Below are 72,089 nucleotides of genomic sequence, written 5' to 3' on the forward strand. Positions count from 1 at the left end.
GTCACAGTGCATGCTTGGCCAATCATGAGCCAGCAATGCACTGCGATGACGCAGTGCATTGTGGGCCGTGAGCGCCACATGAATTTGGCGCGAATGGCCCATAACGTTCGGAATTCGCCGAACGGGCGAACAGCCGATGTTCGAGTCGAACATATGTTCGACTCGAACACGAAGATCATCCCTAGTCACCATAATATAACGTAAGGTGAAGGAACAGATCATGGTCTAGAATGTAGAGTTTTCAGACTTTGGTGGTACATTTGGGGCTAGATAACCATATAGCCCATTTTTCTCTAAATCTATCTACAGTGGAGTTAGTGATCGCTAGTAATTTCTCCATCTCACATTGGTAGTTGAGAGTGGTGATGGCGTCAGAGGGCGATGGGGATTTCGGTGTTTTCCATAGTCTTGTAATGGTGAGCTTTGCTGCCAGGAGGAGTTGTACTATTACTGTTCTCATTTTATTGGAAAATTGGTGGCTGTTTAGGTGTAGGATGGCTAGCTCAGGGTTAAGCAGCAGGTTGTGGTCCCAAATATCTGATAGGATAGAGAAAATCTTATTCCAAAATGAACGTATTGATTTACACGACCATAGTGTGTGATAAACTGTACCAGGTTCCCCACAATTTCCCAAGCAAAGAGCTGATTGGGAAGGGTAGAACTTAGAGAGCTTGTACGGAGTAAGTTACCAGGAGTGCATGGTTTTTTTAAATGGTTCCCAATAGTTCGTACAATTAGATGCGGCGTATGTGGTAGTGAAGGCTTTCTGCCAACTATTATTTGGGAATACCCTGCCCAAGGTTTTTTCCCATTTAAGAATAGTTGTGGTTTTCGAAAAATGATCTTGGAAATTGCAAATGCTATAGAATAGTGAGATTCCTTTTAGTGGGCATCTCGTGTCTTGGAAAAACTTAAATATCGAGGCTGGTAGTTCTTAGTGGCAAGGGGTGTTTCAAAAGAAACGACCGGATTTGCATATAAATAAAGTGTGTGTAAGGAGGGAGATTGAAATGTGAACATAGATATCCGAAGACATGGAGAGAAGTGCCCCGGTATAGTTCCTTTAGAAGTGAAATCCCTCTAGATGTCCAAGGGTTTAGGTCAATATGCGGGATGAAGTGCATCTGAAGTCAACCTGTGATTCCAAATGTAGTAAGTACCGCTTTAAGATATCCCCAGTGGACACTGTCGAACACCTTCTCTGCATCCAAAGAGAGGAGCAGAGAAGGTGCTCGGGAGGGGCCAGCCTGTGAAATCAAATTAATGAGGCGTCTGGTAGCATCAGAAGCTTGTCGACCAGGTATAAATCCTACCTGGTCCAGTTGAACGAGATAAGGTAATATTTTCTGTAGTCTTGCGGCTAGAATTTTAGCGTATAATTTGATATCAGTATTAATAAGGGATATGGGCCGATAATTAGTGGGACTAGTGGGGTCTTTGTTAGACTTAGGTATTGTAACAATCACAGCTTTCAACATTTCGGGAGGAAAGGTACCAACGGAGGAAGCGAGATTAAAGACATCTTGCAGGTAAGGGGCAATTTCCATGGAGAGAGGGCAGGTGAGGGCAGGTAATTTGACTTTATGTAGGAAATCTTCTATGAGTGCAGGTGAGGGTTGGGGGGTGGCTTCATCATTACGTAGGTCATACAGAGATTGATAATAATCCGCAAAAGCATTTGCAATATCTATTGGGTTAAATAAGGGCATATGAGATGAGGGGTGTTTAATATTAGCTATTTGTTGTTTGATCTGCTTTGTCTTTACTCTTTTAGCTAGCCAAGCTTCTGCCTTATTGTGCAGGCCATAATAATTGGCTTTAAGAAATTTAAGATGATTTTTGTATTTATATAAGTGAAGGGACCTCAAGTTTTGTCTATCCTGGAGTATGTCACTTGTTAGCTGGGGGTCTGGGGTAATTTTATTTCTTTGTTTCTTTGTTCCTTGTTCTTTGTGAGCAAGTCTTCAATCTGCTTTGCCCCTTTGCCATTTTAATTAATATTCCCCTCATATACACCTTATAAGTGTTCCACAATATAAATCTATTAGTTTCAGGGATGTCATTGTACTTAAAAAAATCATGGTGTTCTTGGACGATATTTTGATACAACTGCCTGTCGTTCAAAAGAGAGGTATTCAATCTCCATAGAAGAGGGGGGAGATTTGTGAAGGTGGTCATCGAACGTCAGAGTGATTGGCGCACGATCCGACCAGGAAATTGTACCAATATCCATGCAGAGAACATTTTGCAGCGATTTTTTTAGTGGTCAGAAAGAAATCAATCCGAGAATATGAGGAGTGTGCCGCAGACAGGAAAGTGAAGTCTTTCTCAGATCCATGAAGGCATCGCCAGGCATCATAAAGCTTGTGCTTCTGCAGCAGGGGAGCAATAGATTGTGTAGGGTTTTCTAGTAGAGGTGGTGGAATCCATATCTGGGTTCAGATAAGAGTTCCTTGTGTTATTTCTGCAACTTCCTTGAACAAAGGTGTCAGGAATTTTCTTTGGTTAGTGTTCGGAGCGTATAGGTTGACAAGAGTGAAAACATGTCGATCAAGTTCACAGATGAGGATGAGATATCATCCTTGAGGGTCCTGAATGGTGCGAATATAGTTTAAGGTTATAGAATCTTTAATTGCAATAAGAACTCTGCAGGCCTTTTTTGGGCCATTGGCCATATAAAGATGGGGGAAGTTACGAAAATTCACTGTGGGACATTTGTGGGCAACAAAGTGTGATTCTTGGGCAAAAATTATGTCTGCCTTGAGAGTATGGGCTTCTTTCAATAATGATGAATGCTTGAAAGGACTGTTTAGACCTTTAGCGTTCAGTGACAGGATTTTTAACGGCATAAAAAAAGAGATGGGCGCTGGAAAATTATTGCATAAAGGTTCAATATTAGAATATGGTTAGGAGAATCATATCTGGGCGAAGGAGGCACCGTGCGCAGAGTGTAGACATTTGGATGTACTCAGGAGGTAGGCGGTTAATTGAATGTGAGCAGTGGTAGGGCTCTCAGGAACTACAGTTGTTGTCATTGAATTTATTAGATAGATCAATTCCATTCCGAATGTGTACATAGCCTGCATGGTGACTGGATAGCCGAAGGGATCAGAGAAGAGGGTGGAGTAGAAGAAAGGATAAAAAATCAAAAACAACATGTTAAGAACCTCCTGCCAAATGCAGGCACAATGGGCAGCCTAAGCTGCTATGGCAACTTGGGGGGGTAGTTGGAGTCAATAGTGCAGTGCACTATATAAAAATGAAGGAAAAAAAAATAAAATAATACAGGCTCACAGTGTTGGAAGAGATTAAAAGTGAAGGATTGAGCTCATGTCCATTCTGTTTCCGGTAATTGCATCGTGGAAGGAGATGAGGCAGATGAGGGGGGAGGATGAGCCTCCGGCAGGAGTAACTGCTACTGCTTAAAAAGTTGTATGCCTTTGTCGACACTATGGATGGGGAACATTTTCCCGTTCCAGGTGACCAGAAGCTTTGTGGGGAAACCCCAGCGGTAGGTAACATTATTGTTTCGCAGAATTTTTGTGAGTGTGGCGAGCTCCTTCCTGTTCATCGCTGTTTGCTGCGATATATATGTATACAGGGCTATACCTGTGAACTCGCCCGGGTCCACAGAATTTTGCTTAGTTGCCACCATGACACGATCTTTCGCATGATAGTAGTGAATGTGAGCAAGGGTGTCCCTGGGCGCTGTGTCGGGCAAAAATTTAGGTTTAGGTATGCGGTGTGCTCTATCGATGCATAATTCAATATCAGACAAGGATGGCACAAGGGCTTTCATGAGGCAACTTGTAAGCTCATTAGGAGGTATGGATTCAGGTATTCCTCTAAGTTTTATATTGTTCTTCCTCGAACAATCTTCTAAATCTGTTACTTTAGTCTGGAGGTACTGAATTTCATACTCCTGGTCTGTGTAAACATCTACCAGGTCATTGTGAGCAGTGTACAGTTCAGCCATCTTAGTTTTCAAGTAGTGAATTTTGTCAGTATTAGTTTGAACTGTGGCACTGAGGGGAGCCATCATATCAGAAAAATCTTTAAAGAGAGTTTTCCTGAGAGAAGTAACATATTTTTCACGGGGGTTTCTGATATTGCTTGATTTATGGCAGGGAACATTTCAATTAAGGACTCTGTCTGTCTGCTCTGCATGAGGGAGTGGGAGATCTAATCACTTTTTCACACAGGGCCATGATGGTTTGGATTTTTTTTACCTTTAATAATAAACACCTTCATTTACAAATTGCATTTTGTGTTTACTTGTGTTGTCCTTGACTATTGTTTAAATTGGTTTGATGTTCCGAAACACTTAAGTGTGACAAACATGCAAAGGAACAGGAAATGAGGAAGGGGGCAAACACTTTTTCACACCACTGTGTATATATATATATATATATATATATATATATATATATATATATATATATATATATATATATATATTTTAGCCAAATCATTCGGATTATTCTCCTGCAGCTCACGCAATAAGGGCATATGGCTAAATTGGTCACGATTAAGTAGCCAAGTTTTGGCCCAAATACTCCTCACCCTACTACTCTATTTATTCCTAGATCAAGCTAAAGTCACAGCAACAACTCCAAGCCCATAAATAGCACGCTCCCACCTAGGATCAGGCAACATGGCTAGTTGGCCAGAAAGGTTGGAAATGAACACAAAATGCACGGAACAGAAAACCGCAAATCAGCACCGACCAAACGTCTACTAACTCAAAATTAGCAGAAGGAGCCCGAAGGGTGACGCCAGAGAATTGAACGTCCTTTTTTGAAGCATCATCAGTATGTTGTAATGTCACTACGTTTGTGTTTGTTGTCAAAAAGTCAGATTGTGTGTATGCAATACAAACTTGTGGACTACACCCTTTGTACAAAAGTCCACGGGAAAGTTTGTACAAAGTCTGATCGTGTGTATGAGGCTTAAGTGTGAAACCTCCTCCATGGGCTACAGGTCCCAGCAACTGTGGCCTGAGTCTAAGTGTGTAAAAGTGCGTTAAGGATTATGAGCGGCAGCCCTCTCACCCAACCAGATCCGGAAGAATAAGAAACCTCTGCTCCGGTTGTCTCAGTCTGTTTGCTGTGGCCACTCCGTCACGCTGTTCCATTTTGCAAGGTCACCGGGAGCTCTCAGTTACCTCCATCAGGGTGCCTCTGGATCCTTCCTGATCCAACCACACTACTGCTCCAGCACACTGTGGTGTGAAGTCCTCCTCTGGCTTCAGATGTTGCTCCGCACCAAGCAGGCCGAAGTGCTGTGGGACACACACACCCACAGCTCCTTGCAGGCAGGCCGTGTGCCCAGAAGTGAAAGAAAATGGCCACACAGGGTCTTTTATATCCTACGCAGCATGCAATTCAGTACTGAGTGTTCGTTGGTAAGTCACTTGGCATTGTGGGTAGGTAGGTCACTTGTATAATGTAAACAAACAGTCACTTCCTGTAACATTTCTCCGTGTTCTTGAGCTAGAAATACATGAAGTCTATTTCACATTTTGGCCACTAGATGGTGCCAAATACCAATTTATAACACTGCCCATAGATTAACATTACATAGCACTAACAGGCAAAAATACCAGTGCTCCAAATACATGTTCAATGGGTTGGAGGTTGGGGAAGGAATATAACCTATCCAATCCTTCAGAACAAGAAATGTTAAATATGTTTTTTTTTTTTTTTTGGAGGGAGGTATTGAAAGAAGGAAATCATGTTTTTAATGTGTTACTTGTATTAGCATAACTGAATTAATATGGTGCGGGTACCCAGCAGGCTGGCACTTATGCATAGTAAGGTGTCTGTTGGCCAGACTACAGGGTGCCAGGTGACAGATCAATGGGGGAACATTTCCTTGTAGGGGTGGTTTCTCAATCTTTGCAGTCCTACAGAGAGGTTCTCGGTTACTGGACAATTGGGATGCCAGAACTGGATATGGGAGAGATACGCCTGGTTGATGTCTCACCTGAGAGTTTGGAACCTTGCACAGGTAATGCCAGGGACTACACACACAAACATGCTCAGTTAGAGAAAGGGAAACAAACACTGGCTACCAGGGTACAGTATGCCTTCACCACATTGCGCTTCAACATCTCATGGGTGATAAAAACCTATTACCCTATATGTGCTGAGTATACACTGAATCAAGTACAGTCATTGTACCAGTGGCTTACTCCCAGAGATGTGCGGACACGGAATGAGGTTCGTTCAGGATGTTTATTTCTGAAAAGTAAGCGAAAGAGGAGGGATGTATTCAGCACTATATTGGGGGAAATAGGAGCTGGGGTGGATGCTATAATGGAGTGGACATCCATATCCTAAGGAACAAACTCCGACATGTTTCACCAGGAACTTTTTTCAAGGAGTTCAGAGTTCCTGGTGAAACATGTCGGATTTGGCATCACGACAGAGAAGCTCTATGCATCGTGGATGCCTTATCTCATCGCGCTTGTGCATGCTATCTCGGCTGGGACAAGCGGACAGTGGCTCAGAGGACCTGACACTTACACAGTGCTGATAGTAAACTGCTCACTGGAGCCCCACGGACCCCGCTCAACCAACGGAGCATACAGGACAGCACATACAGCCCCCTAGACCAGAGAAAGATAGTACAGGACTGTGATTATATCACTCCATGAATGGTTGGGTGAGCGGAACATAGGTCCTTCAATTGCCTCCTTTTACTTTGCCTGTTTGTTACCTCTCAGCCAGTATTAGCCAGCTTCACAACAGCATCATTGAGCTATTATTTTTCCAACAGTTAAACCCTGTGAATACATGCAATTCCACTTTAGGAAACTGTATTTCTGTGCCTTTGGACTGAATATTAGCTGTGGATTATAATTATTTCTCCACACTGACAGCTATGTTTTGCTACAATCCTAATTAAAGCTGTCTCTGTGGGACTAGCAACTTGACTCAATCGACCACCCTTCAACAGGGGTTCTTTTTGTTAAAAGGGTTTCTAATCAAACCTAGTGACAGGACGGACTTTGTTACGCATTGTGCATGTCACTAAGATCAATAGTCTGATTCACAAAGATTGCCCACTCTAATTAACAATAGCCTTGTTATAGGTGTGTGCATGCATGGTTGAAGCGTGATGCAGCTGCTTTTAAACAGACGTTGTCTATTTTTATTTTGATCTTGGTGTTGTTGGTGGGTACGGTCTTGGCCTTTTTTTGTATTAAATATATTTTTCTAATAAAATGTATCCCTTATTAAGCAGCTTGGTCTGCCTGTGTCTCTTCTCAGTGGGAATCCTTCCCCTGTAAATCTTCTCTCTCTATAGTATTTAGGCACAGAGACCGCACCCATTATTGGTGAGCCAGCAAATTTTGGGACACCACATGGGTATATTGAACACCCAGTGTTGTGGTAACTAATAGTGAGTATTGATTCAACCAATTTTTCTATATGCAATACATAGTGTTGAATGAGAAATGTTGGAAAGATTTTTCACTCTGTGTGCCGGAGGGAGAGATCATTGCTGAGAAGGAAGCACCTGGGTATTATTTAGGACATAGATGAGTTTGTTTCTTTGTCCTAAAGGATACCGATTTAACATTAGTCATGGAACTAGGGTGTTCCTTGAACTTAACAGTATAGAGGTGCATGGTATACCCTGGACATGGTCTCTGAAATCATGGCACAGGGTTCGATTTTTGTGATTTTTGATATTGTTTCAAGTTATGTGTTGTCAGACTCAACATTTATATGGAAAGGTCTCACATTTATCTATCTATGTAAGTTGAGGGACGAATTGGCGGTAAATTATCTTTGTACCAGTTAAAGGCTTTGCTGCCAATTCAGAATCCTGAAGTATCACTGACATACCAAAAGTGCTGTTGAAAAGGCCATTTTGAGCAAGCCTGTCTACATTAAAGAGTCATAGGAGGTTGGGAATGGGATGCTTAATTTGGTGGGTCACACACACACATATATATATATATATATATATATATATATATATATATATATATATATATATATATATATATATATATATGCATATATTATGGTAATGGTTTGATTTATGTGATGGTATAGTGTGACATATGTGTATTTTGTTAGTGATATGGGTGAGTAATGCCCTCCCCGAGGTTATCTGAAAGCTGTTAGTATTTCCTTTGTGTACATGGGAGGTCACGCAATCCCCTAGTTGCCCGTTTAACTTCTATCTTCATGGACATCTTCATGTCCATTTGTTGTATGGCATGTCTGCTGTAGCTAACAAAACATGGTGTGATTCAATCTTTACTTTGTTTAGGAGTTGTATCAAATGTTTTGTATCACAAAGGTATGATTTTGTTTTTGTATAATGGGTTCAAGGAAATAGTCAATTAATTGACCAATTCTCCCTATTCTTATGAATCTTAGGGATAGTGTAGATAACTGGTACTCTACATGTATCTTGAACCAGATACATAGATTCTTTTTCATTCAATATATATTTTTCTTGAGTCCCTTCTTCAAGGTATCTTCACATATGTTTGGGCATCCTAAAGTTTCCTATCTTTTTACATGCAAACATTGCTATGCATGTGTCCCAACCAAGGGCATTAACAACAAGAAATACATGTTTATTGCACATACCACAGGAGTGTGATTCCAAATTAAAGACTGTATTATGTGTAGAACAGAGGGAGCTGTTTATGCACTGCAGTGTCCATGTGGGCTGTGTGCAGAGTATTCAAATAGATATTGTAACCTGGGGGACAGGTAGCAGGTACAAAAGCTTCCTGGGATAAGCAGGCTTTCAGGCACAGATACCAGATCCAGTGAGGTAGTGATAAACAGTGCTGTGTTTATTTGTGTTATATACAAGTTTATATACAGGTGCAGTACAGTGCTCCAGAAACAAATGAGAACAAAGATAGCAAAACAAAAATCCTAGCTGTGTCTCAGCTCTAACTACACAATATGCAGGCCCTAACTACCAGGCTGAGCAAGACTACAGCTTGTCAGTTTCTGCAAAAATTGCTTAACAGCTTTTACCAACCTTTTGACTCTCACAGATCAGCATGGTCTGTGTTTCCCAGGCAGAGAGCAAAGGCTGTCTGCTCAGGTGAGCTTAAATTAGCCTGGGGAAGAGGACCAAAACCCAAACTGGATCACGGCTCAGAGACTTCTGAATGTGTACGAGAGCCTGGGAGACGTATAAACCCCGAACAGGACTTTTCCTGTCTCTCTCTGGGACGCTCTGCTACATATCCTCACCCCTTGTTTCAACCCCAGGGTTGGAACACCTGTGGCCCAACAGGAGTGAACAAGGGACGGGGCATCTACATCCCCCCTCTCAACATCTGGCCTGTGTTTTATGGTGAAGGAGTAATCCTGTAGAGCCAAAAACCACCGGTTCATCCTTCTATTAGTCTCCTTCTTTTGGGCCATCCATTTTAGGGGAGCATGGTTAGTTATTAACTCAAACTGACACCCTAACAAATAGTACCTGAGCGCATCCACAGCCCACTTTATGGCTAAACATTCCTTTTCAATGACTGCATACATTTTCTCATGGTCATTGAGCTTTCTGCTTAGTTACACCACAGGGTGTTCTTCCTCATTGTCTACCTGTGATAGCACTGCCCCGATACCAACATCAGACGCATCCATCTGAACCAAAAAATCTTTGGAGAAATTGGGGGAGTACAGTACTGGCTGTGCACAAAGAGCCTTCTTCAGGACTCCCTTTCGTAAGGTCTCTCAGAGTGGCAGCTATAGTTGCAAAATTTGGGATAAATCTTCTATAATACCCCGCAATGCCAAGAAAGGCCTTGACCTGCTTCTTGTTTGCAGGACATGGCCACTCCTGGATGGCTTCTATTTTACTCACTTGAGGTTTTATGACACCACGGCCAATAGTGTAGCCCAAATACTTGGCCTTCTCTAGACCAATGGCACATTTTTTTGGATTTGCCGTAAAACCTTCTTTGAAGAGGGAATCAAGGACAACCTATACACGGAGCATGTGAGACTCCCAGTCAGTGCTATGTACCACTATGTCATCTAAATAGGCTGCTGCATATCATCGGTGGGGTCTTAGGGTCCTGTCCATGGCCCTCTGAAATGTCAGGTACTGCGACTGGGTCGGGACAATCCGACAGTTCCCAAAACTTAGGGAAGTCTCTACCAATGATGGCCTTGTGCACCAAGTGGGGGACAAGTCCAACCTGATGGGTCACCCTACCTAAGCCAGTTTTAAACTGAACAGTGATTATAGGATACTCCCAGGTATCCCAATGTATACAGATCACAGCAATTTTTTTAGCATGACAATTCACAGGTTCAATCATTTCAGCTGTAACCAAAGTCACTAGACTTCCAGAGTCCAGCAAGGCTATAATAGGCTTATGATTAACAGTCATTTGGCACATTGGTTTTCCCATATTTGGCGCCGCAGAGCATGAAACAGCTGCAAACATGGACTGTCTTCTAATAGATAAATCACACTGCATTGGTTTATCTGTGAATGGACAATTTGCTGCAACGTGTCCCAGTTCTTGACAACGGAAACACCTGACGTTTCCCCAGTTTGGTTTGCTGACAGGCAGTGGCTTCCCTTGTTTCGGATGCAAAACTTCAGTCCTGGCACCAAAATTCCTTCCCCCTATTTCCTTGCCATATTTACCACCCACTTCCCCTGGAACAGTCTTACCGGTTGCCTGGGAAGACCGTGGCTTTGGGTGGAAAGTCCGTGTGGTTGTAGGGGTGGTGACGAGGTTCTCTGCAGCGAAGTACCTTTCAACGAGTTCCACCAGGTTGTCCGCCGATTTGGGTCTCCTTGACTCACCCACTTCTGCAGGGGAATTGGTAGTGACCTCAGGAACCAGTCCATGACCACACGCTCCACTATTTGTAGCCATTTCCTCACCAGGTGAATTAGGTCAAACATCTGCGATCTTGAGGGCTTCTCACCTTGAAAGAACCCGCTGTGGACCCGCTGTGCTCGAACTGCCAAAGTGACACCAAGTCGTGCCAGGATTTCCCATTTGACCTTTTCATAGTCTCCCGCTTCTGCTGATTCCAAATCTTAGTAGGCTTTCTGCGATTCTCCAGAAAGCAAGGGAGCAACCGGTCCTGCCCACTGGGTTTTAGGACAACATTCCCTCTCAGCGGTCCATTCAAACATTAGCAGAGAGGCCTCTGGATCATCAGCTGCAGTCATCTTAGAAAGAAAGCGACCCACATGGATGACTGAGGGCTTGTCTCCAACATCATCAACTTTAGCAGGTGACTACTGTGCTAACGTCTCCACAACCTCTGACAAGGTTTTCCTAACCGCTTTTGCATCAGTGGCTAGCTGTTCAAACAGCCTCTGCGATTGCTCCTGTGCGGTAACATTAGCTTGCTGTAGTGCAGCACTAATCTGTTGTGTGATAGCTTTGGCTTGCTGCTGTGCAGCGTGGAGTGCAGCGTTTGCTTGTTGTTGTGCAGCGTGGAGTGCAGCGTTTGTTTGCTGATATGCAGCATTGGATATCATCAATTGTTTTAGGATTTCCTCCATGTTTAGTCACTCTAGGTACGGGCTTTTTAAGTAGTAACTTACTACAGCTGCCTGCATTCTCCACCATATGTAACCTGGGGGACAGGTAGCAGGTACAAAAGCTTCCTGGGATAAGCAGGCTTTCAGGCACAGATACCAGATCCAGTGAGGTAGTGACAAACAGTGCTGTGCTTATTTGTGTTTATATACAAGTTTATATACAGGTGCTGTACAGTGTTCCAGAAACAAATGAGAACAAAGAGAGCAAAACAAAATTCCTAGCCGTGTCTCGGCTCTAACTACACAATATGCAGGCCCTAACTACCAGGCTGAGCAAGCCTACCACTTGTCAGTTTCTGCATAAATTGCTTAACAGCTTTTATCAACCTTTTGGCTCTCACAGATCAGCATGGTCTGTGTTTCCCAGGCAGAGAGCAAGGGCTGTCTGCTCAGGTGAGCTTAAATTAGCCTGGGGAAGAGGACCAAGACCCGAACTGGATCATGTCTCAGAGACTTCTGAATGTGTATGAGAGGAGCCTGGGAGACGTATAAAGCCCGAACAGGACTTTTCCTGGCTCTCTCTGGGACGCTCTGCTACAATATAAAAAACACATTATTTACAAGTATTATGCAAGCCGTTACAACAAGGATCCTTCTACTTTGAAAATTCTGGGGAATAGAAAAATATCATCCCCACTGGAGAAGAAGTAACAGAATTATAACTCTCAGAGTGAATTCCAATGGATTTACAAACTACAAACTGTGTCTGCTTTTGGAAATAATATTGAATTTTATATTAATTGTCTCATTAGTGACTAATAATATTTGTTATTCTTGTTATACTATATTCTTTTTACTAATATGGAGGGGGGGGGGGGGTGTCATCTGATGTAGTTTTAGTAATGGCATTAGGGGGAGTTATGATTTTTTAAGACACTTTGTATCTATTTAATTGAATATAATTTAATATATAATTTTTATTAATTTCAGTTTTTTTCAAGGGACTCTGATAGGAACACCTGATATAAGGGGGCATAGGTTCTCTTTATTTATCCTAATCTAATGACAATGGAATATTGGTTCTCTGCATCTGAGAAAGACTGCCAGTGATTCATGCACAATGTTGACATTATGCCCCCTCACTTTTTCTAATGCACCCCCCAGATCAGATAGGCTAGATCCAGCCCTGTTCAATAACACTCTAGAAGACAATTAAAGGACTGAAAGGTCAGCTGAGGTGGAAACTGCTACAAAGCTACATGGAAGACTCATATAAATACAACAAACTTGGCAATAGTCCATTGCCTTGCAGCAAAAAAATAAAAAATACAACACTGGACTGATATGAGTGATTACCATAAGGAATGCCATCTTGTAGGTGTGAATAGAAGGAGGATTGTCTCTAATGCAGAGAGAAACAGGTTGTCAAAGAAAAATGAATAGTGGACTCTAGGTGCTTTATGCATATTGGACATGGTGTTCATAGAGCTCTAAGCACACATATCAGATCTTTACCAGAGCAAGGAGTGATGGAGTTTACTGGTGGATGTACCAGGTTGTGTCTCTCAGAGATACTTGTGCAGATGATGGCTATACAGAAACAGAACCAGGACATGGTAAACAGTCAACAGACAATTTCAAGGATGAGAAAAAGGTCTGAATCAGTGCAGTGGTATACAGTATTTAGGTTTTGTGCTGCCCTAGGCCTGACTAAACTCGTGCACCCTCCAATTTAGATATGGACCACCCCTTCCTGTCAAGGGCATGCCCCTTCCTATTTAAAACCCGCCGTGTCAGTGCAGCATATTAGTGCAGCCTTATCAGTGGTCATCAGTGCAGCCTCAATAGTGCCCATCAGTGCAGCATATGAGTGCCCATCAGTGCAGCATATTAGTGCTGCCTTATCAGTGGAACCCATCAGCGCAGCTTATCAGTGCCACCTCATCAAGGAAGTCCCTAGCCATTATACAAATAAGTTAAATAATCAGTAGCAGCAAACACAAGTCCAAATATCTTATAAGATAGGTGTAATCTTACTAATCCAATGACATATTGTGATAGCAAACATGAGATGAGCAGGTCCAAAAAATTACTACCAAGTCTTAATTGTATATGATGCAACCCGATATGCTCGCTCAAGCGATTGAAGTGATGCCATAACTGGAGGGTCCGGCTTCCCTCCTCTCTTCTCCACGCTAATGACACATTGTAACTTCCTCCCTAGGATGCAGTGGAGGAGGGTAGGTGGAACATTAGGCTGAAGTGCCACACTTAGTATTGGTGGCTGCCAGAACAGTAATATTAAGTGGGGCCGGCAGCCGCTGGTCTGCTCGAAACATTCTCATCAGCTGGTAGTATCATATCGGCAGGCAGCAGTGCGGCAACTTTATGGGGGCGCCAGAATGATTTGCCTCCTGGACCCTGCCCCCTGGCTCAGTCCGCCTGGAGGCTGTTCTTTTCATGCAGGGGGTGTATTTTTTGCCACACCCCCCTGCAAAGTGCCACCCTAGGCCTGGGCCTTGTCGGCCTAGGCCAAAATACAGCGCTGGATCAGGGTCAGGTAGTGAACTGGTTGAAGTTGGTAAACAAAATTTGGAACTCAGGAAATAACATGGACTGGGGCTAGGAAATCAAACTAATGCTTAGACAACAAGTGTTGGTGTGAGAACAGCTAAATAGTAAGCTTGATTGACAGACAGGGCAGGGACCTATACTGTAGGTGGTATATAAAACAGCAGGAGAGTTGCCGCAATACCGATGCCTCCCACTCCTGGAATTAAAAGATATGCTTCACTGCTGATTTGTGACACAGATTATGTCTTATTAAAATGAGTGAGAGGCAAACGGTATTTTAATCAAGATAGAAGAGGCAGAAATATGAGCTTTAAAATGTTACTAATCCAGGACCTTACATTCACTGTATCTGGCCTCCCATAGTACATGGAACATGGAAATGCATTAGTTTTAGTAAACATAAACTACTAAATAACTTTTCTCATCAGCAGTTAACAGCACTTCTATCAGTGTTAAAGCTTATAGGAGATGTTTTCATTCTACTCTGATTGTTCTATGAGACTGCAGGACCACTGGCCCTCTGTCTGGACAGAGCTGATAGGCCCTGTGATGATCACATGCACTCTCCCAAGAATAAAAACTTTCCTGCAATACAATGAGCATGTGCAGCTTGCCCCCCAAGGGTCTGTTCTATTAAGAGATGGTTTGGGGACAGTGGAAGAAGGGGAGGACAGGATCAAACAGCCTTTTTACACAATGCAGAGGATTAACCCCTAAGGTTAGATCACAGTGAGTATAACAAGCATGCTTTACTGCATATATAAGTGTACATTTTCGCCAGCACACCATGGATCAACAATCACCGTCCAAAAGGCTTTCTTGCTGAGAGCTCACATCACAGAGACAAGTGCAATGTTTTGGAGCCGCGCAGGACCCCTTCATCAGGCATGTGATAAAGTGTAACAGTGTTAAAGCAGAATATTAATATATCAACTACCAATCAAAACACGCAAAAACTGAAAAAAATCATACCACCCCATCCTATGAAGTCAAATCCTGCCAAAAAACATTAAAAACTAGTGGTGACCAAGTTATATTGCAGGCTGGAAGATTAAATTTCTACTACTGGGGAATGCAGCCACATGGATTGCTTCAATGTGAATGCAGCAGATCGGGTACAACAGCCAGATGTGCCCGTTACAAACAAGCAGTCACTAGGACCCAGAGGCACAGCTGCCATCCAGTCAAGCCGGCCACCAATTACACCAATTATAGTGTGCCGCGCATGCGGGCCGTGCTCTTATAACAGGAGGATGCCCAAAAGTGGGGCCGCCGCCATCAGGCCAGCAATGCATTAGATACACCAGAAAACTAAAAGGAATGTGTTAGTAGTGTAAGCGCATAGGAACCAAGCAAGGAAAAGAGAGAAACAGCAGAAAAGCGATCAGAGACAGGAGAAAAAAAATAAGAGGACAAAAAAACAAAGGATACTAGTGGAAATCATAACTGCAGAGACAGAATAAGGAGAGAGATAAATAAATACAAAGAAAAAAATGTACATTTTGTGACATCCATGATAGCATAGAGTGTTACACACAGGAGCCATTTGTCACTCTACTTTTGTTTTTCCCGTGTGTCTCTTCTTGCTTCTCTGTTCTTCATTTTCTTTTTCCTGTTTTCTTTTTTCTTCCCCTTTTTCTCTTTTTTTCCTTCTTTTCAATTTTTCTTTTCTTTTTTTTGTCCTTTTTCCTTTTCCATTTTTTCCTTCTTTTTTTTGCCTTTTATTTTTCCCATTTCTGTTTGTACTTACATTTGTGGTTTTTTTTTTGTCTTTTTGGCTATATATATGTAGCATTGACACCCAAAGGAGTTGCTGAATTAGTTTGGGCCTGTACTCTGCTATTAAACCCCCAATGACTTCGCTCAGTCCTCTTGACACAGCTGTGGTGCGATGTTGGTGTGCAGCTAATGATGAAGGATAAGCCCACAATATACAATATAACAACAGTATACCTTTTGTTATTACCTGGGTATCCGATGTTCCACCTGCAGGAAAAGGAACAATACTCCACACCAAATGTACTTAACCAGAAACGTACCGTACTTTTACTGGGGTTAGTGTAAAATAGTAATTACAGCATTTGCACTGTCACACCAACATAATGTAACAGCACAATAGGAATACACAACCATTTGTACATATCAATTTGTCTCAGATTATCCCTGAGAGCGTGTCTCCAATTGAGACTAGTGCTCAGAGTGACTACGACTTACTCTAGGCACCTTCTCACATCCAGCACACTCTGGTGAATACAAAAATGCAAAGTGAATAAATATAGTACAACACAATCACTAGGGAGCTTCCCTAATTTAATAGGATGCAAGGCCTTGTGATAAAAGATGCAGTCTATTAGTCTTCTTTCTTCTGCTAACTATTTGTATTGTAACTATTGTAATCCAACAGTGAATCAACAGTGGAACAACAAGGGTTAACGAGAGATGAATATTAGAACAAATCCTGTGGTGTGGTACACCTGTAATTGCCTCTGGTGTAATTGACTTTGGGTAACAGTGTCAAAGTACAGTGAAAGGTAGGCTTGAGGCATGCTTAAACTCAGTCTTTATTAGGTTCTCCTGCGTGGGACTACAGGTCCCAGCAACACTGTCTTAGATTGTCTAGGTGTATATAAAGTGTGTCAAAAACTGTGGGAAGTAGCCCTCTCACCAAATTGTGTCTGGAGAATGGAACAGCTCTGCTCCGCTGGTCTCAGTCTTGCTTCTCACTGGCCAGCTCCGTCACACCGCTTCGTTCTGCAAGATGAACCGGACCCTGGAATGTCCCTGGATCCTTCCCGATCCGGTCACTCAGTCTCTCCAGTGATCAGGTAACAGGCAAAGTCTGTAGTTGTTCCACTCTGCAGTGGCTGTAGGCCGCTCTCTCTGGAGACCTCCTCACAGGTCCTTACAGGCAGGCCATGCGTCCAGAAGAGAAAGAAAATGGCAGTGCGTGTCCTTTTATAGCCTACCCAGCATGCAGTTTAGTCCAGAAGAATCATGGGTAGGTAACCTGGCATTCTGGTAGGTAGGTCATAGCAAAAATGTAAACAACAGTCACTATCTGTTATATTTCTAGTGTTATAGAAAAGAAAATACTAAGAGTCCATTTCTTGTATTGGCCACTAGATGGTGCCAAATACTAAGCCATAACAGTGCTCATAGACTTACATTGCATTATGTTAGTAGGCAAAAATATCAGCGCTGCATATATTTTATGCTTTACATATTTTTTTCCTTTTTCTTTCTTTTTTTTTTCTTTTTTTCCCCCCCTTTTTTGTTCTGATTGGTGGTTAATGTATTTATATTCTGCTTTAACACAGTTAGACTTTATCACATGTCTGATGAAGGGGTTCTGCACGGCTCCGAAACATTGCACTTGTCTCTGTGATGTGATCTCTCTGCAATAAACCTTTTGGATGGTGATTGTTGATCCATGGTGTGCTGGCGAATATGTACACTTGCATATGCAGTAAAGCATGCTTGTTATACTCACTGTGATCTAACCTAAGGGGCCAGTCATCTGCATTGTGTAAAAAGGCTGTTTGATCCTGTTCTCCCCTTGTTCCACTGTCCTCAAACCATCTCCTAATATAACAGACCCTTGGGGGCAAGTTGCAAATATGTACACTTGTTTGATGTTTCCAGGATCTAGCTTGTAATCGCTGCAGCACCCACCACTTTATGAGCCTTATTTGCCAGGAATGTGTGCGATAGGAATATAGGTATTACTGCATATACAGTCAGATTTTACTGTTGTGGGTTTACTAACACTTTAATATTACTGAGAGCCACACACTGTTCCAGGCCCAGCCACTTTCTTACCTTCGACTGCAATTTTTTTTAATCATTTTAAATTTTTAAACAATATATAGCTTTTTTTTTTTTTTACTTTTCATTTATTATTTTTTAAATGAATCCTATTTTCCTTGTAAGGCTTTTTAACTGTCATCAAAGTAACACCTGTTGCCTGAGCATTAGGCTAATGTCTTGTTTATGCAAACTCAGCAGGCAGGAATGGCATGGCTGTAGGTAAAACACTTTCAAGCCATCATATCTCCTCAGTTAAAGACAGGATAGCCTTTTTCTGCTGCCACAGCCGTGTATACTGATAAAATGATCGTATTATGACTCCAATAACACATATATTATTCAAACCAAATGGAACTACAGTTCGAAAGAGGATTGCTGTGGATGCCAAAGCAACAGGTCTTCTGTCCTGCTTACTTTGTTGTGGTGATCACATGGTGGCCAAGCAGCTCAAATCTCATGAACATTTTCCAATGCCAAAACAGACATTACTCTCTTGCCAGACAAAATTGAGCATGCACCATGCTGACCCTGCTTAAACAACCCAATCCTTGTGGCAGAATCACAATTTTTGTTGTGGAAAAGTAAAGTAAAGTAAAAAAAATAAAATAATCGTATCTGTTTATACAGCTTGTTGTGTAAAGCGTGATTTCACAGCTTTTGAATAATTGACTTGTTCTGTTCTTGTTCTATTAACTCAGACTGGCTATTTTCTTTTTTTTTTTTTATCAATTAACTTTTTATTGTTTCCAACAATGCATTACACATCATGTCGCATTACATCAGAATAGTTCCACAAGAATGAAATTGAGCAAACTATGGGATCTTCCACCCTTCGATCCACAGGGAGCCCTCTGGAACAGGCATAGACCTGGCCAAATAGACTCCCCCCTGATCAACCGGGCCAACACTGGATACAGGAGTATAGCGCCAACCGTCACATTAGCCAGCGAGAGATCCCAATATCTATATGCTTAGATCTACAAATATTTCAGATTGCTCCCTTTAGTTGCTGTTATCGAAGCATCTTCTTAAAGGAACCATGGAGCACAAGGAAACGAGAACAGAAGAGGTTAAAGAGTCAAGAAGGAAAGGAAAAGGAGATAGAAGTTATGTGAAGAAGAGGACATGGGAGAGATCAAGAGCGAAGGGGTAGACGATAGAAGGGATAAGAAAAAGAAGAAAGGACATTTAGGAAAAAGAAGGGGGGCGAGAGATAGGGGGGAGGGTGGGTGAGGGAAGGGGGGGGGTGTGGGCACCGTGTGCGGTCTCGGCAGCGAATCACAGCTGGTCCTCCCGAAATTTCCATGGGCTCCAAATCACGTCATGAGCCTCTATCCGGTCCTGTATCCTGGCGGTCATCCTCTCCATCAATTCCACGTCTCTGATTCTAGTATGGAGCGCGTCTAGGGTGGGAGGCTGTACTTTTTTCCAATGCAGGGCAATGAGACACCTCGCCGCTGTCAGGATATGTCTCGACAGTTTCTTTCGGGACTTTGTCAATTTGGGAAAGGGGATGCCCAGCAGGAAAGTCTTAGGGTCTAATGTCACTTGCTGATCTAGTACAGTAGTCAAGAGGCGCCGGACCTCTTCCCAGAAGGGAACCACGAGGGGGCACCGCCAGTAAATGTGGAACAATGTTCCCCTGTGGGCCTGGCATCTCCAGCATCTGTCGGATGAGGCGGGATAGATGGCATGTAAAACGTCCGGGGTCATATACCAAAAAAATAAAATTTTATACGCATTCTCCCGGTACAGTGTGCACATCAAGCTTTTCGAGGCCTGGGACCATATCAACTGCCACTGCTCCTCCGTAATCTCCTCACCCAACGCCTCCTCCCACTTATGCATATAGGTATGGTTGCCTTTCAAAGCTGTAGGGGGAGCGTTGATTATTTTATAGATGGTTGATATCAATCCCCTTTGGGCCGAGCCCGCTAGGATCACAGTCTCAAATGCGGAGGGTGGAGAAAAGCGCAGGTCAGAAGATATGGTCTGGGCGTAATGTCGTATCTGTAAATAACTATAAAAACTCTGTCGCGGGAGATCAAATTTAGATTGAAGGTCGGCATAAGACAACAGCCTCCGCGACCTAGGATCCACCAGGGTGCCCAGATGGAAAAGATTCCGGGACGACCACGGGTGCGACATCGGATATGTCAGGCTATCTGGCACTTTAGGATGATATAGAAAAGACGTCAGGAGCGACCTAGCCGAGGATAGCTCGTGGACTTTAGAGAGCTTACGCCATAGGCCCTGCAGGTGTGACATAGTTCCCAATAGTTGGGCCCGAGGAATCGAAGCTGCCACGCTCCAGAGCATGCTATTAGGATGAGCCGGGGCCAACCAGAGTTTCTCAATTTCCGTCCATCTATTGTACGACCGCTGGGTGAACCAGGAGGGCTGCTTGATAATACTTAATGAGGTCCGGAAACGCCAGACCCCCGGCTGAGCGGGAGGCTGTCATGACAGAACGGGGGATTCTATGGCGTTTGTAGTTCCACACAAAGTCGAGGAGGTCCGCCTGCAATTTTTTCAGATGATGGTAAGGTATGGGGATAGGAAGGGTCTGGAAGAGGTAAAGGAGTTTCGGAAGGATCGTCATTTTCACCGACGCTATCCTACCAAAAAGGGAAAGCTGATGTTTCCGCCACCGGGAAAGCAGTTGCCTGACGGTGCCATACAGGGGCGGGAAGTTTGCCTGGTATAGGGAAGGAAATGTCGGGGTAATATGTATCCCCAGATATTTCAATGAGGAGGTTTTCCAATGGTATGGGAAAGCAGATCGTAGACGATCCACCTCCAGGGGTGGGATGTTTACTGGGAGGGCTTCTGATTTTGAGGCATTGATTTTATAACCCGATAGGGCACTGTAGCGATCGAGCTCTTTGTGTAAGTTGGGCAGGGAAACCAGAGGCTGGGTCAGGGTAAGGATCACATCGTCCGCGAACAGCGAAACCTTGAATTCCCTATCTCTGACCGGGATGCCCCTGATGTCCTGGTTCCGCCTAATGGACGCCGCCAGGGGTTCCACGCATAGGGCAAACAATAAGGGCGAGAGGGGGCATCCCTGGCGTGTGCCATTAGAAACAGAGAAGGTCGAGGAGGTAGCAAAGGGGGTCTTAACTTGCGAGGTCGGAGTAGAGTAAAGGTGCCGTATAGCCTGCAGGAATGGTCCCCTCATCCCCATGTGTGTCAGCGTGGCGAACAGGAAGGGCCACCCCAGTCTATCAAAGGCTTTCTCCGCGTCCAGACTCAGGAGCAGAGACGGGATGCCCCCCCTATTCGCCACGTCGACCAAATCTATAACCTTCCTGGTGTTATCACCTGCCTGACGAAGGGGGACAAACCCCACCTGATCTTTATGTACGAGGGAAGGGAGGACCTCATTGAGCCGCAGGGACAGGAGTTTTGTAAAGATTTTTAGGTCCGCATTCAAGAGCGCAATAGGCCTGTAGTTGGCACATAGGATGGGGTCCTTATCCAGTTTAGGAATCAGAGTAAGAAAGGAACGCTGCATGTCCGGAGGGACCGGGGTATGCTGCAGGAACACATTAAACAGTCTGCTCATGTACGGGAGCAATAGGGGCAGGAACGATTTATAATATTCATAAGGCAGGCCATCTGGGCCCGGAGATTTATGGGCTGGTAACGACTTGATGGTCAATTCTATCTCCTCCTCCGAAATGGGTTTGTTCAAGGAGGCTAGGTCCTGGGATCGAAGGCAGGGGATCCCGCTGTCTGTCAGATAGCAGTGCATGCGTTGGGTGAGCTCAGCTGGCAAGGGATCACTAGGGATGTCGCGGCTGTTGTACAGCTCCTCGTAGAAGCTTGCAAATGTGTCAACTACCTCCTTAGGGTGGGAGACCACAATATTGGCCTTAGTCTTAATCTGATGTGGGGTGGACTGGAGGTGTTTATCTCTAAGTTTCCTCGCTAAAAGAGAGTGCGCTTTGTTGCCCCTGTCATAAAATGTCTGTCTAATCCTCAGGAGGGTCTTCTCCACCCGGCGGAGTGCCAGATCCCGGAGCACCATGCGGAGCTTCGTTATCTTGCGGAGGATGCGCAATGAGGGGGAGGCTTGCATAGCCCGTTCCAATTGCCCGAGCTCCCCTTCCGTACGCAGCTTGGTGGCCTCGACGTCTTTCTTCAGTGCAGAAGAGAGAGCCATAGTGAGCCTCCCACAACGTGGGGAGGGAAACATCGGGTGTTGCATTTTCAGCAAAATAATATTTCAAGGTCGAGACCAGTTCTGCTTGGGAGGGAAGATGTTGCAAGAGGAAAGTGTTCAGCTTCCAATTATAGGGCCTAACCACCGGGGCACCGAGGTCCAGTGTTAGTAGTATCGGGGCATGATCCGACCAAGAAATTGGCAGGACCCGGGCACTCCGGACCTTCCGCAATGTAACGTTGTTAGTGAAAAAATAATCTATATGGGTATGCAGTTGGTGAGGGGCCGAGTAATAGGTATATTGCCGGTCTACCGGATGGAGGGCACGCCAGGCGTCGAAAAGAGCATATCACCGGGTCAGTTGGCGAAAGAGTTTGGAGTCTCTAAGTGCTTTAGCCGAAGGCGGCCGGGGCACCGCCGCCAAGCGGTCCACTGTGGCTGAGTGGGCCAGGTTAAAGTCACCCCCCACCACTAGATAACCGTGGTCCGATTTAAATAATCGTAGCAAGAGTTTAGCGAGAAAGCTGTGTTGATGAGTATTCGGGGCGTAAAGGGAGCACAGGGTGATCGGATGGGATCTCCATGTGCCTTTAAGTATCAAGAATCCCCCCCCGGGGTCACTGTAGTGATAAAGGTAGGCAAATGGGGCCCCTTGACGGATCAGGATAGCCACGCCCACTCTCTTATGAGACCCTGAAGATAGATAAGCAAGAGGGAAATATCTAGAGGCAAAAGCAAAAGAACCTCCCTTATCGAAGTGTGTTTCCTGAACCAGGACTACGTCTGCACCTGACTGCCTAAATTCCCTCAGTGCCAGATGCCGCTTCTTGTTTGAGTTTAAGCCATGAACATTTAAGGATAAAATTTTAGCCATCAGTCATGTCGGAGGGGGGGGGGGGATGTGGAAGCTAGTTCTTACCCGGTCACCGCCGCTCTTGACGACCGCCAGGAGCCAGGAGCATACTCGTTCCAGTAGAAGGGCCCGACAGGATACCGCTTGACAGCCGCAGATTCCCACACGGTGAAAGGGTAGGGAGGGGGAGGGGAGGGAGAGAGATAGAGAAAGAGAAAAGAAAAAAAGGTTAGAGCAACAAACAAAAGAACACATGTTAAGCAGGTAACTGTTATGCAACCAAACGTACAACCATTTAAGACCATGAACAGGCTTGACGCTCAGGTCTGGTCGGATTCCCAGGGGGCCACCAGAACCCGAACCCGAGGGCCGGGCCCGGCGGCCGCCTGGGAGTCCAGCTCCCCCCGTCTGACTCTGCAATTGAAGTGGACGGGTAAAAACGGGGGGGAGCAGGGGAGATGCAAATGCGACACCAATCGCCAGACATCTCCTAGAGTCCCGGATACATTGCCCACGCATCCAGGGGAGGGGGGGGGCGACTCAAAAGTACCAGGGAACCCACTAACTCGGGTCTCCAATTCGTACCAGCCTAATTGTGACACGTCAATAAGAGGGCACCAAGAGGGACAAGAAATGAACTCAGGGGACAGTGCATACGGGCAGGATCGTACTGTCCAGACAACGGTCCAAAGGCCAACCAACAAACAAAACAGGCCTTATTCCCTTTCGCCACACGGGCAAACGGAATAAAAAAAGGGAAAGAAAGTATGAAAAAAAAAAGAGTTGCTGCACCATCCTTCAGCCATGTCCTTGACGAGCAGATTTTTTCGGTGCTTCCCGGTTTCGAGGTCGTTGGCGGGATGGGACCTTCTGCCACAATGTCGGGGGGGCGGGCTGAGTAGCCACTAGGTCCCAATCCGGCAGCTGGGGCGGGCGGACGCCCAGATCTTCACAGAAGGCGTGGAGGTCTTCAGGGAACCGCAGGGAGGCCATCTTGCCTTGATGTTTACCTGTGAGGGAAATTGGGAATCCCCAACGGTAAGGGATGGCAGCTTCTTGGAGGGTGCGGAGGAGCGGCTGGAGAATTCTACGTTTCTGTAGCGTAAGCCAAGAGAGGTCCGGAAAGAGTTGGACTGGCGTGTTCCGGAAGGTCACCACCCGAGCCAGGCGTGCCTGTCTCATTATGTCCTCCTTGATGTGGAACGAGGTGAGTCTGCAAATAACGTCCCTGGGACTTGATGTTGCGTTTTTGGGGCGCAAGGCTCTGTCCATCTCAATAAACTTGGTAGGGGGTTCCCCAAGCAGTTCATTAAATATTTCCTGCAGAATAAATTGTAGATCTTCCGGGCCTTCCGCCTCCGGTATCCCCCTCACTCTTATGTTGTGCCTGCGCCCCCTGTTATCTAAGTCTTCCACATGGCGTTGCATATCTCTCAGGAGCGCGCGGTGGTCAGCCCCCTGCGTTTGGGTCTTGTGAATCGCTATCTTGGTCTCTTGAATCTCCTCCTCAGCCATCTCCACCCGGTCGGCCAGGTGCCTGAGACCGGAGTGTAGCATTTGTATTTCCGCTCTACAGGTAGACTTGACATCTTCTATCAATTGCTTAAAGTCTTCTTTGGTAGGAATTGCTTGCAGGTAATGTTGCCATTGCGGATGTATGGGCGGCTGGGATGAGCCTCCCACGTCGCCTCCGGTTGGTTGCTGATGGGGCGGCGGTGCAGGCCCGAGACTCCCGGACCCGCTCGCCCGTGTAGAAGGGTCAGGTTCGGCATGTAGGCCCCACACCCCCTCCCAGACAGGCAACGGGGCCGGACAGCTCCGGTCGACTGGCTATTTTCATTTACCTATTAGTAAGTTACTGCAGAGGATACAGCAGTGTAAATCTGTCCAACAGCAGGACAGTTTTAGTTAGGAATAATATGCCTGGTGCACGGTGTGTGATGTAATGTAAAGTGGTTTAGGTGTTTAGGTTTAGGTGTGCACACGTTTTGCATATATATATTTTTTATCAAACAATGTAAAAAAAATAGTTTCTTGGCAGACTGTCAGCGAAAACTGCCAGAAGAATTCTGTTCACCCCATTCTTAAAAAAATGGGGAAGGACCCCATTTAATAGGAGAAAGGTAGCTCAGGCGTTTACCATTGTAGGGTTAGATATAAATCAGTTGATTTGATGCATAGATTAGTGCAAACAGGCAGGGCACATACTAAAAAGTACCCTAGCTCTACAATTTAAAGAACTCAAGCATAGTTTGTTAATCTGGATGTAAACCCAACCATTAAAATAAATTTCATATAAGCTTTCCAGAGGATCTATTTTTTTCTGACCTGCAAAGTAAAAGCATAATGTAGCACATTATGTGAAACTTACCTGCAAACGAAGCCCTCCATCGATGCAATGTCACCGATGGAGGCTGCATCCACCTTAACCTGTCTTCCTTCTGGGTCCACAGACTCCGGCTATGTGACTGGCCAGAGCCGCGTGACATCACTCCCGCGGGTGCATGCAGGAGCCGCTGGTCACAGCACAGGGCTCTAAAGAAACATCACAGGTGGCCATTCCTTCAGAGCTTGTACACCGATGACATCTTTGGCTGCATATACAGTAAATATCTCCTAAACGGTGCACTTTTCGGAGATATTTACAGTACCTCTATGTAAGCCTTATTATAGGCTTACCTATAGGTACAAATAATCATTGAAATTTACAACCACTTTAATAGCTTCTGATACTGTACTAAAAGGTCCTCGCTAGGGCAGGACACACAACAGGTGCATTTAGATATAAAAATCCTTCCCTTCCCTCACCCCTAAGATACACAACAGAATGGTTTACATCTACCTACAAGCCTACACGCTTTACACTGTCTGTTCCTATGCACTTACAATAGCAGTCCCTATCCCAGCTAAGTACATTTTAAATATGGCTGCTGGGAAACCTGCCTTTTTATGGTGAGAAGCTGACACATAAGAAAGCCTCCTTTATTGACCATTCTAAACTGTCTGACCTAACTTCGAAAGCCATCAACAAGATTGCTGATAGCTGGTTGCTATGGCGGCAAGCAGCCACATTAGCTTGCCAGGGCCATATACTGCAAACGGGTTTTCTTTGCCTTGAACATGAAGCTCATCTCTAGTCCCCACTAGAAACCACTCTTACCCGTTTACTATATTTGAAATTTAATATCACTCACATATGATCTGGGTTAAATGAGAGTTCTTTGACCATGAGTGAAAGCTTTAACACAATAACAAAAATGTATTGGTATATAGTAAATTAGGCCTAGACTAATACACACAATCTATTTGTACAAGCAAAGGGTAAAAATCATGGATTAAATTAAGGAATACAGAGTATATTCCTTAAAATATTACTCTACAACAGGGCATCGGACATAAAAAAAACTTAAGACCAACATATTTAGATACAAGTACAAGGGAGATTATCCGTATTTACCATTCCTCTAGAGGCTCCATTCACGTGACTGCTCTGCCATAGAGAGTGTTTCGCTCCCATCTAGTCTGCGTATATCAATACAGGCTGGTGCCTCACTGGTTGGCATGGAGTGGCTCTGATTGGTGGGCTTCCCTATTCCTGCTTAAGGACTGGCTACGTCTCCAATCCCTATACTTTGCATAAGTCTGCCCCCTTTAAAGCAAATCCTTGTCCCAGACTATTTTGAGCAGGAAACTTAACCTTGTAAGTGGATTACATTTTCAGGGAAATGAAGTATACATGACGGACTGGTCACGGCCCCTCATTGCATATTCAAATATGGAATTCTTTGAAGTGAATATGTGTAGAACAATGAGGTTTGGGTTCCATTGTTTAGATACACAAGCCTAGGCACCAAATTGTCTGGTCTAACAGACACTTCTTTGAAGCTATGTTGCACGTACTCCATAGGTACAAGCTAAATTAAATAAATTCCTAATTACAATATTTTACAGTTATTAATGGAGATTTAACATAAACTCATAAGGCAACACCACTTTGTGTAGTAATATAGTAGAGTTCATAAATCCCATGTTTAAAGTGCAGAAAGCCATGACAACTAATCAGACCAAACCTTCATTTTTAATCATGCGCCCATAATGATGAACAAAAATGAAGTATGAATTATGGCTTTGGCACAGAGATATGTGTATAACATCACACTTTACCTTGTGCTGCCATGTAAATGATCATTTTTTGTACTGTCAAACCTTTCTCTGTTCTGGTGAAACTATCCTTTCTCGGATTGATTTCTGAAAAGGAGGGTCCTTCATTATAACCAGTGCTGTAATGAAGAAAGCTTCAGTTTCTGTATCCCTTTTGTAGGGAATGAGTCTAAAGGAGTATGTCATCAAAAATAAAACTCCTTTTGCAGGGGATACCTGCAGTTGCATCTATATCATATTGCTGATTTCTGAGAAAATAACAAGCCAATCACACAAACAGGAACTAAGATTTAAATTCTCTATACCAGCACGGTACTCTAGTTATTGCAAGCAAGTAACCTTTTTAATGATTTAAAAAAATATGTCTGCAGATTGCAATGGAAAGGTACTTTTTAAAGAGGAGCTCCAGTCTCACCCCCCAAAAAATGAAAAGTCAGCAGCAACAAATAATGTGGCAGCTGACTTATAATATAAGGACACTTACCTGTCCAAGGATCCAGCATTATCCTCACCAGAGCCGATTCTTAAATCAGCTTTGGGTGCAGGTTCCAGTATCTTAGGTAAGGGAAACCAGCAGTGAAGCCTTTCTGTAAGAAACCATACAATCATACGGAGACAGAAGTGCAGTTAAGGGCCGGTTCACACTGCAGGCGAGGCGACTCCGACTTGCCTCGCCGCGACCTGCCGCGACCTCAGCGGCAACTTGCAGATGACTTCTGTATAGAAGTCAATGCAAGTCGCCCCGAGGTCGCCCAAAAGTAGTACAGGAACCTTTTTTCTGAGTCGGAGCGACTCGAGTCGCTCCTCTCAGAACGGTTCCATTGTACAGAACGGGGGCGACTTGCGAGAGCGAGGCGAGGCGAGTCGTGTCGCCTCGCATCGCCCGCTGTGTGAACCGGCTCTTAATCACACTTGTTTAATAATAAAAATAAATAGAACAAACATAGTCAAAACATCTCTCTTTTAACCACTTGCTTACTGGGCACTTAAACACTATTCCTGCCAGACCAATTTTCAGCTTTCGGTGCTCTCACACTTTGAATGACAATTACTCAGTCATGTAACACTGTACCCAAATGAATTTTGTGTCCTTTTTTTCCCACAAATAGAGCTTTCTTTTGGTGGTATTTGACCACCTCTGAGTTTTTTATTTTTTGCGCTATAAATTAAAAACGCATTTTTCTTAGTTTATGGGATAAAATTTTGCAAATTATTATTTTTTTTAAATAAATTTTGGCCACAATTTATACTGCTACATATCTTTGGTAAAAATAACCCAAATGAGTGGATATTATTTGGTCTTTGTGAAAGTTAGAGAGTCCACAAGCTGTGGTGCGAATCATAAAAAATTGATCACACCTGATGTACTGGTGGCCTATCTCATTTCTTGCGACCAGAACAAGCCAGGCAAGTACAAATACCCCCCAAATGACCCCTTTTTTGAAAGTAGACATTCCAAGGTATTTACTAAGATGCATGGTGAGGTTTTTGATGTTGTCATCTTTTTCCCACAAAATTTTCAATGTAATAGGTTATTTCTCTCACATGGCATGTGTATACCACAAAGGACACCCCAAAATACGTTCTGCTACTCCTTCTGAGTATTACGATACCAAATGTGTGAGACTTTTACACAGCCTGGCCACATACAGAGGCCCAATATTGAAATAGCACCATCAGGCATTCTAGAAGCATAAATTACACATTTCATTTCTCAACCACCTATTACACTTTTGAAGGCCCTGGAGCACCAGGACAATGGAAATGCCCACAAAGTGACCCCATTTTGGAAAGCTAACACCCCAACGTATAATTTATGAGGCATAATGAGTCTTTTGAATGGTTCATTTTTTTTCCAGAAGTTTTGGGAAAATGTGAAAAAAAAATAAAAAATTTACGCAAAGTTGTCCATTTATAAGATATTTCCAACACATAGCATGTACATAGCAAAAATGACACCCCAAAATATGTTCTGCTACTCCTCCTGAGTATGGCAATACCAAATCTGTGAGACTTTTACACAGCCTGGCCACATACAGAGGCCCAATATTGAAATAGCACCATCAGGCGTTCTAGGAGCATAAATTACACATCTCATTTCTCAACCACCTATTACATTTTTGAAGGCCCTGGAGCACCAGGACAATGGAAATGCCCACAAAGTGACCCAATTTTGAAAAGCTAACACCCCAACGTATAATCTATGAGGCATAATGAGTCTTTTGAATGGTTAATTTTTTTCCAGAAGTTTTGGGAAAATGTGGAAAAAAAATGAAAACGCATTTTTTTTACGCAAAGTTGTCCATTTATAAGATATTTCCAACACATAGCATGTACATAGCAAAAATTATACCCCAAAATACGTTCTGTTACTCCTCCTGAGTATGGCAATACCAAATGTGTGAGATCTTTACACAGCTTGGCCACATACAGAGGTCCAACATGCAAGGAACACCATCAGGTGTTTCAGGGACACATAGCATGCACATACCAAGAATTACACCCCAAAATACATTCTGCTGAGCAAAGAGTACACAAAAGATTACCTGTGGTTTTAGCAGCGTAGTTGTCCACAGGATGATAGCACTGGTCCAGGCAGCAGGCAGGGACTTGGTCAGCAAAAGTGAACACAATTTTCCAGGCAACAGGCAGGTATACTGTCCATAGTCAATATAGGCAGCAGGCAGGGATACTGTCCATATATAGTCCAAGGTCAGTGCAGGCAGAGATTGTCAGCAGTGCCAAAATATTGGTCCTGGTAGTAGGCAGGAACATGGTCCATCCATGTGGTGTGGTCAGTTCATGCGACAGGCAGAGGCATGATGGTATAGGTCCTACAGGCAGCAGGCAGAAGTAGGGCCTCGTTCAGGACAGAATGGGGATAGGGGTAGAGGCTTCTCCCACCCAAATCTCTTTGAAGCCTCCGAGTCTCCAGACCCTAATCTAGGAATGAGAAAACAAATGAAATTGTCTTCTTCATCCAAAAAAACAATTCTGGAGCCCCTCACATATGTGAGACCCCTGTTATGAATCACACTAGTCCACTGAGAAGGTACAAGATCAGTCCAAGAGGTAGGCAAAAGGCATGGTCAAACAGTCCAGGGTCAGTTCCAGATCAGGCAGTGGTATGTACAGAATCGGTAGGCAGAAGCGTGTTCAAATAACAGTCCAGGGTCAGTTCCAGATCAGGCAGAGGCATAAGGGGTGTGAAGGTAAATGGCAGGAAGTGAGGGTTATGGTAGCCAAGGAAGGGTATGGGTCTTTACATACGTGTTGTATAGATTACATACGTGTTGTATATGGCCAAATTAAAGAAATAAATTTAATTTTTTTTATACCACTTGTATGTTCTTCTTGTGGCAAGGTAGGGTTCGAGCATCTGGTCGTTCAAGTCGACACCCCCCATGAACATGTTGTACTCATGGATACAAGTTGGTTTTTGTATTGGGCCATTCCTCCTGGTGATCTCAACAAAAGTGTTGCTGTGGATCGAAGAAAGCATGTACACATCCCTTCTGTCCCTCCACTTCACAGCCAAAATTTCCTCGTTCCGTAAACTCACCGCTTCGCCTTTTCTTAACCTTTTGTTGACGAGGCTTTGAGGAAAGCCCTTCCGGTTCGTCCTTACGGTGCCACATGCTGGAGTTTGCTTTCTATGGAGGTTGCAGAACATGGGTAAACTTGTGTAAAAATTATCCACATAGAGATGGTAGCCTTTCTCTAGGAGTGGGTTTATGAGTTCCCAAACAACTTTCCCACTCGATCCGATGTATTCGGGGCAATTAGGGGGATGTAGCTGGGTGTCCTTCCCTTCGTATACCATGAAGGAATATGTATACCCTGTGGCTCGGTCACACAATTTATACATTTTCACCCCATAGCGGGCCCTTTTGGAGGGAATAAATTGTTTTAGGCCCAGCCTGACAGAAAATTTGATCAGGGACTCATCCACACATATGTGTTGGTCTGGGGTAAACAACTGGGGGAAGATCTCAGAAAAATAATTTATTAGCAGCCGAATTTTGTAAAGTTTATCAAAATTTGGGTCATTTCGGGGAAGGCACTGGGTATTGTCGTTAAAGTGTAGGAATCTCATTATCATGAGATATCTGGTCTGGGGCATTATTGAGGAAAAGATGGGCATGTGATAGCTGGGGCGGGATGACCAATATGCACATATTTCATTTTTATTGTTTAGTCCCATACAAAATGTGAGGCCCAAAACATTTTTAAACTCCTCCACTGTTAGGGCTCTCCACTCGTAGGGATGGGCATAAGAGGACGTTGGGTTGCTTTCAATAAATTGTTGGGCATATAGGTTGGACTGGACCACAATCGATTCAAGCATGTCCTCGGTAAAAATTAAGTGGAAAAAGTACATCAGGGAAAAATTGTGTGTGTCCACCTGGACTCCTGGGTTGGCAGTGAAAGGGGGAACGTTAGCTTCTCCTGAGTTAAGAGGAAGCCACAAGGGGTTCTGGAGGGAATAGGGAAGGCTGGCATGGGTCCTAACCCTTTGGGGCCCAGTTGACACACTGGTACTTGGCCTTTGCTGAGGTACTGTGGTGCTGGTGGATGGCACTGCGTTGCCGGTGGATGGCTCTGCGGTGCTGGTGGATGGTACCGCCTCCTCACCAGTACGCCTTCGTCTGATGGGCAGACTATCATCTTCCTCCTCTGAGGCTGTCATTGTACCGCTGCTGAGGACAGGCTCGTAGTCCACGTCAGACTCACAATCTGAATATGAGGAGGAATCCGAAGCCGAGAGCTCCCCGTTGCTCTCGTCGGCTGCAAGAATATCATATGCCTCCTCGGCTGAATATAATCTTTGTGACATTTTTATTGATCACAAATGGCACTGACAGGTGACACTGTTGTGGCAGATGACACTGACAGGTGACGCTGATCTGGAAGATGACACTGACAGGTGACGCTGATGTGGCAAGTGACACTAGCAGGTGACACTAACAGCACTGATCACAGGTGACACTGACGTGGCAGGTGGCACTGACGTGGCAGGTGGCACTGACGACAGGTGGCACTGACAACACATGGCACTGACAACATGTGGCACTGGCAGATGGCACTGGAGGCAGATGGCACTGACAGATGGGGCTGGCAAATGGGGCTGACAGATGGCTCTGACAAATGGCGCTGGCAGATGGCGCTGGCAGATGGCGCTGACAGATGGCGCTGACAAATGTCGCTGGCAGATGTCCCTGGCAGATGGCGCTGACAGATGGCACTGGCAGATGGCACTGGCAGATGGCACTGGTAGATGACGCTGGCTATTTGCTCTTGCTAATTGCTCTGGCAGATGGGGCTGGCAGATGTCACTGGGGCTGGCAGATGACACTGGCAGATGGCACTGGGGCTGGCAGATGGCACTGGCAGGTGGCACTGGCACTGGCACATGGCACTGGGGCTGACAGTACTGGCAGATGGCACTGGGGCTGACAGATGGCACTGGGGCTGACACATTTTATATAATGTATCACGTTATAACTCACAGATCCTCTCTCTCCTCACACGCTGTCTCTCTGTGAGGAGAGAGAGACAGGACAATGGGAGATGATCTCATATGTTTACATTTGAGATCATCTCCCATTGGCAGCTGGGATCGCGCTGTAAACGGCCGCTTTGATTGGCCGTTCACAGCGATCTGTGTTTGCCTGTCTCTGGGAGACACTGCAAACACAAAAATTCCCTGATGCGCGCCCGCGGCGGCGCGCATTGCGGAAGTAAACACAAAGACGTCCAGGGACGGCCTCCCGGACGAAAGCGCCTGCTCTACAGCCGTCATTCGGCTATAGGGTGGGAACCGGTTAAGGAGTGCTTGCGGAAGCCTCCTGTACATTTGCCTCCGAGCTTTACAGTCCCACCCGTGGCTTCCTCACCTCCCATGCCTCCTGGTACCGAGTTGGTCAGTAAAGATGAACCCATGGACTTGGGCTTCACGTGTCTCTCTGCTGATGAGAGAACCTTTAGGAGGAGGGAGAGATTATGCCTTTATTGTGGCCAGGCAGGTCACTTTTTGAAGTCTTGTCCTACCCATCCAGGGAACACCCGAACCTTAAAGTGGTTGTAAACCCTTACAACACACTTTGACCTACAGGTAAGCCTAGATTAAGGCTTACCTGTAGGTCCAAGAAATATCTCCTAAACCTAAACGGTTTAGGAGATATTTACCGAAAGACAGGCACCGCTGTCTACGCGCATGTGCCGTAGACAGCAGTGTGCAGGCGCACTGAGCGTGGCGCCGTCAACGGCGATATGCCACGCATGGCGGCTTCCGTATGCATGCGCGGGAGTGACGTCATTGCGGCTTCGCCGAATGACAGCGGCGAAGCGGTGAGACCCACCGAGAAGATGGATGCGCCGGACTGCAGAGGACAGCGGTGACATCGCTTGCTCCTGTGTCAGGTAAGTGACACATAATGGACTACTATGCGATGCATAGTAGTCCATTATGCTTTACCTTTTCAGGGAATGAAAGAGGAAGTAAATTCATCAGGGTTTACTTACTCTTTAAGGTCCTGTTACCTTAGGTGGCATTGTTTCATCCCCAATTATCCAGAAGGATAAGCCCCTGGTTTCAGTCACCCTTTCTTAGGCTGAGTTGTCCGTCGAGATACAGGATTTAATCGACTCTGCGGCTTGCAGGCCTGTTCAGATGCTGCCTTTGTATTGAAGCACTCAATTCCATGGCAGCTGCGTAACTCTTGATGGGAGACCCGTACAGCCTGCCCATGTGACTCATGAGACGGTTCCATTGTCCATAGTCATAGGGGCTCTTCCCCATGAGATAATCCATTTCCAAGTTTTTTCCTCACCCAAGTTTCCATTGGTTATCCTTGGTTACAGAGGTACAACCCCTCTTTTGATTGGCTCTGTGCTGAGGTTCTCTCCTGGTCGCCACAATGCAGTAAGATATGCTTCCAGAAGGTAGCCAAGGTCCTGTGTACCTCTTCACTCTCCTCCCTGCCGGAGGAGTACCACGATTTTAGCGATATCTTTGACAAAGGTCAAGCCGATAGTTTGCCTCCACATCGGCTGTATGGTTGCTCAATTGAACTTCAACCTGATGCCATACCCCCTCGTGTCTGGGTTTACCCTTTGTCGGTCTTGGAGAATAAGGCCATGGAGGAGTATGTTGCAGACACACTTTCTCAAGGTTTCATCTGCAAATCCTCATTCCCTGCTGGTGCTGGTTTCTTCTTCATGAAGAAGAAGAGTAGTGAACCGAGACCTTGTGTAGTAATATAGTAGAGTTCATGAATCCCATGTTTTAAGTGCAGAAAGCCATGACAATTAATCAGATGAAACCGTAATTTTTAATGAATAGTTTAAAAAAAAGGGTGGTGTTAAACCAAATTAGGGAGTCTTTAAACAAGACCGTTCAGATGAGATAGTAGAATCAAATCGATAGAAGGGTGCAATTTTATTTGATACGCTGCAGTGGAGAGACACAACACACAGATATCCAGCTCTGCTGAGCTGACTGAAGAAGGAAGTATCTCTATCTTACAAACATAAAGTTAAACACTTAATAGTTATGAATATGCATAAGGTCTAGGCGTGTTTTAGGCTGTAATCTAGGTGTGGCTGTATAGTTAGTCAAATCAGCATTCATATCTTCTTAGTAGCCAGCAAACAGTTAAATAGGTGTATACATCATGTGACTGATAGAAAGTGAAACTGGACATGGATGCCACCATGACAGTTCTAGTTTAAACTATTTAGATAAGACAGTCTAATTTTAAGCCATCTTGGGTTCTTATCAGAAGTTCATGCCATCACAGGCATTCTTCAGCTTTGCCTCTCAGGAAAAAAAACAAGGCATCTAAGAAGGAAAGAAAGAAACCAAGCGTAATATAAATTCTTAAAGTGTTAGTCCATATATATATATATATATATATATATATATATATATATATATATATCACTATAATATCTTCCCAGCCTAATTTCATACCAGAGGGTCCACAGTGCTACTTCACTACTAAGTGGAGCAAAGTTCTTCTTAGGCTGTATGTGGATACATATCTTTACTCATTTGCATCAGCCATCTCGGCATCATATTAATCTGTTAATCTGGCTATCTGATAACACTCTATCTCTTCCTTGGGGTCATCTTCCTTATTTCTAACTGAGTAGAACTATAGGGGCCTGATGATGATGTGTGTGTGTATATATATATATATATATATATATATATATATATATATATATATATAATTAGATGGCTTGTTTCAATTCCATGGAAAACAAAACTACAGGATATGTGATGGCACAAGTTGCTGATAAGAACCAGAAAGCTTCGTAAAATTACTTCCTTATCATAACCAGTCTGAATAGACCAAATATTGCTCAATTGTCTTTTTTTGAGAGCCACATCATGTATATACTCATTAGACTGTTCCCTTGCTACTAAGAAGATATGAATGCTGATTGGACTAAACTATACGGTCACACCTATAACACGCCTAGTGCTTATGCATTTTCATAAAGTATATATGTTGTTAAACTTGATATTTTTAAGTCAGACACACTTCCTTCTTCGCTCGGCCTGGTAGTGATGAATATCAGTGTGTTGTGTCTCTCCACTGCACTGAATAATAAAGCACCTATTTATCTTATCTCAAGATCTGGACTCACTATCGCATCATCTGTCTTGTTTTGAGACTCCTAAATCGGATTTAACAGAATGGTGCCTTTTGACTCGCATACAGTCCAGTGGGCTCCTGGTCAGAGAGACAAGAAACTCACGTTGAGCATACAAGTGGCCACGATAAGAAACTGTTAGACCCCATTCACACCTGAGCGTTTTGTAGCTTGTCGCCTGAAGCTACAAAACGCTGGAGGGGAAAAAATCCATTATTCTTAATGGAGATGGTTCACATCTCCACTCCAAGTCGCCTGAAGCCCTATGCCTGAAGCTCAAACAAGTTCCAGACCCTTTTTTGTCACGCGAATCGGGCTGATTTGGGCGTTTTTATTCCCATAGAAACTAATGGAAACGCTCGATTCAAGCGTTTAGCGTGACAACAAGCGTTTCTATGGGCGTTTTGTCGCTGTATCTGCTCAAGAAAAAATATAATTTACATAATTTAAATAAGGAAATGACATAAAGGACATAAAAAATACACCGGAAGTGCACAGATCACCATTTTTAGCTCACATGGAGACCAGCAATATGGAAGGAGAACTGGATGAGACAGTATGTCTCCTAGATCAGGAGAGCTTCATAAGAATGGTGAAGGAGCACCCCTGTCTGTATGATACCAGAGATCCATGCTACAAACTGCGAGCGAGCAAGAGGAGGGCATGGAACCAGATTGCCATCCAAGTTTTTACAAACTGGGCAGACCTAACTGGCCATGTGAAGGATGAGAAAGGTAAGAGAAACCCCTGCAAACATAACCACAATAGGGACATAATAGGATGATTAGTACATTATAAGGCCCCTTTCACACTGGTACAGTGCGGGTGTTGGTGGGTTGGCGCATTGCTGTCATTTTGTTTGTGGTATGTGGCCTCTAGCAGGGGTTTTAACCCCCGCTAGCGGCCGAAAAAGGGTCACAATCGCACACAAAGCACCGCTGCAGCGGCGCTTTGCCAACGTTCTAGCGGCCGCTAGCAGGGCGGATTAAACCCCCGCTAGCGGCCGAAAAAGGGTTAATGCAGCAGTGCTTTGTGTGCGATTTTAACCCTTTTTAGGCTGCTAGCGGTGGTTAAAACCGCCCTGCTAGCGGCCGCTAGAACGCTGGCAGAGAGCCGCTGCAGCGGTGCTTTGTGTGCGATTATAACCCTTTTTTCGGCCGCTAGCGGGGGTTAAATCCGCCCTGCTAGCGGCCGCTAGAACGCTGGCAAAGGGCCGCTGCAGCGGTGCTTTGTGTGCGATTGCGGCCCTTTGCCAGCGTTCTAGTGGCCGCTAGCGGGGCGGTTTTAACCCCCGCTAGCGGCCGAAAAAGGGTTAAAATCGCACGCAAAGCACCGCTGCATTAACCCTTTTTTCGGCCGCTAGCGGGGGTTAAAACCGCCCCGCTAGCGGCCGCTAGAACGCTGGCAAAGGGCCGCAATCGCACACAAAGCACCGCTGCAGCGGCCCTTTGCCAGCGTTCTAGCGGCTGCTAGCAGCGGCGATTTGCCGGTGGTATAGCCACGCTGGCCCATTGATTTCAATGGGTAGGAGCGGTATCCACCGCTCCAAAGATGCTGCTAGCAGGACTTTTTTTACCGTCCTGCTAGTGCACTGCTCCAGCACTCCTGCTTTCACAGTGCAGTGAAAGGAGTCGCTTTTTCAGGTGCTATACAGGCTCCTTTCTCTCCATTGTGAAAGCCGGAGGGCTTTCACACTGGAGCGGTGCGCTAGCTAGTGAATACACTGCTCCTTCACTGCTTCCGCCTGAACAATGCCACAGTGTGAAAGGGGCCTATGCATGGGAGTAGTGATGGCCGAACGGTTCGCCCGGCGGTCGTTTCGCGGCGAATTTCCGACATTCGCGGTCCGCACGTTCGAACGCCTTTTTCCGTCGTTCGCCGCGGCGGACTTACGTGTTTAATGTATACAAGAACTTTAACCTTTGGTGACACGTTTATCATGTGATACAGGACAGCCAATTGAGACATGACAGCACATGGACACTTGTACATTCCCCCTAACCTATAAATACACCCGATCCGGTGGCCATTTTACATTCTTTCTTCTGTTACGATAGGGACAGGTTCCTGTGTGGAGTAGGGAGAGATAAACCACTAGCTATTTGGTACACAAAAGTTCTTTTCAGGACTGGTATAGGTGTTAGGTGTTGATAGGTTTGCTGTGCTGCTGATTCTTGCAGCAGCCTGAGTGTCTTTTGTTAGTTTAGAGAAAGGGAAAGGACGGTGTATGCTACAGGGACAGCCAGATTAGTCTTTCATCATCATCATCATCATCATCATCATTAGCTGTTACTATCAAGGTCCACAAAAGAGCTGTTCCAGTAACCACTAATCGTTCTCTTTTTTTGCCAATTTGTATAGGGACAGGAAGGAAGCAGTGTTGTCAGGCAGTGAGGGTAATTTTAAAGACTTGCTGTTATTATTAGTTCCACAAAGGTTCTTTTCAGGACTGGTATCAGTGGTACAGTAATAGGCTTGTACATGTATAATATTCTTTCTTCCAAATATAGAAAGGATATTATACTTGACTGCTGCCCTTCTGCTGCAGTCTGCTAAACATTCACAACTCACTTGTTCCACAAAAGTTCTTATAAGGACTGGTAACTTGGTATAGGGTGCTACGGTACATAGGCTTGAGTGCGGTACAGTCTGCTGTTCTGTAAGGACCGCTATCGGTCCACAATAGATAGGGTTGACGTGCACCACTGCTGACCGCTGCCCTATACTGCAGCAGTCCTTCAGCGGTATAGGGACTGACGTACAGTCTGCTAATCACTAACACACAACCTGCTTGTTCCACAAAAGTTCTTATAAGGACTGGTAACTTGGTATAGGGTGCTACGGTACATAGGCTTGAGTGCGGTACAGTCTGCTGTTCTGTAAGGACCGCTATCGGTCCACAATAGATAGGGTTGACGTGCACCACTGCTGACCGCTGCCCTATACTGCAGCAGTCCTTCAGCGGTATAGGGACTGACGTACAGTCTGCTAAACACTAATACACAACCTGCTTGGTCCACAAAAGTTCTTATAAGGACTGGTAACTTGGTATAGGGTGCTACGGTACATAGGCTTGAGTGCGGTACAGTCTGCTGTTCTGTAAGGACCGCTATCGGTCCACAATAGATAGGGTTGACGTGCACCACTGCTGACCGCTGCCCTATACTGCAGCAGTCCTTCAGCGGTATAGGGACTGACGTACAGTCTGCTAAACACTAATACACAACCTGCTTGGTCCACAAAAGTTCTTATAAGGACTGGTAACTTGGTATAGGGTGCTACGGTACATAGGCTTGAGTGCGGTACAGTCTGCTGTTCTGTAAGGACCGCTATCGGTCCACAATAGATAGGGTTGACGTGCACCACTGCTGACCGCTGCCCTATACTGCAGCAGTCCTTCAGCGGTATAGGGACTGACGTACAGTCTGCTAAACACTAATACACAACCTGCTTGGTCCACAAAAGTTCTTATAAGGACTGGTAACTTGGTATAGGGTGCTACGGTACATAGGCTTGAGTGCGGTACAGTCTGCTGTTCTGTAAGGACCGCTATAGGTCCACAATAGATAGGGTTGACGTGCACCACTGCTGACCGCTCACCTATACTGCAGCAGTCCTTCAGCGGTATAGGGACTGACGTACAGTCTGCTAATCACTAACACACAACCTGCTTGTTCCACAAAAGTTCTTATAAGGACTGGTAACTTGGTATAGGGTGCTACGGTACATAGGCTTGAGTGCGGTACAGTCTGCTGTTCTGTAAGGACCGCTATCGGTCCACAATAGATAGGGTTGACGTGCACCACTGCTGACCGCTGCCCTATACTGCAGCAGTCCTTCAGCGGTATAGGGACTGACGTACAGTCTGCTAATCACTAACACACAACCTGCTTGTTCCACAAAAGTTCTTATAAGGACTGGTAACTTGGTATAGGGTGCTACGGTACATAGGCTTGAGTGCGGTACAGTCTGCTGTTCTGTAAGGACCGCTATCGGTCCACAATAGATAGGGTTGACGTGCACCACTGCTGACCGCTGCCCTATACTGCAGCAGTCCTTCAGCGGTATAGGGACTGACGTACAGTCTGCTAAACACTAATACACAACCTGCTTGGTCCACAAAAGTTCTTATAAGGACTGGTAACTTGGTATAGGGTGCTACGGTACATAGGCTTGAGTGCGGTACAGTCTGCTGTTCTGTAAGGACCGCTATCGGTCCACAATAGATAGGGTTGACGTGCACCACTGCTGACCGCTGCCCTATACTGCAGCAGTCCTTCAGCGGTATAGGGACTGACGTACAGTCTGCTAATCACTAACACACAACCTGCTTGTTCCACAAAAGTTCTTATAAGGACTGGTAACTTGGTATAGGGTGCTACGGTACATAGGCTTGAGTGCGGTACAGTCTGCTGTTCTGTAAGGACCGCTATAGGTCCACAATAGATAGGGTTGACGTGCACCACTGCTGACCGCTCACCTATACTGCAGCAGTCCTTCAGCGGTATAGGGACTGACGTACAGTCTGCTAATCACTAACACACAACCTGCTTGTTCCACAAAAGTTCTTATAAGGACTGGTAACTTGGTATAGGGTGCTACGGTACATAGGCTTGAGTGCGGTACAGTCTGCTGTTCTGTAAGGACCGCTATCGGTCCACAATAGATAGGGTTGACGTGCACCACTGCTGACCGCTGCCCTATACTGCAGCAGTCCTTCAGCGGTATAGGGACTGACGTACAGTCTGCTAATCACTAACACACAACCTGCTTGTTCCACAAAAGTTCTTATAAGGACTGGTAACTTGGTATAGGGTGCTACGGTACATAGGCTTGAGTGCGGTACAGTCTGCTGTTCTGTAAGGACCGCTATCGGTCCACAATAGATAGGGTTGACGTGCACCACTGCTGACCGCTGCCCTATACTGCAGCAGTCCTTCAGCGGTATAGGGACTGACGTACAGTCTGCTAAACACTAATACACAACCTGCTTGGTCCACAAAAGTTCTTATAAGGACTGGTAACTTGGTATAGGGTGCTACGGTACATAGGCTTGAGTGCGGTACAGTCTGCTGTTCTGTAAGGACCGCTATAGGTCCACAATAGATAGGGTTGACGTGCACCACTGCTGACCGCTCACCTATACTGCAGCAGTCCTTCAGCGGTATAGGGACTGACGTACAGTCTGCTAATCACTAACACACAACCTGCTTGTTCCACAAAAGTTCTTATAAGGACTGGTAACTTGGTATAGGGTGCTACGGTACATAGGCTTGAGTGCGGTACAGTCTGCTGTTCTGTAAGGACCGCTATCGGTCCACAATAGATAGGGTTGACGTGCACCACTGCTGACCGCTGCCCTATACTGCAGCAGTCCTTCAGCGGTATAGGGACTGACGTACAGTCTGCTAAACACTAATACACAACCTGCTTGGTCCACAAAAGTTCTTATAAGGACTGGTAACTTGGTATAGGGTGCTACGGTACATAGGCTTGAGTGCGGTACAGTCTGCTGTTCTGTAAGGACCGCTATAGGTCCACAATAGATAGGGTTGACGTGCACCACTGCTGACCGCTCACCTATACTGCAGCAGTCCTTCAGCGGTATAGGGACTGACGTACAGTCTGCTAATCACTAACACACAACCTGCTTGTTCCACAAAAGTTCTTATAAGGACTGGTAACTTGGTATAGGGTGCTACGGTACATAGGCTTGAGTGCGGTACAGTCTGCTGTTCTGTAAGGACCGCTATAGGTCCACAATAGATAGGGTTGACGTGCACCACTGCTGACCGCTCACCTATACTGCAGCAGTCCTTCAGCGGTATAGGGACTAAGAGTTTTGTCACAGGGTCATTTAAAAAATGACATGCAGAGGAAGAGGCAGGCCCTTCCGCAGGGGTGGTAGGGGTAGGGCAGGAGCAACAGGCTTGAGCCAAAGTGGGAAGTTGCAGAAGGTGCGTTCAATTACTTTAAAGGATGCACCAGACTTGGTTGAGTGGCTCGCTCAGCCTTACTCTTCTGCACCCTCCTCATCCTCTCGATCTGCACCCTCTTCTTCACTCTCTGCTATGTGCACCCCCAAAGACACTACCACCAACAACACGACCACCACCACCACCACCACATACCTTCCGCTTGAGTCACTGGAATTATTTTCCGATCCATATCAAGAGGACATTTCTGATGCGCAGCCACTCTTGGTATTGGATCAGGAAGAGGAGGTAGCAACAAGCGCTACTCAGCAGTCTGACGCCAGTACCCAGATCAGCCCAAGGAGGAGGTTGGTCCCCGGTGTTGCTGCCTACTCCGAGATCTCTACTTATAGCGGTGGGGAAGGTGACGTTGATGATGACGTGTCTAGTGATGTCACGTGGGTGCCCACAAGAGAGGAAGAGGAGGGGAGTTCAGAGGGAGATATGGACCAGCAGATAGGGAGGAGAAGCAGCAATGACTTACATTGCACAGCAGGGACAAAGCAGACTGCAAATGTATCAGGAGCGAGTCATCGACCATGTACGGTCACATCTGGCGCTCCCAGGACACCGGCACATGGCTCCGCAGTGTGGGCTTTTTTTAACGTGTCCGCTGCTGACAATAGCGTTGCCATCTGCAATCTTTGCAGTCAACGCGTTAGTCGCGGTAAGCCCAATACTCACCTAGGGACGACCGCCTTAAGAAGGCACATGAGCAGCCATCACCGAGCCCAGTGGGAGCAACGGAACACACAAAGCCACACTGCAGGCTCTCACCGTCCAGCCTCGTCTTCTACTTCTCCTTCTCCTCTCTCCTCACAATTGTCCTCCACTCCACCTTCCATCACGCCAAGCTCACATTTTTCTGCAAAAAGGCAGGCTTCCGTGGGCCTAATGTTTGAGCGTAAAAAAATGATGATGCCGGATAACCCTCTTGCCCAACGGTTGGCGGCTGGCTTGTCAGAACTCATAGCCCGCCAACTACTGCCATATAAACTGGTGGACTCGGAGGCCTTTCGCAAATTTGTGGCCATTGGAACACCACAATGGAAGGTCCCAGGAAGGAAGTATTTCTCAGAGAAGGGCATCCCAGAGCTATATGGCCATGTTCAGCGGCAAGTGAATGTATCTCTGGCACACAGTGTCGGTGCCAAGATACATCTGACCACAGACACGTGGTCTAGCAAACACGGGCAGGGAAGGTATATCAGTTTTACTGCCCACTGGGTGAACCTTCTGACGGCCGTCAAGCATGTAACCCGTGGCACCCGTGTAGATTTGGTTTTACCGCCACGGATTGCATGCAGGCCTGACTCTTCTTCTCCTCCTCCTACTCCATCCTCCTCCCTCTCCTCCTCAGCTGCCTCCTCCTTTTCCGCTGCTAGCGTCTCTTCCACTGCACCGCCCAAGCTCCCCAGAACCTATTCCACATGCCAGGTGAGACGTTGCCATGCCGTGCTGCGTCTGTTGTGCCTGGAAGCAAAGAGCCACACTGGCCCGGCACTCCTTTCAGCTTTGCGTTCACAGGCAGATGAGTGGCTAACACCGCTCAATTTGACAGTTGGTAAAGTGGTGTGTGACAACGGTGCCAATCTGCTTAGCGCATTGAAACAGGGCAAAATCACGCACGTGCCGTGCATGGCACACGTCTTAAACTTGGTCGTGCAGCGATTCCTTGTCAAATACCCTGGGGTCCAGGACATCTTGCGGCAGGCAAGGAAAATCTCGGCCCATTTCAGAAGATCTTACACGGCCATGGCTCGCCTTGCTGACATTCAGCGGCGACACCATCTGCCGGTCAGACGTCTTATTTGCGATTGCCCGACGCGATGGAACTCAACCTTCTATATGCTTGATAGGCTGCTCCAGCAGAAACGTGCAGTTAACGTCTACCTGTATGAACTCTGCGAAAGAAACGGTTCTGGGGAGCTGGGTTTTTTTTCACCGCGCCAGTGGCTGCTCATGCGCGACACATGCAGACTTCTGCGGCCATTTGAGGAGATCACCAAACTGGTCAGTCGCAGCCATGGCGCCATCAGTGACATGGTACCTTATGCCTTCTTTCTGGAGCGTGCATTGCGTCGTGTCATTGATCAGGCTGTGGAGGAGCAGGAGCGGGAAGATGAGGAAGTCGCAATGCTGGATGAATTCCCAGGGGGGGCTACTCTATCTGAGACAAGTCAACAACAGGAGTCTGATGAGGAGTCAGAGGAGGATGGTGCCGGGGCGGATGAGCAGGAGCAAGAAGAGCATGCTTTAAACCTTTCTGGGATCCCTGTTGTGCGTGGATGGGGAGAGGAGAATGAAGAGGACGACATTATCCTGGATGATGAGCAGGAGCCAGGCCACCACACCGCTTCCACTTTAGTGCAAATGGGGGCCTTCATGCTCCAGTGTTTTAATAGGGACCCCCGTATAAAAAGCATGAGGGTCAAGGACCAGTACTGGGTGGCAACGTACTTAGACCCCCGGTACAAACACAAAATGGCGGAAATGTTACCGCCGTCGCAGAGGGCTGTCAGAATGCAGCACTTCCAGGCCTTGCTTCGAGAAATGCTGCATTCTGCTTTTGCGTGCGCTGGCAGAGGAGCAATTCCCACTCCCAGAGAAGGATTTGCGGGTACCAATCCAACAGCGCCTGCAAGAAGAGGCCGGTTTGAAGATGTGTTGGTGACTTCGGATATGAGGTCATTCTTTCAGCCGACCCATCGACAGGTGTCATCCGGATCCAGCATCAGGGAACGCCTAGACCGTCAGGTGTCCGACTACATTGGGTTAACGGCCGATGTGGACGCTCTGAGGAGTGATGAACCCCTAGACTACTGGGTGGGCAGGCTTGACCTCTGGCCAGAGCTTGCCCAATTTGCAATCGAACTGTTGGCTTGCCCCTCATCCAGTGTCCTGTCCGAAAGGACGTTCAGCGCAGCAGGGGGGATTGTGACCGATAAGCGTACTCGCCTAGCTCACCACAGTGTTAACTACCTCACATTTCTAAAAATGAATGAGGCATGGATCTCGGAGGAATTCAACACATGTGACCAGTAGACCATGTATATGTCTATAAACTATTTTTTTAATCAAGCACACAGACCTTCTTAATTCATTTGGCTCACTTCCTTGACCCAAAAAAGCACACCGTACTATATGCCCCTACCCTCCTCTTTGAAGAGGTTGAGCGGTGTCATATTTCTACTGGGGCTGCTTATGATATCCCTGTGCTGTGCTGACTTCCTCCTGGGGGTTCTTATTATGAAGGGATCACACTATCCCTGTGCTGTGCTGACTTCCTCCTGGGGGTTCTTATTATGAGGGGATCACACCATCCCTGTGCTGTGCTGACTTCCTCCTGGGGCTGCTTACGGTGCTGCTGTCAGTGCTGTATGTCACGGTGCTGCTGTCAGCGCTGTATGTCACGGTGCTGCTGTCAGCGCTGTATGTCACGGTGCTGCTGTCAGCGCTGTATGTCACGGTGCTGCTGTCAGCGCTGTATGTCACGGTGCTGCTGTCAGCGCTGTATGTCACGGTGCTGCTGTCAGCGCTGTATGTCACGGTGCTGCTGTCAGCGCTGTATGTCACGGTGCTGCTGTCAGCGCTGTATGTCACGGTGCTGCTGTCAGCGCTGTATGTCACGGTGCTGCTGTCAGCGCTGTATGTCACGGTGCTGCTGTCAGCGCTGTATGTCACGGTGCTGCTGTCAGCGCTGTATGTCACGGTGCTGCTGTCAGCGCTGTATGTCACGGTGCTGCTGTCAGTGCTCTGTATTACGGTGCTGCTGTCAGATGCCTCTATCACGGTGCATGTGTCATTCCGGTATGTCACGCTGCTGGTGATCATCTCCTGCACCCTCTTCTTTGCCTACCCTGGTCCCTGACCTTCCCTCTCCTCCATTGCCTTCATTAGCTCCATAGTCCTGAATTGTTAGAACAATTTCCCAAATAAAATAAAAATGCTTGTAGTTATCGATCCCAAATTCACCTCATACATGTATTATGTCATTGTCCAGATGGTGGGACTACGTTTTACCCCCTAATAATTACCACGTGGCCGCAAATTCGACATGAAGGTTTGCAAAGTTCGCCTCCCATTGAAGTCAATGGGGCCCGCGGCGAACGTTCTGTTTCGCGAACGTTTGGGTCCGTTCGCATTTCGCGTTCGCGAAACGTCCCGTCGGAAGTTCGTCCATCACTACATGGGAGTATGAGTATAGTATTAGCAGAATGTCATAAATACATGATGACACACTCTGACCCCTAGTGGATATTGGAAGGATACTGCACAAAAAAAGTATATATTTAAAAAAAAAAAACATGAGACTTCTTGTCAATACATCAAGCATTTTTATTAATAAATCAGTACAGCATAGTATATGGTCGTATTTACAAAGAACTAAAGTGTTTAATTTATTATATTGCCTCAAGCTGCCATGGGATGGTCCTGCTGGAGACATGAAGTAGGAGGCAAATTGATCCCTGACCTGTGTCCCTTGTCTGCTTCCACGAACACCGGTCCAATGAACTCTTTCCATGTTCTCATGTACTGGGTCCTCGAAGTCAAATCCATCCCGCTGGCGAACAAAATTATGCAAGGCACATGCAGCTTTAACAACACAAACTGCATTTTGCATGTTGAGAACAATGGGAGTGTGCAGTACCCGCCATTTGTTTGCCAATATGCCAAATGCACATTCGACAACGCGACGTGCTCGTGTTAGTCTATAATTAAACACACTCCTCTGTTCAGTCAGGTTGTGCCCCGAGTAAGGCCGTAGAAGATGCTTACTCAGAGCAAAGGCCTCATCTCCAACAAAAACACTGGGTAGGGGAGGGCCATTTGTGCCAGGGAGTGGCCTGTTTTCTGGAAGGTCCAGAGAATTGTTGCGCAGCAGGTGTCCAAATGATGAATGTGAAAAAATAGAGTCAGCGCTGCTACCATATGATCCAATGTCAATGTAGCTGAAGCAATAATTAGCATCAGCCACTGCCATTAACACAAAAGAAAAATATTTCTTATAATTAAAATACTGGCTTCCACTACCCATGGGCTTTACGATGTGAATATGTTTCCCATCGATGGCTCCAACACAGTTGGGGAAGTTGCAGCGTTGCCAGAAAACTTCTGAGATCCTTGACCAGTCTTCCGCTGTAGGTTTTTTGAAAACAATATCCTTTAGTATGTTGTAAATAGCAGAGCAAGTGTCACGAATTATGTAGCTTGCTGTGGATTTTCCAACACAAAAGGCATAGTGTATACTCGATAAAGATTGTCCGGTTGCTAGGTACCTACAAAGAAATAAACATATATATTTCAATGTGTTTTTTAACAGTTAAACTGCTCAAAATAGAGTGGAAGAGTATACGTGATGCCTACACTCGACATCTAAGACTGCAAAGGGAATTTAGGAGTGGATCTGGGGCATGTGCTCCGAGAGATTATCTGCATGCAAGAGAAATGGAATTCCTTCGGCCATTGCTGGCTTTGGGGCGGTAAGCTATCATCTGTGTACGAATGTCATTAAACAAAATGTAAAGAGAAAGTTATAATAATTCAATTCTATTTTCAGGACTGAAAACTGCTGGGAGGACAGTAATCCAAATGATGATTTGGACACAGATGCTAGTCAGCAAGCAAGCCAAGCATCAAGTGATCAAAGTCAGCAAGCAAGCCAAGCATCAAGCATCAAGCATCAAGTGATCAAGCAGGTCAAGATCTGGAGAGCCAATTGTCGACTCCAGCACGGTCTACATCTGAGACACATGTGCGAGATGAGGAGTCCCTACTATCCATTTCTGCTCGTGTACCTGCTAGAGCAATAAGAAGGAAGGCTTCTGAACCTGACTTCAACCGCATGCTGGACATTATGACCAGTATGTCAGAAAAAATGAACAGCAACAGGTCTCATGTGCTGGTTTCTGCAAGATGTCTGGAAGGTCTGATGGAGAAGATACCATCAGAACTCCAGGCAGACATGTTGGCAGGTACCATACGCTATATTGCGACTTTTATACCACCAACCCCCACATATAGGCCCTCAGAGCCTCCGCCACCTTATGGTCCCTATGCAAATCACCCCCCGCCCCATCTGCCAGCACCACCATCCTCTCATTACCTTCCTCTGCCAACACCACCACCTTCAAATTACTTTCCTCTGCCAACACCACCACCACCACCACCACCACCACCTTCTAATTGGCAGCAAAATGAGAATCCCTCTACCTCCACCTGGTCACAATATGGCCATGCAATGAATGTGGTGAATACACCCAATGAGGGAGTCAACTCCTCCCAAACATTCCATCGCCTCTAATTTTTTTTTTTGGTTGATGAGCTACGTTACCTCTATTTCTTTGTTAAGCTGTATATCTGCAAAACTAACAAACGAACAGAAAAAGTTATAACAGAAAAAGTTATATTTCAGTAATATTTTAAAGCGGTAGTAAACCCGCAAATTTTTTATTTTTTTTTAAACCTGCAAAGCAAAAGGCATAATGAGCTAGTATGCACCGCATACTAGCTCATTATGAAATACTTACCTTAGAACGAGGCCCCGACATCTGGCCCGATCCAGCTGACATGCTCCCTCTGCGTTTCTTCCGGGTATCGCGGCTCCGACGCTGTGAGTGGCCGGAGCCGCGATATCGTCACTCCCGCGCATGCGCGTGGGAGATTTCATTCCGGCCGGCAGGCCACTGCTGGATTTTCAGGCCGAGAATCCCCTTGTGCGCATGCGCCGCTGCAGTCAGCGGCACATACCGAGGGGAATATCCTAAACCGTACAGGTTTAGGAGATATTTTTTTTACCTACAGGTAAGCCTTATTATAGGCTTTCCTGTAGGTAAAAGTTAAAAATTCGAGTATACAACCACTTTAAATAAAAAAAATAAAGTTTTTATTTGGCTTTAAAAATGTGTGATTGGTGTTTATTTTATGCATATAAAAAATGATTCATATTAGGTTCTTCATTAATCTCAGTTAAGCCCCAAACCAATTTGCAGCCAAAGGACCAGGCCCCTTTTTGTGATTTGGCACTGCGTCGCTACAATTGCGCGGTCGTGCAACGTGGCTTCAAAACAAAATTTATGTCCTTTATAGGGGATAGTTTTATAGCATTTTTATCTTTTTTTTTTTCCTGTAATGGTGGCGATCAGCGATTTTTATTGTAACTGCGACATTTTTGCAGACACATCGGACATTTTTAACACCTTTTTGGACACTGGCAGGAAGGTGTTAACCACTAGGGGGCAGTGTAGGTGTTATGTATGACGTTATGTGGTTTTTATTTTAGTGGGCGTGGCCTGGCATGTGACGTCACTGATTGTCTTTCTGATCGGTGACAGCCACAGTAGGAAGCACGGGGAGAGGTTTGTCTACTCGGATCTCTCCTCGTTCTTCAGCTCTGTGACCCGATTGCGGGACACCAGCGGCGATCAGGTCCGCTGGTCCCGCGGCCACGGTCACAAAGTTTAGGACCGGGTCAGGAACGCACCACCGGCGGGGCACTCCCGATCCACGGCTGGGCACTGAGCAACGTACATGTATGTGCTTGTGTCCAGCCGTGCCATTCTGCCGATGTACATTGGCGTGAGGTGGTAAGTGGTTAAAAAATTTAATAGAAATATGAAAATATTACCTCAGTGTGATAATTAGTCGTTCCATAGGGGGTATACTGTTCCGAAAATATGTGTCCATTCGCTGCAACCGACTACTGAGTAAACCCAGTAACTCATCAAAGCTGTGAAAAAAAAATAACAAATATGGCGTTTATTAGTGGACGTTATAAAATAAGACAGGAACAATGTCAAACATCATGAATCCAACTATTTTGACTAACCTTTTTATGGACATCCTGGTGTAGTCCAAAAATGTATCTTCATGGTCACGTAGGTCACTGTACATAACCCAAAATTGCCCTCTCTCTTCCCGATCGGCAATTACGGGGTGGATCCAATATCTGCGTGCCCTCTTCTTCCTTCTCTCTTGTTCATGCAGAAAAAATGTGGCAACAGCGGATGCTGCCACAAAACATGCCATCTCATCGTCACTCATCTTTGTAGTAGATAGTAGATATGGAGCAGGGAGCACAATGCTGAACCGGAAGTACATGAGCACAATGCTGAACCGGAAGTACATGAGCACAATGCTGAACCGGAAGTACATTAAAGTACAGTACTCAGGAAGCAGATGAAAAAAGATTAATATTTTTCCTATTGGCTGAAAAAAAAACGCTGAAGTTAAAAAACGCCGGAAAACGCTGTATGCAAACGCGCGAATACGCGCGACAAAACGCTGGTAAAAACGCTCAAACACGCTACGCTCAGGTGTGAATGCAGCCTTACTCTTACTTATTCTGCTCTCCATGGCAATTAATTAGTCAGTGTCTGGGGTCCATTGGCTGAAGGAGTCTTATGCTGTTGATGAGATGGTGAGATTAAGGTAAAATTATGTGTAAATAAAGTGATGTTGATTTTACACAGTTTGAACCAAATATTTCCTTTACTTTACCTGCTGCAGAAAGAGCCGATAATAATTATCAATGTTGATGTTTTGTTTCTATTCTTGGGGTGTCAATAGATTTATGAAACTTGTGAGAAGATCTGACCAGAGGACTGTAGTAGTGAGCCTGTGTGGCGAGTAATGCCTGTGTGGCCACATGTAATATGTGCCATTTGACTGCTACTGTGTGTAGCCCGGAGAAAAAAAAAAAAAAAATATATATATATATATATATATAATATATATATATATTACAAGTTTTGGGTGACGACCCGGGAATTATTAGAGACTCGAGAGTGAGAACTCTAGACTGAGATCATGGCCCTCTCATGGACCTTTCAAGCCTGAAAGGTAGATGTGGCACAAGTCCTATGACTGACATGACAGACAGAAAGATTTGGACAGTGGTTAATAACTGACCCTTAAGCCGCGTACACACGGGCGGACTGCCTGTCCAACTTAGTCTGCCGAAACACATTTCAGCGGACAGTCCGCTCGTGTGTGGGCTTCAGCGGACTTTTTCAGCGTGCAGTCTGGCGGACTAAGTATTTCGGAATTTCCGTAATATTGTCCGTCCAACTTTGGTTTCAGCGGACAGTCCGCTCGTGAGTAGGCTAGTTGGATGGACTAAGTATGGCGCATGCTCAGAAAGGATTTACACGGCGGAAGGTTGCATTGCTGTGTATTGGACGTCCTATTTCTAGTCCCGTCGTACGTGCTGTACACGTCATCGCGCAAGCTTTCAACGGACTGTTTGTTCATCGTGTGTGGTCAAGTCCGTTCATTCGAAAGTAGGACGGACTGTCCGTCAGATTGTCTGACGGACTTAGTTGGCCAGACAGTCCGCCCGTGTGTACGCGGCTTTAGACTAAAACAGAGCTGATCTAATACAAGAAGGAGTTATGATCAATTTGGGTTTCTGTGTATGTTAAATGATATGGCAGATTGACAGAGTTGGACAAGGCGATTAAGTGTGTACAATATTGGATTTTTGAAAGTTTGCAATGTGATGAAACTAGTTATGAGTAGGGATGAGCTTCGAGTTCGAGTCGAACTCATGTTCGACTCGAACATTGCCTGTTCGCCTGTTCAGCGAACAGTGAACAATTTGGGCTGTTCGCAGCAAATTCGAAAAGCCGGAACACCCTATACAAGTCTATGGGAGAAATCTAAAGTGCTCATTTTAAAGGGTAGTATGCAGGTTACTGTCCTAAAAAGTGTTTGGGGACCTGGGTCCTGCCCCAGGGGACATGGATCAATGCAAAAAAAAGTTTTAAAAACTGCCGTTTTTTCAGGAGCAGTGATTTTAATAATGATTAAAGTGAAACAATAAAAGTGTAATATTCCTTTAAATTTCGTAGCTGGGGGGTATCTATAGTATGCCTGTGAAGGGGCGCATGTTTCTGGTGCTTAGAACTGTCCCTGCACAAAGTGTCATTTGTGCAGGAAAAAAAGTCTTTTAAAATCACTTGCGGCTAAATTGTCGGGTCTCCGTAATACAGAGAACACTCAATGAGTGTTCTCTGTATTAGCCGACAATTCATTCATTCATTGATTAAAAAAAAAAAAAAAAAAAGCGTGGGGGTTCCCCTAAATTCAATTACCAGGCCCTTCATGTCTGACATGGATATTAAGGGGAACCCCGTGTCAAATTAAAAAAAAAATTGACGTGGGGGTCCCCCTAAATATCCATACCAGACCCTTCAGGTCTGATATGGATATTAAGGGGAACCCCGCCTCAAATAAAAAAAAAATTGACGTGGGGGTCCCCCTAAAAATCCATATCAGACCCTTTATCTGAGCACGCAACCTGGCAGGCCGCAGGAAAAGAGGGGGGGACGAGAGAGCGCCCCCCCTCCCTCCTGAACCGTACCAGGCCACATACCCTCAACATTGGGAGGATGCTTTGGGGGTCTGTGACCCCTCAAAGCACCTTGTCCCCATGTTGATGAGGACAAGGGCCTCATCCTCACAACCCTGGCCATTGGTTGTGAGGGTCTGCGGGCGGGGGGCTTATCAGAATCTGGAAGCCCCCTTTAACAAGGGGACCCCCAGATCCCGGCCCCCCCCTGTTTGAAATGGTAAGGGGGTACAAAAGTACCCCTACCATTTCACAAAGAAAGTGTCAAAATGGTTAAATAAGACAAACACACTTTTGAAAAATTCCTTTATTAAAAATGAAAAAAATAAAAAAAAGATTCCAGCGGTGCTAATCCACTCTTGCTATCCAGCGACGGATCTCCGGGGTCCAGCGATGGATGATCATATCCAGCGACGGGGGATCTCTCAGTCCAGCGCTGTCCATACATCCTTCTTCTGTCTCCACTCCGGAGACACTGCAGAGAGCCCAGCGCTGACGTTTCTTATATTAGGAGGGCGGGGCCACCCGTCACCTGACCCCGCCCCCTCTGACGCTGGTGAAGGGAGCCAGGGGTTCCCCAGTGACGTGTGGGTGACCCCGCCCCCTCTGATGTAACGGAAACCTGCGTTACATCAGAGGGGGCGGGGTCACCCACACGTCACTGGGGAACCCCTGGCTTCCCTCTCCAGCGTCAGAGGGGTGGGGTCAGGTGACGGGTGGCCCGCCCTCCTAATATAAGAAACGTCAGCGCTGGGCTCTCTGCAGTGTCTCCGGAGTGGAGACAGAAGAAGGATGTATGGGCAGCGCTGGACTGAGAGATCCCCCGTCGCTGGATATGATCATCCATCACTGGACCCCGGAGATCCGTCGCTGGATAGCAAGAGTGGATTAGCACCGCTGGAATCTTTTTTTTATTTTTTCATTTTTAATAAAGGAATTTTTCAAAAGTGTGTTTGTCTTATTTAACCATTTTGACACTTTCTTTGTGAAATGGTAGGGGTACTTTTGTACCCCCTTACCATTTCAAACAGGGGGGGGGCGGGATCTGGGGGTCCCCTTGTTAAAGGGGGCTTCCAGATTCTGATAAGCCCCCCGCCCGCAGACCCTCACAACCAACGGCCAGGGTTGTGAGGATGAGGCCCTTGTCCTCATCAACATGGGGACAAGGTGCTTTGAGGGGTCACAGACCCCCAAAGCATCCTCCCAATGTTGAGGGTATGTGGCCTGGTACGGTTCAGGAGGGAGGGGGGGGCTCTCTTTTGTCCCCCCTCTTTTCCTGCGGCCTGCCAGGTTGCGTGCTCGGATAAAGGGTCTGATATGGATTTTTAGGGGGACCCCCACGTCAATTTTTTTTTTAATTTGATGTGGGGTTCCCCTTAATATCCATATCAGACCTGAAGGGCCTGGTAATTGAATTTAGGGGAACTCCCACGCTTTTTTTTTTTTTTTTTAATCAATGAATGAATGAATTGTCCGCTAATACAGAGAACACTCATTGAGTGTTCTCTGTATTACGGGGAGCCAACAATTTAGCCGCAAGTGATTTTAAAAGACTTTTTTTTCCTGCACAAATGACACTTTGTGCAGGGACAGTTCTAAGCCCCAGAAACATGCGCCCCTTTACAGGCATACTATAGATACCCCCCAGCTACGAAATTTAAAGGAATATTACACTTTTATTGTTTCACTTTAATCATTATTAAAATCACTGCTCCTGAAAAAACGTCCGTTTTTAAAACTTCTTTTTGCATTGATCCATGTCCCCTGGGGCAGGACCCGGGTCCCCAAACACTTTTTAGGACAGTAACCTGCATATTACCCTTTAAAATTAGCACTTTACATTGTGAATGTTCGAGTCCCATAGACTTTAATAGGGTTCTAAAGTTCACACAAAGTTTAGGTCTGTTCGCAGGTTCTGGTGCGAACCGAACAGGGGGGTGTTCGGCTCATCCCTAGTTATGAGCCTGTCAGAGTTTTTATAATGCATATCACTGATGGGTCTAGCAAAGGAGAATTAGATCAAGCAATGCAAATGTTTAACAAATGTTTGAGAAGCAGAAAGATAGCTACGTATTGCTGAGTTAAAAAATAAAGAAATCATTTTGGGGATATGAGAAACCTGCTTGTTTTTTTACGCAGATTCCTCACTTCCCACCCTTGGGTTTCTGTGTAATAAAGGAGTGAGGTGCCCCCCCCCCCCCAACCTTCACATACCTGTGGAAACATTGCATATTTGTAGAAAAGAGAAACAGGCGGTTTGCAGATATTTTCTTATAAGATTGTGCCCATCTGAAGCCAGAGATTTTTTTAAGATCTAAGTACAATAGAAAATTGTAAATGAGAAAATTAAACAATACAGAAGAGAGAAATCAGAAGGTTGTTGATGGTTTAAAGATGTACAGTCAGGTCCATTAATATTGGGACATCGACACAATTCAAATCTTTTTGGCTCTATACAACACCACAATTTAAAATGAAATGAACAAGATCTGCTTTAACTGCAGACTTTCAGCTTAAATTTGAGGGTATCAGGTGAACGGTGTAGGAATTATATTTGCCTCCCACTTTTTAAGGGACCAAAAGTAATGGGACAATTGGCTGCTCAGCTGTTCCATGGCCAGGTATGTGTTATTCCCTCATTATCCCATTTACAAGGAGCTGATAAAAGGTCTAGAGTTCATTTCAAGTTTGCTATTTGCATTTGGAATCTGTTGCTGTCAACTCTTAATATGAGATCCAAAGAGCTGTCACTATCAGTGAAGCAAGCCATCATTAGGCTGAAAAAACAAAACAAACCCCTCAGAGAGATAGCAAAAACATTAGGTGTGGCCAAATTAACTGTTTGGAACATCCTTAAAAAGAAAGAACACATTGGTGAGCTCAGCAACACCAAAAGACTCGGAAGTCCACGGAAAACAACTGTGGTGGATGACCAAAGAATTCTTTCCTTGGTGAAGAAAACACCCTTCACAACAGTTGACTAGATCAAGAACACTCTCCAGGAGGTAGGTGTATGTGTGTCAAAGTCAACAATCAAGAGAAGACTTCACCAGAGTGAATAGAGAGGGTTCACCACAGGATGTAAACCATTAGTGAGCCTCAAAAACAGGAAGGGCAGATTAGAGTTTGCCAAACAACATCTAAAAAAGCCTTCATAGTTCTGGAGCAACATCCTATGGACAGATGAGACCAAGATCAACTTGTACCAGAGGGAACTGTTCATGATCCAAAGTATACCACCTCATCAGTGAAGCATGGTGGTGGTAGTGTCATGGCGTGGGCATGTATGGCTGCCAATGGAACTGGTTCTCTTATATTTATTGATGATGTGACTGCTGACAAAAGCAGCAGGATGAATTCTGAAGTGCTTCAGGCAATATTATCTGGACGGCGCTTCACAGTGCAGATGGACAATGACCCGAAACATACTGGGAAAGCAACCAAAGAGTTTTTTTAAGGGGAAGAAGTGCAATGTTATGCAATGGCCAAGTCAATCCCCTGACCTGAATCCGACTGAGCATGCATTTCACTTGCTGAAGACAAAACGGAAGGGAAAATGTCCCAAGAACAAGCAGGAACTGAAGACAGTTGCAGTAGAAGCTGGCAGAGCATCACCAGGGATGAAACCCTGCGTCTGGTGATGTCTATGCATTCCAGACTTCAGGCTGTAATTGACGGCAAAGGATTTGCAACCTAGTATTAAAAAGTGAAAGTTTGATGGATGATTGTTAATCTGTCCCATTACTTTTGGCCCCTTAAAAAGTGGGAGGCACATATGCAAACTGTGGCAATTCCTACACCATTCACCTGATTTGTATGTAAATACCCTCAAATTAAAGATTAATGTTTGCAGTTAAAGCACATCTAGGGAGCCACGGAATGATCCGACCCCAAGGGGAGGGGTAATGAGGGGCGGGCATGACCTGGTGCCCAGGAGCCAATGGAAGAAAAGGAGTCTGAAGGAACTGAGAGAAGCGAGGGGGCGGAGCCATATAAAAAGGGGGCGGAGCTTAGACGGGGCCAGTGCACGAGGAGAGATCACAGGAGGAGGCAGCTTTGTTCACTGCTCCTCCACATTCAAGATGGCGGCGATCGAGGCGGCGCTGGCGCGATTGCGGGCACAGGCGGCGGTGAAGGGACCGGAATGGCTGACCAGGCAAGTGCAGGAGCTGCTGGGGGACAGTGCTGAGGCGAGGGGCGGCGGGGGGACTGTACAACGGGCCCGGCGGTCTCGGCCGCCGGCGCGATTTTCGCCAGGCCCCGCCCCTCGGCCACCTCGTGACCGGCGGAGCCCGGGGAGGGACGGATCGGTCCCCCCGGCGAAGAAGAGGCAGCAGGAATGTCGGGGTTCAGGGCGGTCGACACGCCGCCGGCCCGCCCCGGGGAGCGGGGCCACAGGCAGTACCTGCGCTGGTTTCCCGTCTCACAGCCCGGCAACCAGTCGCGTGGGGGAGCTCGGGGGGGGCCCCAGCACGAGCGGAGTTCGGGTGGAAGAGGTGCCAGGGGCGGAAGACGGCAGGAGCATAGCAAGGAAGCTGGAGACAGGGAGGAAGGGACGCAGACCGGCGGATGGACAAGCGGGACGCCGCGGGGGACAAGTGGAGGAGCAGGGCGGTACGGGGGGGCACCACAGGTCCGGTCCTCATCGCCGGTCTGGGAGTGCGCACCCTGGGGAGACACACCTTTCCAGCCGCCGGAGCGTTGCGGCCTCTGGGGGGGGATCGCCCAGGGGGCTCCCTTCGCAAGCAGAAGCGGACGCGGCGGAGCGGTCGGAAGGAGAGCTGTCCACAGAAGACGAGGTGGCAGATCCGGCAGTGGAGAGCGGCAGTGCGGCTGTGGGAGCGGTGCCTGGTCGGCCCGGTAAGTCCATGCATAATGTTTTGACTGATGCTTTGCAGGGGTTGCTGGGGGTGGTTCAAGGGGTGCCGACGGGGTCTCCGGCACCGGTGGTGCCGGTGGGGGGGGAGCAGCGGGGGGCGGGGCCCGGCTCGACTATGCCGGCGCCTGCACCGCAGCTGCAGGGACTTCTGGACGGCCTGCGGGCATTGGTGGAGAGGTTTGGGGGGGCGCCGGGCACTCCTGCCCTGGCAGCACCGTGGGGGTCGGGTGCGATTTCGGCAGCTGCGGCCGTGCCGGCGGCGGTAGTGGAACCCGCGGTATCCGGGGTTGAGGGGCCGGCATCGAGTGGGGGGGCCGGGGGCGACAAGGTCGCGGAGGTGGCGGCAGGTCGGTCGGACGTGGTCAGAATTGGGGACGCGGCACGGTGCGAGGTGTACGTCTGCTTCGAGGGCCCGCTGGGAGCGCACTTGAAGCCGGAGGTCCGGGAGAAGATTACAAAAGGTGAGTACGTGGAGATATTCTCGCTGCTCCCATTAGAAAAGTTCAATTTGGATCGGGTCAAACCTAATGACACCAAGAAGGATGATGAGGAAAAGAGGCGTTACCGGCTGATACCGCGAACGTTTGCAAATTGGTTGCAGGCATTCGCGATATTGGCGAGCGTCATTGGGGAAAAGAACCCCGAGCACTGCTCGGCGTTGTTTTGCTACATGGACGCCATCGGGGAGGCCCACAGGGTGTACGGGGGTGTTGCGTGGCTGCGGTATGATGAACAGTTCCGGCAGCGCAAGGCGGTGCGTCAGGAACTGCGGTGGGATCACAAGGACATCAGCCTCTGGATGCGGCTGATGTCCTCGGCCCGGGCCCAGCCTTCGTTTTTTCAGGGGGGGGCCGGGGGTACAACCTCCTCAGGACTGTCGGCCGGAAAGAAGTGGGGAGTTTGCTGGCAGTTCAACGAGGGTGCGTGCAAGTTCGGGGGTGCCTGCAGATTCAAGCACGAATGTTCGGGTTGCGGGGGGGCCCACGCGCTGTCTCGGTGCTTTAAAAAAGGGAAACGTGCCGGCGACGCTTCTAACAAGAGGGAGGACGCCGGTGAAGGTGGAAAGGATGCTTCCTTTCCTAAATAAGTACCCGGACGGGGAGGCGGCGCATCTGCTGGCGGAGGGGTTCCGCGTGGGTTTCCGGATTCCTTGCGACCTGCAGGTGGTGCCGCCGTTGGCGCGGAACCTCAAGTCGGCCCTACTGCATCCGTCGGTAGTGGATGACAAGTTGGGCAAAGAGGTTGCGCTGGGTCGCATGGGGGGTCCTTTTGAGGAAAAACCTTGGGGGTGTCTTGTGGTGTCTCCACTGGGGGTTGTCCCCAAGAAGGAGCCGAACAAGTTTCGGCTCATTCACCACTTGTCCTTCCCGAAGGGGGGTTCGGTCAACGACTTCATTGATCCGGAGTTCTGCACGGTATCTTATACGTCATTTGACGCGGCGGTCCGGTGGGTGCGGAAGTACGGCCGGGGGGCGCTTATGGCGAAGGCGGACGTCGAGTCGGCGTTCCGGTTGCTTCCGGTGCACCCGGACAGTTTTCCACTGTTGGGTTGTCATTGGAGGGAGCAGTTTTACGTGGACAAGTGTTTGCCCATGGGCTGCTCCGTTTCGTGTGCGGTGTTCGAACAGTTTAGCTCGTTCTTGGAATGGGTGGTGAGGGATGTCTCTGGCCTCGAATCGATCATTCATTATTTGGACGATTTTCTCTGCATTGGCCCCCGGGCTTCGTCTGTGTGTGCGATTCTTCTTTCCACGTTGCAGCACATCGCGAGCATTTTCGGGGTGCCTTTGGCGGCTGAAAAAACAGAGGGTCCTGTGCAGGTGTTGAGTTTTTTGGGCATAGTGATAGATTCAGAGGCCATGGAATGCAGGCTGCCGTTGGACAAACTGGAGGGCCTGCAGAGGGAGATCCGGGAGGTTCAGGGTCGCCGGAAAGTGCAGTTGAAGAGCTTACAGTCATTGCTCGGCAAACTGAATTTTGCGTGCCGGATTATCCCTATGGGGAGGGTGTTTTGCCGACGGCTGTCGGCTGCGACGGCCGGGGCAAAAGCACCGACGCACTTCATTCGATTAACGAAGGAACACAGGGACGACTTGAGCGCGTGGCATGACTTCCTGTCCTCTTACAATGGACGGGCAGTCTGGATGGCCGGGCCGGTTAGCAATTTCGATCTGGAGTTGGTCACCGACGCGGCCGGGTCAACGGGTTATGGTGCGTTTTTTCGGGGGGAATGGAGCGCGGCACCGTGGCCGAGCTCCTGGAAGGAGGCAGGTTTCCTGGGCAATTTGGTGCTATTGGAACTCTTCCCGATAGTGCTCGCACTGGAGCTGTGGGGGGAGAGGTGCAGGGATTTGAAATTGCGCATTAACTGTGATAACATGGGGGTGGTGCAGGTGGTGAATCGCATGTCGGCATCTTCCCCCCCGGTTATTCGAGTTCTGCGTCATTTGGTCTTTCGGTGCCTGCGTCTAAACGTGTTCATTTATGCCGTGCACATCCCAGGGGTGGAGAATTCCTTGGCTGACTCACTGTCTTGTTTCCAGTGGGACAAGTTCAGGGAACTGGCGCCTGGAGCGGCGGTGGACGGACTCCCTTGCCCAGAGTGGATGTGGGCGCTGCCCTTGGAATCGCCGCGGGATGGATACGGCGGTCTGTGAGTGGGTCTACCTGGTCAACATACGAAAGGGTATGGCGGGAATGGCAAGGGTTGGTGGAGGAGGTGTCCTCGGACGGGGATGCGGGTGACTGGCGTTTATTGGTGCTGTATTTTGTGGTCCGGAATATGGAGGGCGGGCGCTCAGCGGCCGCGATTGACAAGAAAATGGCAGGTTTGTCATTTCTTTTTAAACTGTTGGGTTCGGAGGATTGGACAAAAGACTTTTGGGTGCGGCAGATGCTGCGGGGTTTCCGTAAACAGATTAAGCGGGGGGACGGACGGCGTCCGGTGACGTTCCACCTTTTGGTGGCCATATGCGCGGAATTGGGGTCGGTTTGTAAGTCTAGTTTTGAGGTGCGACTGTTTACTACGGCTTTTTCGTTAGCGTTTGATGGGGCGTTTCGGGTGGGTGAGTTGGTCAGCCCGTCCAAAACAATGCCGGGAGGGCTGTTGGATCAGGACGTGCAGGTGACACGGGATAAGGTGCGTTTGCTTCTCCGAAGATCGAAAACTGACCAGCGGGGTCGGGGGGTGGAGGTTGCGTTGTTTCAGTTACCTGGGTCCCCGGTTTGCCCGGTTGCAGCTGTTCAGGGGTATCGGGGGGTCAGGCCGGGCTGGGAGGGCCCGTTCCTTATGCACGAGGATGGGTCTTTCTTGTCACGGTTCCAGTTTGTGTCGGTTTTTCGGCGGTGTTTGCGGAATCAAGGTTTAGTAGCGGCGGAGTATGCTTCACACTCCTTCCGCATCGGGGCGGCCACGGAAGCGGCCAGGTGCGGGTTGGACGAAGCATCGGTGCGCAAGATAGGTCGATGGGAGTCGCGTAGGTTCAGGTCCTACGTCAGGCCGCAGTTGGTGGTAGGGTGCTAGCGGTGGGGTGGTTGGTTTGGAGTGGGGGTCCCCCATACAGGAAGTGGGGGTAACTCGACAACTTGGTTCCAGAGGGCTGGGTGTCTGGTGGGATGGTACGGTTGGGTGGTTGATGTGTTTTGCTTTGTTTTGTTTTTCTCTCCATTTCAGTGTACGTGTGTGTGGTTTTTCGTTTCAGATGGAGGTGCACCACGCCTCGTTTGGATCGTGGGCCATTCTTATGTATGTTGGGGGGCCAGGAGAGGTGACATGAGACCGGATGGTAGGCAGCTGGGGATTTCCAGGAGAGCAGCGGAGTTGCATTGGTTGGGAATCCCGGGCATGCAGTGGGACGGGGTGATGGGTGTGGTGGACAGGTATGTGCTTCTAGACGGGCCCCCGGATGTGTTGGTGCTCCATGCTGGGGGGAACGACCTGGGGTTGCGTAAGGTCCGGGACCTGCTCGTGGACATAAAGGCGGATTTTCTGCGGCTCCGAGAGAGGTTCCCGAACACGATTTTGCTCTGGTCCGACATTGTGGCCCGGACAAGGTGGAGATGGGCCAGATCGGTGGCCAGTATCCAGAAAACACGGATCAGGGTGAATAAGGTGGTGGGAAGGTTCGTGGTCAAGAATGGAGGGTTGGTGATTAGACACAGGGAACTGGAGTCTAATGTGGGTTTGTATTTAAGACGGGATGGCGTACATCTCACGGATGTCGGCATCGACTTGTGGTCCCTGGGTTTGCAAGGGGGCATTCAAACTGCTTTAAGGGTGTGGGGTTGCCCTCAAGGGTAAGGGGGGTCACCCTTTCAGGCTGTGGCGTTATCTTTCTGGTGGTCTTTTACGGTGGCGGTAAAATGGAGGTGATCTAAAAGGGGTGGGGGGCTCATCAGTAATAGGGGGCCCCTCCGGGGTATTCCCGAACGTTGGACGGAATACTGGGTGTTTTGCACTGCAGGAATTGGTTGTCTCCGGGCGGTCACAGCTGGAGGCCTGGTTTATGTTAATGGTACCGCAGTGAGGTTGGTTTTGGTTATAAAAGTGGGTCACCGTCAGAGATCACCAGACTGGACTTGGGTTTAAATGTTGTTTATGGTTTATATATATATTTATATATTTATATATTTATATACAGATCTTTGGAGTGAGTTAAAAATTGCGGTGTGTTAATAAAAGGCTGTTGTGGCCAGTTTACTCCAAAGAAAAGGTGTGGTCTCATTATTATTAAAAGGTTGTTAAGGGGCAGAGGTGTCATGGGGTTTTAATAACAGGAAAGGGGACATTGGGGCTACGCAGGTCAAGGGAGCCACGGAATGATCCGACCCCAAGGGGAGGGGTAATGAGGGGCGGGCATGACCTGGTGCCCAGGAGCCAATGGAAGAAAAGGAGTCTGAAGGAACTGAGAGAAGCGAGGGGGCGGAGCCATATAAAAAGGGGGCGGAGCTTAGACGGGGCCAGTGCACGAGGAGAGATCACAGGAGGAGGCAGCTTTCCCACCCTCCCTCCCTAATGTGGGGTTATTTGAGCATTCAGGTTATTGGTAGCTGGCTGGTTGTTGTTTTCTTTCTTTCTTTCAGGAACGGAGGATTTGTCGTCACAGCAGTGAAAACGGCCCTATTGGGGGCTGCAGCGTTATCTTTCTGGTGGTCTTTTACGGTGGCGGTAAAATGGAGGTGATCTAAAAGGGGTGGGGGGCTCATCAGTAATAGGGGGCCCCTCCGGGGTATTCCCGAACGTTGGACGGAATACTGGGTGTTTTGCACTGCAGGAATTGGTTGTCTCCGGGCGGTCACAGCTGGAGGCCTGGTTTATGTTAATGGTACCGCAGTGAGGTTGGTTTTGGTTATAAAAGTGGGTCACCGTCAGAGATCACCAGACTGGACTTGGGTTTAAATGTTGTTTATGGTTTATATATATATTTATATATTTATATATTTATATACAGATCTTTGGAGTGAGTTAAAAATTGCGGTGTGTTAATAAAAGGCTGTTGTGGCCAGTTTACTCCAAAGAAAAGGTGTGGTCTCATTATTATTAAAAGGTTGTTAAGGGGCAGAGGTGTCATGGGGTTTTAATAACAGGAAAGGGGACATTGGGGCTACGCAGGTCATGTTCATTTCATTTCAAATCCATTGTGGTGGTATATGGAGCCAAAAAGATTAGAATTGTGTCAATGTCCCAATATTTATGGACCTGACTGTAGATAGGAAACATGAAACTGAATTGCATTAGAAGAGGACAGAATGTTGTAGAATTATTATCAAGTGGCTTGATGGATGTGAGACAAGAAAAGGCTGAATATGTTTTTATATAGTTACATAGTTAGTAAGGTTGAATAAAGACACCAGGCCATCCAGTTCAACCTGAGTGAGTGTCTACAATTGTCCCTGTATATTGCACACTCACATCAGTCCCTACCCTCAAGGATCCCACAATCAAGGTCCTCATTCGTATACTAGGGCCAATTTTGGACAGAAGCCAATTAACCTACTTGCATGTCTTTGGAGTGTGGGAGGAAACCGGAGTACCTGGAAGAAACCCACGCAGGCACAGGGAGAGCATTTAAACTCCAAGCAGGTAGTGTCATGGTTGGGATTTGAACCAGCTACACTTTTTACTGTTAGGCGAGAGTGCTAACCACTACACCACTGTGCCACCCAGTTTTTGGTTACTTTAATGTAACATGTCCAGACCATTGCAGAATATGTAGTAGGAGTGGATCTGGCTGACCGCACTAACGTTACTGCCATAGGTTGTAAGAATGCTGTTGTGATGGGACTCAGAGAAGCAATAAGGATACGGTTGATGGCAGCAAAACCGGAATGGAAACAAGGATTTGAATGGGCTTTGATGAGAAGTGTGCAGTAGCTTTGAAGCCCAGAGAGAGGAGAGAAAAGAGAAAACAACAGACTTGATGTTTTTATAGCCCAAAATGATGGTGAAGGAGCTGTTTCTCAGAAACCAGAAAATGCAGATTGCCTGAAAGATGTAAGCAGAAGAAAGATGGAGATGATGATAAAGATGTTAGTAAAGCAGCATGAACTTTTTTAGCACACAGAATTTAATTTGTGCATCTCTGATACAGATGGTAAAGATGCTTTTGTAACATTATGCTTTCCACAACTAACAGATTAGGAAATGCTTAGTCGATTCTGGCTCTGCCAGGACTATAATTCAAATGTCCTCCAACCAAAAGACATTCCAATCTCAAGGAAAAGCCCCCCATACAAATTGGAATTGCAAGCCACAATATGTTTCATAAACTGCTTGTCTCTATGGAAGAAAAAGGAAACAAATTGGCTGATCCTATTGGCAGGAAGACTGCTGAAACACCAATGGAAGCAATCATGAGCAGGCCATACATGCCCCTATCATCCTCAGAGTTCAGGGAAGGTAGAAAAAAAATATAGTGAAATGATTAAAGGAAGGCTAGCTAAATTAATGCAGGAATGGGAGGAAGGGTCAGTAAAGAAACAGTGGCCAGGACTGTTGCCTCTGGTTCTTTACAACATCAGGATTACCCCTACTTATAAGTCAGAGAACTTGAGCCATTATGAGATTTTGTTTCAGGACCCACCTAAGACAGGGTAGTAAACTAATGTTATGCCTTTGCTTGATTTTAGCAGTCAAGGCTATAGAGAAAAATCACATGTACAAATTACACATACTAACAGGCATAAGGAGTAATTTGAGTAATTGTTAGATATGTTCACATAAGCCAGACAGTTAAAGAAAAAAAAAAGGCACACACCTGGTACCCATTTACTTGCATTTTTACATTCATTTTGGTTTAAGCCATACAAAGCTGCCCAAAATACCAGTTATGCTAAATATAACTTAAGGCCTTTGGGAATATCCCCTTGTCTAGTAAGGGAAAGAGGTATACAATGTGACATTATGATAGGAAATATGACAAACCCAGATTACACGTTGTTTAGAAATGGTAAATTTTCATGGATTCAACAGATATTTTTTGTCCTCATAGGAATCATTGTTATAGGATTGCTTGTTTATTTATTTGTTTTTTTCAGGTGTGCTAAATGTGAAACACAAAGATTACTACATTGACAGTTAGAATTGAGGAAGATGACCCCAAGGAAGAGGTAGCCTGTTATCAGATAGTCAGATTAGCAGATTCGTATGATGCTGAGATGGGTGATGCGAATGAGTAAAGATATGTATCCACATACACAAAAAGAAAAACTTTACTCCACATAAATGTGAAGTAGTACTGTGGACCCTCTGGTATCATACAAGGTAGGGAAGATATGGTAGTGACCCCTCCATAGGGATCAAGAGGAATACCCCAATAAAAGTAGTAGACAAAATGAATTATCTTGGGATAGTGGTGTCAAAGGACCCAAATCAGTATATATCCGACAACCTAGTTCCACTATTTCAAAAATTTAAACTGAAATGCGACATCTGGAGCAGACTCCCTCTATCAGTGGCTGGACGGGCCAATTTTGTCAAAATGATTTGGATGCCACAATTGCTCTATTTGCTCCATAATTCCCCAATTTTAATTGGAGAAAAATGGTTTAAAAAGATACAAATACTCTTTGGAGAAAAAAATTGAAAGAAAGGCCAGCCTAGGATTAACCTACAATCCCTGCAGTGTTCAACAAGTGAGGGAGGCCTAGTGGTCCCCCAACCGTATATTGCTGATTTGCCTTTTTTTGAGAGTCACATGATGTATACACCCTTTTAACTGTTCCCTTGTTACTAAGAAGATATGAATGCTGACGACTAAACTATACAATCACACCTGTAACACACCTAGTGCATATTCATAAAGTATATATATATTGTTAAACTTGATGTTTTTAAGTCAGAGAGACTTCCTTCTAGGGATGAGCCGAACACCCCCCGGTTCGGTTCGCACCAGAACTTTCGAACGGACCCCAAATTCAAACGAACGTTAGAACCCCATTGAAGTCTATGGGACTCGAACGTTCGAAATGAAAAGTGCTAATTTTAACAGCTAATATGCAAGATACTGTCCTAAAAAGGGTTTGGGGACCTGACTCCTGCCCCAGGGGACATGGGTCAATGCAAAAAAAAGTTTTAAAAACGGCCGTTTTGGCGGGAGCACTGATTTTAATGACGATTAAAGTGAAAAAAAAAAGTGAAATATTCCTTTAAATATGGTGCCTGGGGGGTGTCTGTAGTATGCCTGTGAAGTGCCACGTCTTTCCCGTGTTTAGAACAGTCCCTGCACAAAATGACATTAAACGGAAATAACACCATTTAAAACTGCTTGCGGTTTTAATGTTATATCTGGTTCCTGCAATATGGTTGAAAATCATTGAGAAAAATGCCATGGGTAGCCCTCCCTGCCCATTACCAGCCTATTTGGGTCTTGTACGCATATTAAGGGGAACCCTGTACCCATATTAAAAAAAGGAAATGCGTGTGGCCCCCAGGCCCTATATACTCAGAACAGCAGTATACAGGCGGTGCAAACAAGACAGGGACTGTGTAGGTTTGTTGTGTTAAGTTGAATCTGTTTGTAATTTTCAACTGGTACATTTTTAAAGTGTAGCTCCAGTCAAAAAAACTATTTTTAAGCTTTTTGGAAAACATAGGGAAGGGTTATCACCCCTGTATAATTTGTTTTGTCGTCCATCTTTTTTCATCTAACTTGCTGTTGTCTCCTTCCGTTTGCAAGTAGGAGATGTTTGTAAGTTGGATGTTTGAAAGTAGGGGCCTGCCCTATATGCTCTGCAGAAATGGCGGAACAAGGTGTTGGTTTTGCCACAACATTGTAAGCCCTCAAAGTGACTCTTGGTGGGCGCTGGAGCGCCCTGCTGTGAACGATTATATCAAGAATTGTAATTACATGCCGTTGTTGAACAGTGGTAGAAAAATTGACCTTTGGTGGTTGTGGTCCTCACCGTTACTCTGGGTGGGCACAGGAAGGGGCCCTCCTGTGAAATATTATATCAAGAATTGTAATTACATGTCCCTGTTAAACAGGGGCAGAAAAATTTGGCCTTAGGCACTGCTGCTGGTGCCACCACACTGCAACCTCTTCCATATACTCTAGTTTTATTGCAGGAATTAGCCCTGCTGCAAAGCATTGCATCAAGAATTGTACTTAAACGCCCCTGTTAAACAGGGGCAGAAAAATTGGGCCTTAGGCACTGGTGCTGGTGCCACCACACTGCAACCTCTGCCATATAATTACAAATGACATTTGTTCTGCCTATGAAGCAATAAAATATTAATTTAAGTGGGAGTTTAATGTAGTGGTACTGGAGAAAAGAAAGAAGAATGCAATAGGAAAATAATTAGAATGCATAATTTGCTGGATCCATTGGGCTCCCAAAATGTTTTCTCTACCTCTTCATTATTTGACTTAAATACCCACTATCTTTTTCTATTAGGCCTTTTCCCCCTTACTGTGTGAAGCCAGATATACCCACGTAAATCCCCAAACTAGATCCCACATCCCCACTGTTAGGAGTACCACCGACCCAGGGGACCACCAGTCTCCTCCAATCCTCTCTGCTGACGTCCACCTTTTTTTTTACCATAGCCCATCCAATAGGAAGTGGCTACAACAGGCAGGGGTGTGGATTTTATCTCTGAGAGGGGCTTTAAATGAAAAGTATAACATACAGTGGCAGTGCGTCCGTAAAGGGCGCAGGAGCGCTGCCCCCTCTCTTCTGTCACCGCTCTATCACCATAGATAGATTCATGCCTTGCATGAATCTATTTATAGTCCCCGCTGACACCCCCTATTCAGGTGTCTGGCCTCTTTTCTGGCGCTGGGCACCTGAATTATAGTGATTTCTTTTTTTTTTGGAAGCACCTGATTAGAGCCGTAGACTCTAATAGGCACCCAAAAAGGTGAACAGCGGGTGCAATGCTGTGCGTTTGCTGCTCACTCAATTGTTTGTTAGCAAAGCGAAGGAATTCACTTTGCTAACACTGAACCACCTCTCAGCCAATCAGGTGCTCGGGTCTGTCACCTGATTGGCTGAAACATCAGACGCTGTGATTGGACGCCTGATAGAGAGGACGGAAGAAGACATCAAGGAGCACGCAGGACACCGCCACTGACCCGCTGCGAGACAGGCAAGTGCCGGGGTGATACACACTGCCAGCATTTGATGGGGCACAGTTGCAGCGGCAAATGATGGGCACACTGGCAGCATTTGATGGGGCACAGGAGCGGCAATTGATGGGCATACTGGCAGCAATTGATAGGTATGGTAGTTGGCACAATGGCTGCTCTTGATGGGCACAGTAGCTGCCTTTGATGGGCACAGTGGCTGCGTTTCATGGGCATAATGGCAGCATTTGATGGGCACAGTGGCTTGCGTTTGATGGCACAGTGGCGGCGTTTGATGGGCACAGTGGTTGCATTTGATGGGCACAGTGGCTGCGCTTGATGAGCACAGTGGCTGCGTTTGATAGACACAGTGGTTGCATTTGATGGGCACGGTGGTGGCAATTGATGGGCACAGTGGCTGTGGTTGATGGGCACAGTGGTTGCATTTGATGGGCACAGTGGCTGAACTTGCTGGGCACAGGGGCTACGCTTGATGGGCACAGTGGCTGCGTTTGATAGACACAGTGGTTGGGCTTGATGGGCACAGTGGCTTAGTTTGATGGCACAATGGCCGCAATTGATTTTCTTTTTTCAGTTTGTTTGCGCCTCCCCAAAAATTTTGAGCACCAGCCGCTAGTGGCACCAGTAGCTGCGTTTAATGAGCACAGTACTTGCGTTTGATGGGCACAGTGGCTGCGCTTGATGGGCGCAGTGGCTGCGCAGAAAGATCAAGTAGGCTTTGTCCATTTAAGGGGTACATGAGACAGCATTTGCAGAGCGATCCAATTGATTGATATTGCAAAATCCTACTCTAACTCAGCACGCACTATCTCCTAACACTACTGACTGCAAGCTCTATTATAAAAGATAGATCACTAGCTATATAGGTGAGGTGAATATAGCGGTGTATACTGCGGTCAGGGCACACAGACAATAACCACTACACAACAGCAAGATAGAAAATCGGCCGAAAACGATCGGTGTGTACTGTGTTGAAGGTACACAGAACACCCACTGCTTCAGACGCCAACACACTACACGAGGCCGCCGCGATGGCGGCCTTATATAGTGTGGGGCGTGCACTACACAGCCTGAGCTATGATTGGCCACAGGCATCCTGCCTGTGGCTAATCATGGCTCTCCTCGCTGCTGGCGCTGCGATTGGCCAAGCATGCGGGGTCACAGTGCATGCTTGGCCAATCATGAGCCAGCAATGCACTGCGCCATCGCACACGAATTTGACGCGAACGGACCAAAATGTTCGGATTTCGCCGAACGGACGAACAGCCAATGTTCGAGTCGAACTTACGTTCGACTCGAACACGAAGCTCATCCCTACTTCCTTCTTTGCTCGGCCTGGTAGTGCTGAATATCAGCATGCTGTGTCTCTCCACTGCAATGAAAAATAAAGCATCTATTTATCTTAAGATCTGGACTCACTATCTCATCATCTGTCTTGTTTTGAGACCCCTAAATCGGATTTAACATAACTTTTATTGTAGTAATCTTTTGTATTTCACATTCAGCCCATCTGAAAAAAACAAATAAGCATGCAATCCTATAATGACGATTCCTATGAGGACAAAAATAATTTGTTGATTCCATGAAAATGTACCATCTCTAAATAAAGTGTAATCTGGGTTTGTCATATTTCCTATCATATTTGCCAAATTATATACTGTTTTTCCTTACTGAACAAGGGGATTTTCCCAAAGGCCTTAGGTTATATTTAGCATAAAAAATTTTTTCACAATTTTACTAGCCATACTGGTATTTGGCCAGCTATGTATTATTTAAAATCAGAATGAAGGTAAATGGGTTTAACCTCCGGGGCCTTGTTAAGGCCAATTCCTGGCTTGGCCCATGAGGATGTTAGAGAGTATGAAAGGTCTGTTCAGTTCTCAAGTCCTTGCATATTATTTGCATTTGTTTAGCAAAATGTGTTCCTCCGTTGCTCTCAGTGGTTTCAGGGATTCCAAAACAACATATTATTCAATAAGGAGCTTCCTTGCTGTTGTCTTGGCATTTGCTTTAGTCACCGGCCAGGCTTCTATCCAGTCTTTTTACTATCTCTCTCTATTGCCTTAGAGCCTACATGACCTGGGCAATGGGCTAGTTGCATGGTCACCTTCTCCATTTGAGGTGGGACACATATTCCATTTTCCTTGCACAAGAGTCCATCTTGTTTCTTCTTTACTCCATCCCTTTCCATGATTTCATAAAAATCATCGGCTGCAGATTCTTGCAATTTGTTAATCAGTTCTTTCACTTTCTGTATTCCTTCTTTTGCTCCAAACTTTTACGGGGTTCTTCTTCCTTTGCAAAATCAGTCATGATTGTGTCCAATGGCATTCAGCGTTCAGCGGTCTTCCTGATCAGCCAGCTGGTTTCCTTTTTCTTTTATGAGTTGTCTTCCAGTATGTGCAGGGCCGCTGATAGAAATCATGGGGCCCCGTACAGCCTACCTGACGGGGCCCCCTTCAGCTCCACCCTGTTTTCTCCCCTGGTCCCTCCTCCAGCCCCACCCCTCCCCAGATGGTCAGAGACTGCAGATATAGTACAGGAGATGGTCAGAGACTGCAGACATTCCACAGGAGATGGTCAGAGACTTTAGACATGGTACAGGAGATGATCAGAGACTGCAGACATACTACAGGAGATGATCAGAGACTGCAGACATTCCACAGGAGATGATCAGAGACTGCAGACATTCCACAGGAGATGATCAGAGACTGCAGACATACCACAGGAGATGGTCAGAGACTGCAGACATACCACAGGAGATGGTCAGAGACTGTAGACATAGTACAGGAGATGGTCAGAGACTGGATACATAGTACAGGAGATGATCAGAGACTGCAGACATAGTACAGGAGAGGGTCAGAGACTGCAGACATAGTACAGGAGAGGGTCAGAGACTGCAGACATAGTACAGGAGATGGTCAGAGACTGCATACATACTATAGGAGATGATCAGAGACTGCAGACATAGTACAGGAGATGATCGGAGACTGCAGACATAGTACAGGAGATGATCAGAGACTGTAGACATAGTAGAGGAGATGGTCAGAGACTGGATACATAGTACAGGAGATGATCAGAGACTGCAGACATAGTACAGGAGAGGGTCAGAGACTGCAGACATAGTACAGGAGATGGTCAGAGACTGCATACATACTATAGGAGATGATCAGAGACTGCAGACATAGTACAGGAGATGATCGGAGACTGCAGACATAGTACAGGAGATGATCAGAGACTGCAGACATGGTACAGGAGATGATCAGAGACTGCAGACATGGTACAGGAGATGATCAGAGACTGCAGACATGGTACAGGAGATGATCAGAGACTGCAGACATGGTACAGGATATGATCAGAGACTGCAGACATAGTACAGGAGAGGGTCAGAGACTGCAGACATAGTACAGGAGATGATCAGAGACTGCAGACATGGTACAGAAGATGATCAGAGACTGCAGACATGGTACAGGAGATGATCAGAGACTGCAGACATGGTACAGGAGATGATCAGAGACTGCAGACATGGTACAGGAGACAGTTAGGGATTGCAGACATAGTACAGGAGATGATCAGAGACTGCATACATGGTACAGGAGATGATCAGAGACTGCAGACATGGTACAGGAGATGATCAGAGACTGCAGACATGGTACAGGAGATGATCAGAGACTGCAGACATGGTACAGGAGATGATCAGAGACTGCAGACATGGTACAGGAGATGATCAGAGACTGCAGACATGGTACAGGAGATGATCAGAGACTGCAGACATAGTACAGGAGATGGTTAGGGATCGCAGACATGATTGATTCAGGAGATGGTCAGAGACTCCGTTTATGGCTGAACCCAGTGTACAAGTATATAGTATCACAGGGCTGATCCACTCTATTTAAACCACCTCTGCAAGATCAAGTCAGTGATTTTCCTTTGAAAGTACAACCAAGTGACAGAAGACGGCTTCACATCCAATTTCCAAAATACTAATTTTCTTACAAACAGTGAACTGGTCAGGATTACTGAGGACAGTAACCAGTTAATGGGTCTGTGAAGCTTCTAGCCTGATTTAGAAGTAAATCCTTCTCCAAAAAAGAATTAAAATATCAAACAATCTGTGCAGCACACACAGAGCTCTGGCTAAATAGTTGATTATAAGCTGAAATGGTTAAAAGCTGCTACAGAGTCTTCCAGGAATCTTATCAGTGTGATCAGACAATGTGCAGGTCAGGTTAGGCAGATAAAAAAAAAAAGTAACCAGCAAGACAAGAGGGAGGGGAGGCTGAACGATAACCTGTACACTGGCTAATCCCACGGAAGACACTGCAGCCAGCCAGTTACGTGTAACTGTGCTCCAGACGATCCTGTTTCCTGCAGAACTTGTATTGCTGTAGTCATACCTCCTTGTGTCTCCCTCCTGGCTCTCCCCCATTCAGCCCCACTCCAGCATTGTTTACAGTTAAAGGTGAGCGGGCTGAAGAAGGGGAGGGCTACACTTTTTTTTTTTTTAATTAGTTTCTATGCATTCTTTCATCCCTGTTTATATTGCCTGGGCCCCCCCCTGGTGGC

At 46.4% G+C, this 72,089-nt stretch overlaps 1 protein-coding gene across 1 annotated transcript; it reads right to left on the reverse strand.

The window, feature by feature from the left end:
* Positions 1–23,705: 23,705 nt before the first annotated feature.
* Positions 23,706–50,176, reverse strand: LOC143962118 (uncharacterized). Its single transcript, XM_077471443.1, has 5 exons — positions 49,536–50,176; positions 49,335–49,436; positions 46,022–46,986; positions 27,553–27,655; positions 23,706–24,444 (listed from the first exon to the last, which is right to left on the reverse strand). The coding sequence occupies exons 1-5, from the start codon at positions 50,060–50,062 to the stop codon at positions 23,706–23,708; spliced, it is 2,436 nt and encodes an 811-aa protein (XP_077327569.1). The 5' UTR covers positions 50,063–50,176.
* Between the last annotated feature and the right edge of the window lie 21,913 nt (positions 50,177–72,089).

Source organism: Lithobates pipiens, unplaced genomic scaffold (assembly GCF_037356315.1).
Source record: "Lithobates pipiens isolate NorthernLeopardFrog02 unplaced genomic scaffold, aLitPip1_a1.2 Scaffold_8, whole genome shotgun sequence".
NCBI lineage: Eukaryota > Metazoa > Chordata > Amphibia > Anura > Ranidae > Lithobates > Lithobates pipiens.

Coding starts and splice junctions, on each gene's coding strand:
- LOC143962118 (XM_077471443.1), bottom strand. CDS start 50,062: ATGGAGAGCAGAATAAGTAAGAGTAAGGCTGCATTCACACCTGAGCGT. Junction 27,656..46,021: donor GCTTGATGTATTGACAAGAA/GTCTCATGTTTT, acceptor GGTTTCTTACAG/AAAGGCTTCACTGCTGGTTT. Junction 24,445..27,552: donor AATGCTGGATCCTTGGACAG/GTAAGTGTCCTT, acceptor CTCCGGTCTCAG/GCACCTGGCCGACCGGGTGG.